The sequence below is a fragment of the Leptodactylus fuscus genome, chromosome 1 (genome assembly GCF_031893055.1).
Source record: "Leptodactylus fuscus isolate aLepFus1 chromosome 1, aLepFus1.hap2, whole genome shotgun sequence".
In the NCBI taxonomy this organism is placed as follows: Eukaryota; Metazoa; Chordata; class Amphibia; order Anura; family Leptodactylidae; genus Leptodactylus; species Leptodactylus fuscus.
The window spans coordinates 20,479,913-20,540,860 of record NC_134265.1 but is presented as its reverse complement, the minus strand read 5'-3'; the positions used below and the strand labels follow the sequence as shown (position 1 = coordinate 20,540,860).

General features: G+C 48.8%; 2 protein-coding genes across 2 annotated transcripts in view; one reads left to right on the top strand and one right to left on the bottom strand.

The window, feature by feature from the left end:
* Nucleotides 1–8,056: 8,056 nt before the first annotated feature.
* On the top strand, nucleotides 8,057–31,516 carry TARS1 (threonyl-tRNA synthetase 1). Its single transcript, XM_075267982.1, has 19 exons — nucleotides 8,057–8,232; nucleotides 12,445–12,525; nucleotides 15,486–15,676; nucleotides 15,788–15,911; nucleotides 16,127–16,248; nucleotides 17,083–17,200; nucleotides 17,759–17,823; nucleotides 18,836–18,914; nucleotides 19,993–20,139; nucleotides 20,245–20,343; nucleotides 21,070–21,236; nucleotides 21,547–21,709; nucleotides 22,961–23,098; nucleotides 23,274–23,351; nucleotides 26,066–26,166; nucleotides 26,256–26,360; nucleotides 28,666–28,738; nucleotides 29,973–30,087; nucleotides 31,187–31,516. The coding sequence occupies exons 1-19, from the start codon at nucleotides 8,185–8,187 to the stop codon at nucleotides 31,333–31,335; spliced, it is 2,163 nt and encodes a 720-aa protein (XP_075124083.1). The 5' UTR covers nucleotides 8,057–8,184; the 3' UTR covers nucleotides 31,336–31,516.
* A 28,040-nt stretch (nucleotides 31,517–59,556) lies between these two features.
* ADAMTS12 (ADAM metallopeptidase with thrombospondin type 1 motif 12) overlaps nucleotides 59,557–60,948 on the bottom strand; it is a 343,281-nt gene continuing 341,889 nt past the window's right edge. Inside the window, exon 24 of the mRNA XM_075268182.1 lies at nucleotides 59,557–60,090. Within this exon, the coding sequence (XP_075124283.1) occupies nucleotides 59,951–60,090 (140 nt within the window). The 3' untranslated portion in view covers nucleotides 59,557–59,950. The remainder of the gene's footprint in view (nucleotides 60,091–60,948) is intronic.

The window sequence follows — 60,948 nt, the reverse complement described above, 5'->3', positions numbered from 1 at the left end:
GGGCAGAGATGGAGGGGACATGAATCTGGGGACAGAGATGGGGGGACAGGAATCTGGGGGAAGAGATGGGGGACAGGAATCTGGGGGCAGAGATGGAGGGGACATGAATTTGGGGGCAGAGATGGAGGGGACATGAATCTGGGGGCAAAGATGAAGGGGACATGAATCTGGGGGCAGAGATGGAGGGGACATGAATCTGGGGACAGAGATGGGGGGACAGGAATCTGGGGGCAGAGATGGGGGACAGGAATCTGGGGCAGAGATGGAGGGGACAGGAATCTGGGGGCAGAGATGGAGGGGACATGAATCTGGGGGCAGAGATGGGGGGACATGAATCTGGGGGCAGAGATGGGGGACATGAATCTGGGGGAAAAGATTGGGGGATATGAATCTGGGGCAGAGATGGAGGGGACATGAATCTGGGGGCAGAGATGGAGGGGACATGAATCTGGGGACAGAGATGGAGGGACATGAATCTGGGGGCAGAGATGGAGGGGGGACATGAATCTGGGGCAGAGATGGAAGGGACATGAATCTGGGGCAGAGATGGAGGGGACATGAATCTGGGGGCAAAGATTGGGGGATATGAATCTGGGGGCAGAGATGGAGGGGACATGAATCTGGGGGCAGAGATGGAGGGGACATGAATCTGGGGACAGAGATGGAGGGACATGAATCTGGGGGCAGAGATGGAGGGGACATGAATCTGGGGACAGAGATGGAGGGGACATGAATCTGGGGCAGAGATGGAGGGGACATGAATCTGGGGGCAGAGATGGAGGGGACATGAATCTGGGGGCAGAGATGAAGGGGACATGAATCTGGGGGCAGAGATGGAGGGGACATGAATCTGGGGACAGAGATGGAGGGGACATGAATCTGGGGCAGAGATGGGGGACATGAATCTGGGGGCAGAGATGGAGGGGACATGAATCTGGGGGCAGAGATGGAGGGGACATGAATCTGGGAACAGAGATGGGGGAACAGGAATCTGGGGGCAGAGATGGGGGACAGGAATCTGGGGGCAGAGATGGAGGGGACATGAATCTGGGGGCAGAGATGGAGGGGACATGAATCTGGGGGCAGAGATGAAGGGGACATGAATCTGGGAGCAGAGATGGAGGGGACATGAATCTGGGGGCAGAGATGGAGGGGACAGGAATCTGGGGGCAGAGATGGGGGACAGGAATCTGGGGGCAGAGATGGAGGGGACATGAATCTGGGGGCAGAGATGGGGGACATGAATCTGGGGACAGAGATGGGGGGGACATGAATCTGGGGGCAGAGATGGAGGGACATGAATCTGGGGCAGAGATGGGGGACATGAATCTGGGGGCAGAGATGGAGGGGACATGAATCTGGGGGCAGAGATGGAGGGGACATGAATCTGGGGGCAGAGATGGAGGGGACATGAATCTGGGGACAGAGATGGGGGGACAGGAATCTGGGGGCAGAGATGGAGGGGACATGAATCTGGGGGCAGAGATGGGGGACATGAATCTGGGGACAGAGATGGGGGGACATGAATCTGGGGGCAAACATGGAGGGGGGACATGAATCTGGGGGCAGAGATGGGGGGACATGAATCTGGGGGCAGAGATGGAGGGGACATGAATCTGGGGGCAGAGATGGGGGGACATGAATCTGGGGGCAGAGATGGAGGGGACATGAATCTGGGGGCAGAGATGGAGGGGACATGAATCTGTGGACAGAGATGGAGGGGACATAAATCTGGGGGCAGAGATAGGGGACATGAATCTGGGGGCAGAGATAGGGGACATGAATCTGGGGGCAGAGATGGAGAGGACGGCATGACACTGGGGGCAGAGATGTGGGGACATGAATCTGGGGGCAGAGATGGGGGACATGAATCTGGGGGTAGAGATGGGGGACATGAATCTGGGGGCAGAGATGGAGGGGACTTGAATCTGGGGGCAGAGATGGAGGGGACATGAATCTGGGGGCAGAGATGGAGGGGACATGAATCTGGGGGCAGAGATGGAGGGACATGAATCTGGGGGCAGAGATGGAGGGACATGAATCTGGGGGCAGAGATGGGGGACATGAATCTGGGGACAGAGATGGAGGGACATGAAACTGGGGGCAGAGATGGGGGGACATAAAACTGGGGGCAGAGATGGAGGGACATGAATCTGGGGGCAGAGATGGAGGGACATGAATCTGGGGGCAGAGATGGAGGAGACATGAATCTGGGGGCAGAGATGGGGGGGACATGAATCTGGGGGAAGAGATGGAGGGACATGAATCTGGGGGCAGAGATGGAGGGACATGAATCTGGGGGCAGAGATGGGGGGACATGAATCTGGGGGCAGAGATGGGGGGACATAAAACTGGGGGCAGAGATGGAGGGACATGAATCTGGGGGCAGAGATGGAGGGGACATGAATCTGGGGGCAGAGATGGAGGGACATGAATCTGGGGGCAGAGATGGGGGGACATGAATCTGGGGGCAGAGATGGGGGGACATGAATCTGGGGGCAGAGATGGAGGGGACATGAATCTGGGGGCAGAGATGGGGGGACATGAATCTGGGGGCAGAGATGGAGGGGACATGAATCTGGGGGCAGAGATGGAGGGACATGAATCTGGGGGCAGAGATGGGGGGACATGAATCTGGGGGCAGAGATGGGGGACATGAATCTGGGGGCAAAGATTGGGGGATATGAATCTGGGGGCAGAGATGGAGGGGACATGAATCTGGGGGCAGAGATGGAGGGGACATGAATCTGGGGGCAGAGATGGAGGGGGGACATGAATCTGGGGCAGAGATGGAGGGGACATGAATCTGGGGGCAGAGATGGGGGACATGAATCTGGGGGCAGAGATGGAGGGGACATGAATCTGGGGGCAGAGATGGAGGGGACATGAATCTGGGGCAGAGATGGGGGAAATGAATCTGGGGGCAGAGATGGAGGGGACATGAATCTGGGGGCAGAGATGGAGGGGACATGAATCTGGGGGCAGAGATGGAGGGGACATGAATCTGGGGACAGAGATGGAGGGGACATGAATCTGGGGGCAGAGATGGGGGACATGAATCTGGGGGCAGAGATGGAGGGGACATGAATCTGGGGGCAGAGATGGAGGGGACATGAATCTGGGGGCAGAGATGGAGGGGACATGAATCTGGGGACAGAGATGGGGGGACAGGAATCTGGGGGCAGAGATGGGGGACAGGAATCTGGGGGCAGAGATGGGGGACAGGAATCTGGGGGCAGAGATGGAGGGGACATGAATTTGGGGGCAGAGATGGAGGGGACATGAATCTGGGGGCAAAGATGAAGGGGACATGAATCTGGGGGCAGAGATGGAGGGGACATGAATCTGGGGAAAGAGATGGGGGGACAGGAATCTGGGGGCAGAGATGGGGGACAGGAATCTGGGGGCAGAGATGGAGGGGACAGGAATCTGGGGGCAGAGATGGAGGGGACATGAATCTGGGGGCAGAGATGGGGGGACATGAATCTGGGGGCAGAGATGGGGGACATGAATCTGGGGGCAAAGATTGGGGGATATGAATCTGGGGCAGAGATGGAGGGGACATGAATCTGGGGGCAGAGATGGAGGGGACATGAATCTGGGGACAGAGATGGAGGGACATGAATCTGGGGGCAGAGATGGAGGGGGGACATGAATCTGGGGCAGAGATGGAGGGGACATGAATCTGGGGCAGAGATGGAGGGGACATGAATCTGGGGGCAAAGATTGGGGGATATGAATCTGGGGGCACAGATGGAGGGGACATGAATCTGGGGGCAGAGATGGAGGGGACATGAATCTGGGGACAGAGATGGAGGGACATGAATCTGGGGGCAGAGATGGAGGGGACATGAATCTGGGGGCAGAGATGGAGGGGACATGAATCTGGGGCAGAGATGGAGGGGACATGAATCTGGGGGCAGAGATGGAGGGGACGTGAATCTGGGGGCAGAGATGGAGGGGACATGAATCTGGGGACAGAGATGGAGGGGACATGAATCTGGGGCAGAGATGGGGGACATGAATCTGGGGGCAGAGATGGAGGGGACATGAATCTGGGGGCAGAGATGGAGGGGACATGAATCTGGGGGCAGAGATGGAGGGGACATGAATCTGGGAACAGAGATGGGGGGACAGGAATCTGGGGGCAGAGATGGGGGACAGGAATCTGGGGGCAGAGATGGAGGGGACATGAATCTGGGGGCAGAGATGGAGGGGACATGAATCTGGGGGCAGAGATGAAGGGGACATGAATCTGGGGGCAGAGATGGAGGGGACATGAATCTGGGGGCAGAGATGGAGGGGACAGGAATCTGGGGGCAGAGATGGGGGACAGGAATCTGGGGGCAGAGATGGAGGGGACATGAATCTGGGGGCAGAGATGGGGGACATGAATCTGGGGACAGAGATGGGGGGGACATGAATCTGGGGGCAGAGATGGAGGGACATGAATCTGGGGCAGAGATGGGGGACATGAATCTGGGGGCAGAGATGGAGGGGACATGAATCTGGGGGCAGAGATGGAGGGGACATGAATCTGGGGGCAGAGATGGAGGGGACATGAATCTGGGGACAGAGATGGGGGGACAGGAATCTGGGGGCAGAGATGGAGGGGACATGAATCTGGGGGCAGAGATGGGGGACATGAATCTGGGGACAGAGATGGGGGGACATGAATCTGGGGGCAAACATGGAGGGGGGACATGAATCTGGGGGCAGAGATGGGGGGACATGAATCTGGGGGCAGAGATGGAGGGGACATGAATCTGGGGGCAGAGATGGGGGGACATGAATCTGGGGGCAGAGATGGAGGGGACATGAATCTGGGGGCAGAGATGGAGGGGACATGAATCTGTGGACAGAGATGGAGGGGACATAAATCTGGGGGCAGAGATAGGGGACATGAATCTGGGGGCAGAGATAGGGGACATGAATCTGGGGGCAGAGATGGAGAGGACGGCATGACACTGGGGGCAGAGATGTGGGGACATGAATCTGGGGGCAGAGATGGGGGACATGAATCTGGGGGTAGAGATGGGGGACATGAATCTGGGGGCAGAGATGGAGGGGACTTGAATCTGGGGGCAGAGATGGAGGGGACATGAATCTGGGGGCAGAGATGGAGGGGACATGAATCTGGGGGCAGAGATGGAGGGACATGAATCTGGGGGCAGAGATGGAGGGACATGAATCTGGGGGCAGAGATGGAGGGACATGAATCTGGGGGCAGAGATGGGGGACATGAATCTGGGGGCAGAGATGGAGGGACATGAAACTGGGGGCAGAGATGGGGGGACATAAAACTGGGGGCAGAGATGGAGGGACATGAATCTGGGGGCAGAGATGGAGGGACATGAATCTGGGGGCAGAGATGGAGGAGACATGAATCTGGGGGCAGAGATGGGGGGGACATGAATCTGGGGGAAGAGATGGAGGGACATGAATCTGGGGGCAGAGATGGAGGGACATGAATCTGGGGGCAGAGATGGGGGGACATGAATCTGGGGGCAGAGATGGGGGGACATAAAACTGGGGGCAGAGATGGAGGGACATGAATCTGGGGGCAGAGATGGAGGGGACATGAATCTGGGGGCAGAGATAGGGGACATGAATCTGGGGGCAGAGATGGAGAGGACGGCATGACACTGGGGGCAGAGATGTGGGGACATGAATCTGGGGGCAGAGATGGGGGACATGAATCTGGGGGTAGAGATGGGGGACATGAATCTGGGGGCAGAGATGGAGGGGACTTGAATCTGGGGGCAGAGATGGAGGGGACATGAATCTGGGGGCAGAGATGGGGGGACATGAATCTGGGGGCAGAGATGGGGGACATGAATCTGGGGGCAGAGATGGAGGGACATGAAACTGGGGGCAGAGATGGGGGGACATAAAACTGGGGGCAGAGATGGAGGGACATGAATCTGGGGGCAGAGATGGAGGGGACATGAATCTGGGGGCAGAGATGGAGGAGACATGAATCTGGGGGCAGAGATGGGGGGGACATGAATCTGGGGGAAGAGATGGAGGGACATGAATCTGGGGGCAGAGATGGAGGGACATGAATCTGGGGGCAGAGATGGGGTGACATGAATCTGGGGGCAGAGATGAGGGAACATAAAACTGGGGGCAGAGATGGAGGGACATGAATCTGGGGGCAGAGATGGAGGGGGGACATGAATCTGGGGCAGAGATGGAGGGGACATGAATCTGGGGGCAGAGATGGGGGACATGAATCTGGGGGCAGAGATGGAGGGGACATGAATCTGGGGGCAGAGATGGAGGGGACATGAATCTGGGGGCAGAGATGGAGGGGACATGAATCTGGGGGCAGAGATGGAGGGGACATGAATCTGGGGGCAGAGATGGAGGGGACATGAATCTGGGGACAGAGATGGAGGGGACATGAATCTGGGGGCAGAGATGGGGGACATGAATCTGGGGGCAGAGATGGAGGGGACATGAATCTGGGGGCAGAGATGGAGGGGACATGAATCTGGGGGCAGAGATGGAGGGGACATGAATCTGGGGACAGAGATGGGGGGACAGGAATCTGGGGGCAGAGATGGGGGACAGGAATCTGGGGGCAGAGATGGAGGGGACATGAATCTGGGGGAAGAGATGGGGGACATGAATCTGGGGACAGAGATGGGGGGGACATGAATCTGGGGGCAGAGATGGAGGGACATGAATCTGGGGGCAGAGATGGAGGGGACATGAATCTGGGGGCAGAGATGGAGGGACATGAATCTGGGGGCAGAGATGGAGGGACATGAAACTGGGGGCAGAGATGGAGGGGACATGAATCTGGGGGCAAACATGGAGGGGGGACATGAATCTGGGGGCAGAGATGGGGGGACATGAATCTGGGGGCAGAGATGGAGGGGACATGAATCTGGGGGCAGAGATGGAGGGGACATGAATCTGTGGACAGAGATGGAGGGGACATGAATCTGGGGGCAGAGATGGAGAGGACGGCATGACACTGGGGGCAGAGATGTGGGGACATGAATCTGGGGGCAGAGATGGGGGACATGAATCTGGGGGCAGAGATGGGGGACATGAATCTGGGGGCAGAGATGGAGGGGACTTGAATCTGGGGGCAGAGATGGAGGGGACATGAATCTGGGGGCAGAGATGGAGGGGACATGAATCTGGGGGCAGAGATGGAGGGACATGAATCTGGGGGCAGAGATGGGGGACATGAATCTGGGGGCAGAGATGGGGGGACATCAAACTGGGGGCAGAGATGGAGGGACATGAATCTGGGGGCAGAGATGGAGGAGATATGAATCTGGGGGCAGATGAAAGGTGTATATGAAACTGGGGGAGAGATACAGGGGGGACATATAATTTACAGGTGACTGTAGGAGGATTAAACTGTGTGCGGGCACATGAAAAATTTATGAGAATGGGCAGAGTCAACATAAAAGTGGGCAGGGCTAAATTTGCCGCGCGACACACATTTTATCCCTCTTTCGGTTCTTCAAAAGTTGGGAGGTATGCAGACCCCCTTTCCTGACCCTCTTCTCCTCCCACACCCCCTAAGCATAACACAGCAGACCCCTCTCCTTACCCCGACAACACCTACAAGAAACAAGGAGGGAGTGTATACAAACCTCAAAGGGAAAAATAAGACTCAGCCTGCAAAACACAAGCTCTCATAGCAACATAGAAGAAATAAAGAGGGGTGTGTAGCAAAAACAAGAAAAAATGTGTTCCCTTAAGGGGTTAACCTGTGATGATGATGATAATAATAATAAATAATAATAATAATAATAATAATAATAATAATAATAATAATAATAATAATAATAATAATAATATTTTATTCTTATTTTTGGAGCATCACGCCCCCTAGTGTCCATGATACTACAGCAGCGCGTATCCTACTACCTGTGCTCGCGCCCCCTCAATCACATGACCTGTGACGTCACGCGTCCGCACGTCGTCAGCGCTAAAGTGTGTGAGAAGCCGGACACAGCCATGAGTTCAACCCGCTGACGCAACCAACCTTACTAGCACCGGTCGCTCATTGGTTCTCTAAGGACAAGCCTCTGTGTTTGGGGGCGTGGCTCGGCCTCAGCTTGCCTCTGGTTGGCTGTTTTCCTTCTCCATTGTGTTAGGTTGTCTTTTTGGTTTGCCGGTTGCGTCAGCTGCAGTAGTCGCCGGGTAGTGACAGGAATGACGGAGAACGTGGCGGCCAAAATGGAGAACCTGAACCTGAATAAGGTAATGGGGGAGCGCTGGAGGCCGGGGATTGGGTGAGGCTGAGACAAGGTGTGGTCACGTGCGCATGGGGGGCAGTGTGGTAGTCTATGAGTGCTGTGGAGGGATTCCCTGGACAGTTCCTCTCATTTTTCCCCGACTTCGGGGGTTTTTCTTTCAGTTTTAGTTTTTAGAAGGGGATTGTGAAAGCTGGGGTAACCATTGGGTCTGGGGGATAGGTTAGTGGAGTCCCCCTTTAAATTTGTGACACCCGATGTAATGGGGAGGGATATCATTTTATGGCGGGGATAAGCGGCCCTCATACAAATCCATCGCCGCTTCTCTTCTGGGGCAGCAAAATTAAATAATCACCACAATGTATTTACAGGGGGCTTTCTTCATGGAACATCGCCCTTCTTGATCACAGGCTGTGCCTGGTATTGCAGTATTCAACTGAAAGAGGGTGAATTGCAGCAGTAGCCTATGGGGGCGCTGTGGGGGAGGGGCTATCACAGTCAGTCATATGTATACAGTATATAGGATGTCACTGGATTGCATCAGATGGGGAGATCCTCAGCCGTATTATAGGGTGGATGCACCATACTGCATTAAAGGGGTATCACCAGGCACTTATACGGATTTATGTTGTTAAAGGGATCCTCCAGGGAATGAATCATCACTTAATCCCACCGGGGTACCGGTCACGTGATCGAATCGAATATCTGAGCCGCTGCATCTCCTGGTACTTACCTGTAGTAGGGGGATGGCCTTATAATGATGGATTCAGCCCACCCCCATAGTACAGGAGAAGAGGGGGCTGGTGCAGGCTCTGATCACATGACCAGGGCTCAGCTCGGAGCCCCTGTGTTCATTGCATACAAAAACCCAGAGGAAGTAAATGATAGTAGACTCCCTGGAGAACCCCTTTAAGGGTGACTTAAAGGCGACTTCCCTTCTCGTCCACCCCCATGGTACATTGCTGTCCTATAAAAGAATGTAACAGGGCTAGCACAGTGCTTGTCACTTTCTTTAAAGGGATTTTTCCAGTGTGTTTTTTTTAAACTTAAAGGGATTTTCCAGGACTCATTAACTGATGACCGGTCCTCAATTGAAGATCAGCAGGGGTTGGACCCCCAGGACAAGTCACATTCATTCATTGAAGAGAGTGGGACTGAGCTGTAATACCAAGCACAGCCACTATACGGTGTGCGGCGCTGTGCTTGGTAAGTAATGAAGAGGCTGCACACGGCTGATCAGCGTCGGTCCTTGCCCAAGATCTCTGCTTGCTGTCAGTGACTCAGAAGACTCTTCTCATGCAGAATATATGTAAATGGCCTGACAGAATCCTGAACGTGTGAACACCGACTATAGGGTGTGTTCCAGCTTGTAACGTGCTTGTCGTCTTTACAGGTTGGACCCGTGTATCTGCCATGAGTCACCTGTCAATACGGAAACCGCAGCTAATCTGCATGCGAACTGCAGTGTTTGAATACGCCGCCATACTTCTCATAGCTAAAGCCCCACGTAGTAGGCCGCAGCCAAAAACTGCAGCAGGAACGCGTCATGGTTCCACTATTGCTATAGGAAAACCACCAGCGCTGCCGTAGGTATCATCGACGTGCTGCGATTTCCAAAATGGCAACGGTTTTGGAAATTGCGACACATCCCCTTTGCGTATTTTCCGGCAATGTGTTGGTGGGATTCAGCACATGGAAGAGACCGCAGCAGTCTTGAGCGCTGTGGCTTCCTCTAACAGCTGATCGGCGGGGGTGTCCTGGCTGTTGGACACCCACTGATAACCTATTGATGACGCTAATTTCACACTAGTGTTGGGGATCTGTCAGGTGACCCCAACAGCAGAAAGACTGGTCGCTAAAACACTGGATACACACGGAGCCCGATCGACCCCATTGACTATAATGAGCTCTGTCGGGTGTCAGTGGTAGGACTTTTCTCCGTGCCGATTTTCTGAGGACTCTGTGATGGAGACTCCGATGTAGATGTGAAGCCGGCGCGATGTATCCTAAGGAGCGGTCATCAATAAATAAGGCCCAGGACATCCTTGTAAATTAATTCCCTGTCCAGCCAAAGCTGACTGAGCGGCAGAAACCTGAAGCAATGTATAGGGGTGCGGGTGCAATGTATAGAGGTGGGTACAATGTATGAGTGCAGGTGCAATATATAGGGGTGGGTGCAATGTATGGGTGCTGGTGCAATGTATGGGTGTGGGTGCAATGTATAGAGGTGGGTACAATGTATGAGTGCAGGTGCAATATATAGGGGTGCGTACAATGTATGGGTGCGGGTGCAATATATAGGGGTGGGTACAATGTATGTGTGCTGGTGCAATGTATAGGGGTGGGTACAATGTATGTGTGCTGGTGCAACGTATGGGTGCGGGTGCAATGTATGGGTGCTGGTGCAATGTATGTATGCGGGTGCAATGTATAAATGCAAGTGTAATGTTTGGGTGCGGGTGCAATGTATGAGTACAGGTACAATATAGGGGTGCGGGTACAATTTATGAGTGCAGGTACTATGTATGAGTGCGGTTGCAATGTATAAATGCGAGTTTAATGTATGAGTGCGGGTGCAATGTATGAGTGCGGGTACTATGTATGGGTGCAGGTGCAATGTATGGCTGAGGGTGCAATGTATGAGTACAGGTACAATATAGGGGTGCGGGTGCAATGTATAAATGCGAGTTTAATGTATGAGTGCGGATGCAATGTATGGCTGAGAGTGCAATGTATGAGTGCGGGTGCAATGTATGAGTGCGGGTGCAATGTATAAATGCGAGTTTAATGTATGAGTGCGGATGCAATGTATGGCTGAGAGTGCAATGTATGAGTGCGGGTGCAATGTATGAGTGCGGGTACTATGTATGGGTGCAGGTGCAATGTATGTTTGTGGGTGCAATGTATAAATGCGAGTGTAATGTATGTGTGCGGGTGCAATGTATGGGTGCAGGTACAATGTATGGGTGTGGATGCGATGTATGGGTGAGGGTGCGATGTATGGGTGCGGGTACAATGTATGGGTGAGGGTGCGATGTATGTTTGCAGGTACAATGTACAGTATGAATGCAAGTGTAATGTATGTGTGCTGGTGCAATACATGGGTGCAGGTACAATGTATGTGTGCAGGTACAATGTATAGATGCGAGTGTAATGTATGGGTGCAGGTACAATGTATGGGTGTGGATGCGATGTATGGGTGAGGGTGCGATGTATGGGTGAGGGTGCGATGTATGGGTGCAGGTACAATGTATGGGTGTGGATGCGATGTATGGGTGAGGGTGCGATGTATGGGTGAGGGTGCGATGTATGGGTGCAGGTACAATGTATGGGTGTGGATGCGATGTATGGGTGAGGGTGCGATGTATGGGTGAGGGTGCGATGTATGGGTGCAGGTACAATGTATGGGTGTGGATGCGATGTATGGGTGAGGGTGCGATGTATGGGTGCGGGTACGATGTATGGGTGAGGGTGCGATGTATGGGTGCGGGTACAATGTATAGATGCGAGTGTAATGTATGGGTGCAGGTACAATGTATAGGTGTGGGTGCGATGTATCAGTCTGGAGTCAATGAAGTTCTCGACACTGGGTGCAGTTGTAGCAAACAGCCAGCAGTGACAAGTATTAGACTGACAGCAGGCAGAAATCTTGTACGTGATGAAGAGACAGAAAGTCTATTAGAAAGTTCTAGAACTTCTCCGGATGCATAGACTAATCCTGCGCCCCCTGTATCGCCCCCGCTGCACTTCCTGTTCCTTGTTGACTCGCCCCGTGTCACTGTTTGCGCTCCCTGTCTAGTTTCCATGTCACCGGCCCTGTTATTTGCTTTTATTTTTTCCATCTGCTCCTGATAAGATGTCCGTGTCCTCGAGCTCTGCACATTACAGGGACATTGGTCGTGTATTACTATTACAGCCTAGTGGGTGGGGCTTCACAGCCTTTAGGAAAGGGGGGAGGCTGCTGCAGCCAGATACAGGATTGCAATGAAGGGGGACAGTGAACAAGACAGTTCTTGACGTCGATGTGTTGGAAGCGGGAAATATGAGCAAGCGTGAGGATCCGAGCAATGATGAAAAGGGCCAAATTGTGATGGGCCTCGGGATAGTCCTCCCCCTCCTGGACGCTCCTGTCATGTCCCTGATACCCCCGCTCTGTACTTGTTCTCATCTATTGCAGATAATTTTTTATAACTTTTTGTAATTATTTTCAATTTTTCAGCCGAATTCAGACGGCGGGAAACAGAAAGACGGAGGAAAAAAGAAGAGCAAGGAAGGATCTGGAAGCGGAGGGCGAGCTGAGGTAAGCATGGGGCACAGTCACCCTGCTAGGAATATTCTTTTTTCCATTACAGACCTTGCGTCTTCTTTCTTCCAGAAACAGCGCCACAGCTGTTCACTGGTTGTGTAGGGTATGGCGGCTCAGCTTCATTCGCTTTCATGGAGCCGAGCTGTAATACCAGACACAGCCTGTAGACAGGAGTGGTGCTGTTTCTAGGAGGATGACATGTTTTTCTTATTCCGGACTGTCCCTTTAAAGGGGTTTTCTAGGGTAAATAATTGATAACCTATAGACAGGATAGGGCGACGATTAATGATGGGGAACAGTCTGAGACCTGGACCGCCAGAAGAAGGGCGAGTGCTGCAGCCAAATAGTAGTAGTCCAAGTTAGGGTAAGTCACACTGTGGAATTTGCAGGAGAATCTGATGCCAAAATTCTGCCCCCCATTTATTCAATGGCCGACAGTCACTCGGATATGTGTGGGGTCTTGCGCTGCCTGGGCCTGCGGGGTAGTCACATGTCTGGTTATTACATGGCTGGCAGAGCATTGTCTTCTCTGGGCTGTGCCCGCTGTGGTGCCTCTGCCAGGCGGGTGTTATCCGGATAATCTTTGCAATCGTCTGTGCCAAGTGCTCAGCTCATTGACAAGGTTAACCCTTCTGCTGCTGCAGATAGAAAAAAAAACCTAAATGTATATATTGCAGACGGTGTGTTGCTCCGTGCAGGAGCGGGGGCTGAGACGTCCTCTGCCTGGTACAATCCCAGTGCCGTGTGACTTCATTTACTGACAATGACCTTGTGACTGTGTTGCCCAATATTGTGAAATGGGCTTGTAGGAATTTACAGCCAAATTTGGTTTCAGTTTTAGCCTTAAAGGGGTGTGCCACGTGCTGCAAGGAACAGGGATTGGGGATCAGTCTTCCCCTGTCTGCAGAAACAAGGAGGATGATCCTGCTTCCCTCCTTCACCGACATTGGGGGCACTAATGGGGCATTAAGGGACATGATCTTGTGCGGAAGCCCCTAGAGACATTATACAGTGTACAAAGGGACTAGGTGGGGTTAAAGGGGCGGGGACAGGATTAGGCGGGGTCGTAACATATGTAAATATTGGACATGTTCAGCTCAGACCTTCATATGATGGCAGATCCGGGGTCACTGGAGTCCTGTAAAGGGAGCCGAGGACCCCTCTGTGTATTGTACAGGAAGGCTATATAATGCTATATACTACATAGGGAAGTTATATACTAGTCAGGGCAGTTATATAATACTGTATACTATATACTATGCAGTAATGCTATACAATGCTGTATACTATGCAGTGATGGTGTATACTATGCAGTGATGTTATATACTATGCAGTGATGGTATATACAGTCATGGCCAAAAGTTTTGAGAATGATACAAATATTAATTTTTACAAAGTCTACTGCTTCAGTTTTTCTAATGACAATTTGCATATACTCCAGAATGTTATAAAGAGTGATCAGCTTAACAGCAATTACTTGCAAAGTCAATATTTGCCTAGAAAATGAACTTTATCCCCCAAAACACATTTCAGCATCATTGCAGCCCTGCCTTAAAAGGACCAGCTAACATCGTTTCAGTGATTGCTCCATTAACACAGGTGTGGGTGTTGATGAGGACAGGGCTGGAGATCAATCTGTCATGATTAAGTAAGAATGACACCACTGGACACTTTAAAAGGAGGCTGGTGCTTGGCATCATTGTTTCTCTTCTGTTAACCATGGTTATCTCTAAAGAAACACGTGCAGTCATCATTGCACTGCACAAAAGGCCTAACAGGGAAGAGTATCGCAGCTAGAAAGATTGCACCTCAGTCAACAATCTATCGCATCATCAAGAACTTCAAGGAGAGAGGTTCCATTGTTGGCAAAAAAGGCTCCAGGGCGCCCAAGAAAGACCAGCAAGCGCCAGGACTGTCTCTTAAAAGTGTTTCAGCTGCGGGATTGGGCTACCAGCAGTGCAGAGCTTGCTCAGGAATGGCAGCAGGCAGGTGTGAGTGCATCTGCACGCACTGTGAGGTGTAGACTCTTAGAGCAAGGCCTGGTCTCAAGGAGGGCAGCGAAGAAGCCACTTCTCTCCAGAAAAAACATCAGGGACAGACTGATATTCTGTAAAAGGTACAGGGAGTGGACTGCTGAGGACTGGGGTAAAGTCGTTTTCTCTGATGAATCCCCTTTTCGATTGTTTGGGACATCTGGAAAACAGCTTATTGGGAGAAGACGAGGTGAGCGCTACCACCAGTCTTGTCTCATGCCAACTGTAAAGCATCCTGAAACCATTCATGTGTGGGGTTGCTTCTCAGACAAGGGAATCGGCTCTCTCACAGTCTTGCCTAAAAACACAGCCATGAATAAAGAATGGGACCAGAATTTCCTCCAAGATCAACTTCTCCCAACCGTCCAAGAGCAGTTTGGCCATCAACAATGCCTTTTCCAGCATGATGGAGCGCCTTGCCATAAAGCAAAGGTGATAACTAAATGGCTCAGGGAACAAAACATAGAGATTTTGGGTCCATGGCCTGGAAACTCCCCAGATCTTAATCCCATTGAGAACTTGTGGTCAATCATCAAGAGATGGGTGGACAAACAAAAACCTACAAATTCTGACAAAATGCAAGCATTGATTGTGCAAGAATGGACGGCTATCAGTCGGGATTTGGTCCAGAAGTTGATTGAGAGCATGCCAGGGAGAATTGCAGAGTCCTGAAGAAAAAGGGTCAACACTGCAAATATTGACTTGCTGCAATAACTCATTCTAACTGTCAATATAAGCTTTTATTACTCAGAATATGATTGCAATTCTATTTCTGTATGTGATAAAAAAATCTGACAAACACACATAAAAACCAGAGGGAGCAGATCATGTGACAAGAGAAGATTTGTGTCATTCTCAAAACTTTTGGCCATGACTGTACTATACAATAATGCTTTATTATATTTAACCCCCCCCCCCCAGCTCAGTCCATGGCCTGAATACATCAACCAGAGATTGGAAATCTACAATAAGCTGAAAGCCGAACACGACGCCCTCCTAGCAGAGAGAGCCGCGAAAGAAAGCAAACCGATCAAGGTGACCCTGCCGGATGGGAAACAAGTGGATGCCGAGTCCTGGAAGACCACCCCGTACCAAGTAGCCGCAGGGATCAGGTGAGGTGGGAGACATGGGGCAGGCCGTGATGTTGTTGTGGGGCTGCTCCGCTGCCTCCATATCTCCTGCACCCATCACTGATCCTACCCCATGTTTTATGTCTCCCACAGTCAAGGGCTGGCGGATAATACAGTGATCGCCAAGGTGAATAACGTGGTGTGGGACCTGGATCGCCCTCTGGAGGGAGACTGCACACTCGCACTGCTGAAGTTTGATGATGAAGAAGCTCAAGCGGTAATTGCTGTTCATCAGTAACCTGGTCTGATTGCAGCTCAGTCCCATTCAAGTGAATGAGCTGAGCAGGCTGCAGTCACTTCGAGGTGCATTCTGGGAAGTGTTGCTTCTGCCGAGGGTTGGCTGAATATTCGGCGCACCCAGATTTGATGCGTTGCCAGGCGGGATACTTCTTGTATGTACTCAATGATTTTGTTTATTCTTCCCCCTGACAGGTATACTGGCACTCGAGCGCGCACATTATGGGTGAAGCCATGGAGCGAGTGTACGGTGGATGCCTGTGCTATGGCCCTCCTATAGAAAGTGGCTTTTATTACGACATGTTCCTTGAAGACGGGTGAGCTTATTTTTAGTGATTGAGCATCCTGGACATGTCCTGGTCTTAGTGATACGACTATAGCCAGGAGATCAAGATCTAGAGAAATCTCAATTATGCAGTTCTTAAAGGGGCTTCCAGGCTTTATAATACACGAGCTATCCTTAGTATAGGTCATCCATTGAAGATAGGCGGAGGTCTGACACCCAGGACCTTCACCAATCAGCTCTGAGAAGAAGCCTCAGTGTTCGGGTCAGCACTACTTACCAAGCACAGCGCTGTACATAGTATAGTGGCTGTGTTTGGTATTGCATCTCAGCCCATTCGCTTGGGACTGAGCTGAGAACAGGCCAATGAACGTGACGTCACATGACCTGCTGACCTATCAAAGAGCTGATCCGCAGGGGTTCTGGTAGTCAAAATCCAATCCCAGAAGTCCCCTTTAAGTGCTCATATTCTGCAAACAACCCCCTGTCTCAGCCGCATGCACCATGTGATTGTGGTAAGATTGTAGGATATTAGGGTGAACCTCAGTCATCCCTTAATTTTTCACTTTTGCATGGTTTGACTACAATCTATCCCTTAGAGTCTGGGCGGGTCAGGCTATGTAGGTGTATATAGCTATTGGATGGTATCTTGAGGGATCCCCTACAACACTCAGGGCCTATCTCACCATAGTTGGGGGCAAATAGCATTAGGGTTCCTCTTACTGGTTCATAAGCCATGCCTTTAGTAAAGTGACCACAAGGGGGCACCATTCCCCTGTAGTATATGAGCTGGATCCTAATTCGTCATTGTGAGTGCGGCGAATGTTGAAAACTTGTAAATTCCATTTTTAACTTTTCTCCGTCTCAGGGGGGTGTCCAGCAACGACTTCACCAGCTTGGAAAACCTGTGCAAGAAGATTATGAAGGAGAAACAACCCTTCGAAAGACTTGAAGTGTCCAAGGAGACCCTGCTGGAAATGTTTAAGGTAAAGACATATGTTAATATGTTACACGGAGATACAGGGACGGGTCGTGTAGTGTGACTATCCTACTGCACTCTTCATATACTCCAGTGGGCACGGCTTTTAAGCAAAGGCCCCACGTAACCCCAATACCACCCACGTGGGGCCCTGGCTTAAAGGGGTTTTCCTGGAGTATGATATTCTTGACCTATCCTTAGGGTCATCACATTTGTTGGTCACATGGCGTGCTGCAGCACAGTCCTATTCACTGCGCTGCAGTACTAACTGCAGCCACTATCCAATGTACGGCGCTGTGCCTGGTAAGCAGGAAGAGGCCACAATAAACAATGGGTTACGGGGTGTCAGTGGTCATCAATGTCAGATCAGTGGGGGGTCTTACACCCCTATCCGCCACCACCCGGTGTCTGACCACGTACTAGTGCATCAGTGACTCGCCCTTTAAAGGCCAAATACTATTCACCGCCGGCCCTGGTTAACTCTTCATTCACAGATAAGATGAAGTCACCATATACATCAAACTCCGAATCCTTCTAACTTGGGATGTTTCTTCCTTTTCTTTAGTACAACAAGTTCAAGTGCAGAATCCTAAATGAGAAAGTCGATACTCCGACCACCACCGTGTACAGGTAAGACCTCAGCTTTATTTATATGTAGATTTGCAAACTTTTCGTAATATAATGATGTCACTTGTTTGTCCCATAATTCCATCCGCCCGCTTCTGTGAGGGATCCTGTATCTGCTCTATGTCTATGCAGCGCCTCCACAGGAGAAATGAATCATTGCACCTCTGTTGGTGGTCTGAGTGATATGACCCTGAATTAAAGGAGTTCCCTTGTTTCTACAATTGATGGCGTATTCTTAGGAGAGGCCGGTTATATTATCAACACCCACAGGTCACCTTTCCCGAGACCACATGGGTGCCGGTGTTATCTACAGAGAGAGAGCCGTCCTATGGACTACAATGGGGCAGCGCGGCAGCTCTCAGAATGTGAATAATACCGCCAGCCGCTCTGTCTCGGTACAGGGGATTAGTGGAGGTCTCAAGTGTCGGAACCCTGTAGATATACTGTAATATTGTGGGACTGTCCTGAGGATAGGTCATCAATTGTAGAAGTCGGGGGATCCCTTTAAAGAGGACCTTTCATGGTTTGGGCACAGGCAGTTCTATATACTGAATTCAGCGCACTGTCGGCTTTCCCGATCTGTCCCCGGGTGAAGAGCTAGCGGTCCCGATACCCTAGCTCTTTACAGTCAGGAACGTCCTTCTCCACAGCAGGGCCTATAGCGCTGTACAGTGTGAGCAGGGAGGAACGCCCCCACTCCCATCTGCTCACAGTGCTCGTCCATAGACGAGTATTATCAGGAGGGGAGGGGGCGTTCCTCCCCGCTCTCTCAGTACAGCGCGATAGGTGCTGCTGTGGAGAAGGACGTTCCTGACTGACTGTAAAGAGCTAAAGTAGCGGCACCGATAACGCTTTACCTGGGGCACAGATCGGGAAAGGCAACAGTGCGCCGAATTCAGTATATAGAACTGCATGTGCCCAAACCATGAAAGGTCCTCTTTAATGACACAGCAGAACAAGCAGCCGGCACTACTTAGGTTTGCATTAATGTACGCTGGGGTTTCTCTTTTTATAGATGCGGCCCCTTAATCGATCTTTGTAGAGGACCCCATGTCAGGCATACTGGCAAGATCAAAGCACTGAAAATTCACAAGGTAATCTGTGTGTGCATGTGGTGTGTATGTATCATAAAGGGAGTATATCTACACAAACATGTCCTCTATATACTACACCACACAAGACAGGTCCTCTATATACTACACAGGAGAGGTCCTCTATATACTACACCACACAGGATAGATCCTCTATATACTACACCACACAGGACAGATCCTCTATATACTACACCACACAGGACAGATCCTCTATATACTACACCACACAGGACAGGTCCTCTATATACTACACCACACAGGACAGATCCTCTATATACTACACCACACAGGACAGATCCTCTATATACTACACCACACAGGACAGATCCTCTATATACTACACCACACAGGACAGATCCTCTATATACTACACCACACAGGAGAGATCCTCTATATACTACATCACACAGGACAGGTCCTCTATATACTACACCACACAGGACAGATCCTCTATATACTACACCACACAGGAGAGATCCTCTATATACTACATCACACAGGACAGGTCCTCTATATACTACACCACACAGGACAGGTCCTCTATATACTACACCACACAGGACAGATCCTCTATATACTACACCACACAGGACAGATCCTCTATATACTACACCACACAGGACAGGTCCTCTATATACTACACCACACAGGACAGGTCCTCTATATACTACACCACACAGGACAGATCCTCTATATACTACACCACACAGGACAGATCCTCTATATACTACACCACACAGGACAGATCCTCTATATACTACACCACACAGGACAGATCCTCTATATACTACACCACACAGGACAGATCCTCTATATACTACACCACACAGGACAGATCCTCTATATACTACACCACACAGGACAGATCCTCTATATACTACACCACACAGGACAGATCCTCTATATACTACACCACAGCACACCTCACATTTATACACTACATTTACTATATGGTATAACATGGTGTGTTATGTGATAAGATGACCTCACTATCCTTATTATTGGTGATTCCCTCTGATCATCCGCTCCGGAGTACACAGGTGATATAAAACTTCACGTTTTGCTTTGTGATTTGCAGAATTCCTCTACTTATTGGGAAGGGAAAGCTGACATGGAGACCCTACAAAGAATATACGGAATTTCTTTTCCTGATCCAAAAATGCTGAAGGAATGGGAGAAATTCCAAGAGGAAGCCAAGAACCGAGACCACAGGAAGATTGGAAGGGTGAGCGATAACATATAAGATGAAGTATAAGATGCAATGTTTAGTTTGTACCATACATGGGATCAATTCAGACTAAATCCACTTTCTGTGTCTTCTCTAACCTAGGAACAAGAACTCTTCTTCTTCCATGAGCTGAGTCCCGGGAGCTGCTTCTTCTTGCCAAAAGGAGCGTATATCTATAACCAGCTGATCAGCTTCATCAGGGTAAGGACCGGCGTGTGGCTGAGTGTCCATGTGTACAGGAGCCAGGAAGGAATAGCTTTATGAAGTGCATAGAGACTAAGGATCTTGGGACTGACCATATGAGTCCTATCACTCCTCCCATTGATGGGAAACCGGTAGCTTCACCCTGGCTGATACCAGAGAGAATGCGCTGTCTACAGATGAGAGATGAGATGTTATAAGGAAATCTCTGCACATTGCAGATCAGCCATGTTGTGTCTGTCTGCAGCAGGAGCCTCCCCCCCATCATTTCTGCAGATATACCCGAGACGAGATGTTATCCGTTATCTCTGCACATCGCAGAAGATCAACCATGTCCTTCTCCTCACTTTTGTGTCTGGCTGTAGCAGGAGCCTCCCCCCCTCCCCCAATCATGTCTGCAGTAGGAGAAAAGCTTGTTAAGCCCCTCCCCCTTGCCTAATTTCCAGCCCTTAACTATTATGCAGCCAAGATAGTGTGTCCCCTGTCAGATTTCTGCAAGATAATGCGGAAAATCCTGACAACTGATAAACAATGGCGGCATGACTTGCATTTCTAGGTTTAGGGTTCCAATTAAAGGGGTTTTCCAAAAAAATAATAAAACTCTGTGTTCAAAAATATGTTGAGATCAGGTGACACGGCCCTGCAACCTGGATGACATTTTGTCGTATTGTAATGCACATAGTGCAGGTGAGTGGCAATAACATTTCGTGTTTCATGTTTTTGCAGCAAGAGTACAGGAGGCGCGGCTTCCAGGAGGTGGTCACCCCCAACGTGTACAACAGCAAACTGTGGCAGACGTCCGGGCACTGGCAGCACTACAGCGAGAACATGTTCTCTTTTGAAGTGGAGAAGGAAATTTTTGCCCTGAAACCTATGAACTGCCCGGGACACTGGTATGAGATGCCGTGCATGGGGGTAAAAGGCCACAGAGTGCCATGGTGGAGTTGGTGTGGCAGATCCTGCTGCAAAATCCACTGGGAACCTGTCAGGGCAACGTGGTTTTTATGGATGGGGGTTTAATGTCCCATATAGCCCTATTATAATGCAATATGGGGCTGCTTAAAAAATAAAAACGATGACCTATCAGCTGTGCTCCTGATACTCGGCTTCAGTGCGCATGCGCAATGAAGGTGGGGAAGAACAGCACACGTGTGCCCTAAATCGTCCCCTTTAACAAGCTCTAACCATACGTTTTTGTTGCAGTTTGATGTTTGACCACCGGCCGCGCTCTTGGAGGGAGCTGCCCCTGCGGATGGCTGACTTTGGAGTCCTTCACCGCAACGAGCTGTCTGGTGCCCTCACAGGACTGACACGAGTCCGGCGCTTCCAGCAGGATGATGCCCACATATTCTGCGCCATGGAGCAGGTAGGTCATGTTTATGGAGAGGAGTCCTCAGATGCCCCCCTGTATTAGAAAACTCTCCTGTCCGCCGCCATCTTGTGCCAAGGCCACAGCACTGAGACCAATCAGCGGTCACTAGTAAGGAATCTGTGACATCACTGGACTCCTGAGGCCACTGATTGGTCTCTCCAGTTGCGTGAGGCGCTGGACTTGCATCGGCACGAGACTGGATGGATCCAGGTGGTAGACATTGGAGTGCCAGAGACTGGTGGGTCTGCATTTTTAAGCCTCCGAGGCTTGCTCCTGCACAATCCCTTTAACTGGTTGACTGAATTTGATGGTGGTGGTGGGGGTTCCCCGTAGTGTCCACCATGGGGCGCCAAATAGTGTCCACCAATGGGGCGCAAAATAATTTCCCACAGCAACGCCCGAACGGATTTCAATGAAATTTTGCACATACCTAGAATGGCACCCAGAAAAGAACATAGGTGCCTCACTATCCCCGTATATTGCCGGTTTGGCCATCTGCAAGCACCGAATTCACGGTCCGTGTCGGCTGAAGGACCTAAGATGACGTCACCACGTCAGGCGCGGGGCTCCGATTGGAGCAGGCCACTGAGGGGGCGGAGCTATAGAGCCACAATCCGGCTGCACACTCATATGAAGAAAATGGCGTCGTGCATGTCGGCAGCCGAGAGCCACACTCGGCATCGCTGGCGCGCGGCGTGGACTGGTGAGTCTGGGGCGAGAGGAGGGGAAGTGGGCCGGCGGGGCGCAAGGTGGGGGTCCATGGGCGCACTGGTGTTGGATGGGCCCGCTGCACCCACAAGGCAAAGGCGGGGGGGCCTGGGTGGCAAGCAGGGGGTTAGGGGGCCGCGGATGAAGTCGCGGGTGTAGCTAGTTACTTGAATACGAGCAAAGCTGATCGGTGCAGGGTTCAGGTGTTGGATCCAGACAGATCTGATACCGATGTGGGCAGACATTAAGCCTTTCACTGTTTAGACATAGACATTAACCCCCTCACTGCTGTAGACCACTGTAGATACAGACATTAACCCCTCGCTGCCCTAGACCACCAGGGATGCAGACTATAGACTATAACCGTTACTGTTGGCTGCTGAATTCCGATTCCACACCTCCCCCGAAAACCTTCCTCCGATACGTCTCCTCCGTTATCTTTCACTCGCTGGGATATGTTTTGCCGCTGATGAGATAAATTATGCAGAGGAATAAACAATACGCGGGTCGTGATCAGCGCTCGCTATGTAATTACAGATCGAGGAAGAGATTAAGAGCTGCCTGGACTTCCTGCGCTCCGTCTACAACGTCTTTGGTTTCACCTTCAAACTCAACCTCTCCACCCGGCCGGAGAAGTTTCTGGGGGACATTGAAGTTTGGAATCAGGCTGAGAAGGTGAGGACGTGGTGGTGGGGGGAGGGGTAACATTCAGGTCACGTCACGTTGCGGTCTGGTATAGATGTACACATGTAAATGTCAATGGAAGCCATGTTTAATAGCGCCACCTATAGACAGGTTGTAAGTATATCCCTGTGTTTCTCCATTTCTCATGTAAGCATTTGTGTTGCAGCAACTTGAAAACAGTCTCAATGAATTTGGAGAGAAGTGGGTGTTGAATCCGGGCGATGGCGCCTTCTATGGACCAAAGGTTGGTATAATATACCCCCAAAATAAAGTTTCAGGGCATTTGTGCTTTCATATGCAGGCTTGGACCATATTTGTATGTAAGTATGGGCCCCAACGCTTCAAGGTTTGCCACTAGGGGGAGCTCACTGCGCTGGAAACTGAATATAATACCCTATGCAATGAGCTCCCCCTGGTGGTGACTATGGGCAGTCTGGATTTCTTTATATACTCTATGGTTGTGCACCAGACAAAAAAAAAAAACGAGCTCTGACCCTCATTACCTGCTGTATACCACCTTCACCATCCCAAACTATATCCACCTGGGGTGACTGGATCAATGGGGAGAAAATCCCCCTGTATTACCTGTATAGCATTTTCGCCCTCGACCTGCTGGCTACATATTATATGGGTTTTTAGTGTCACTCTTTATGCAAAATGACTTTAACCCTTTCCTGTACCGCCTTGAGAACGTACAGTTTAACACCCGACCATGACCAGAATTGAAGCTAAATCCAATTACGGATATTTAACCCTTTAATCAGCCTCATACTTGCCACAGTATGGTATGAACAGTGTACGACAGGATGCAGTCTATTCTGGAATAGAGAAACCTCATGTAATAGATGTAGTTCCTTGACCTACCAGCAGGGGTCACACTACGTTTGTAAAACCAGTGATCTGAGCTAAACGTATCTAGTAAAAGGTGCCATGAAGGTAGGTAATAATATAGGCATCGGGAGAACATGGGGTGGGGGTTAAATCCTGACAAAGGGACAAATGGGGGTTAACTGCTGCGTGACCCCAAGAGAACTGACAATTACCGGAGCCTCTAAACCAGCAGCATGTCTGGTAATGTCCGCTCCATCCTTCCCTCCATTCCTGAGATTAAAAGAGTTATCCAGTTTCTGCTAGTGATGGCCTGTCCTAAGCATAAGCCATTGATATTAGACTTGTGGGGACTGACACCTGGGACCTCCACTGCCCCATCTGTGGGGTCCAGCGTGGCTCTCGCTCCATGCTCATTATGTCATTGAAGCTCGTGAATCTAAGGGGTTAAACAGGCAGGGGTAGACTCATCCTGGCCATTGCACCCGGATGTCGGGTGAATGCCGCAGCCGGGTGTCGGGTGAATGCCGCAGTCGGGTTTCGGGTGTATGCCGCAACCGGGTTTCGGGTGTATGCCGCAACCGGGTTTCGGGTGTATGCCGCAGCCGGGTGTCGGGTGTATGCCGCAGTCGGGTGTATGCCGCAGTCGGGTGTATGCCGCAGTCGGGTGTATGCCGCAGTCGGGTGTATGCCGCAGTCGGGTGTATGCCGCAGTCGGGTGTATGCCGCAGCCGGGTGTCGGGTGTATGCCGCAGCCGGGTGTCGGGTGTATGCCGCAGCCGGGTGTATGCCGCAGCCGGGTGTATGCCGCAGCCGGGTGTATGCCGCAGCCGGGTGTATGCCGCAGCCGGGTGTATGCCGCAGCCGGGTGTATGCCGCAGCCGGGTGTATGCCGCAGCCGGGTGTATGCCGCAGCCGGGTGTCGGGTGTATGCCGCAGCCGGGTGTATGCCGCAGCCGGGTGTATGCCGCAGCCGGGTGTATGCCGCAGCCGGGTGTATGCCGCAGCCGGGTGTATGCCGCAGCCGGGTGTATGCCGCAGCCGGGTGTATGCCGCAGCCGGGTGTATGCCGCAGTCGGGTGTATGCCGCAGCCGGGTGTCGGGTGAATGCCGCAGTCGGGTTTCGGGTGTATGCCGCAGCCGGGTGTCGGGTGTATGCCGCAGCCGGGTGTCGGGTGTATGCCGCGGCCGGGTGTCGGGCGTATGCCGCGGCCGGGTGTCGGGCGTATGCCGCACCGCTCCTGAGCTCACATCATATATACTGATCCATTGCTGTGCTGAATGTGATGTTTCATCTAGATCAGAAGCGATTTCTGCACTTCTATCACAGAGCGGAGTGATCGGCCTCCTGGGAGATCTCCGGCCGCCGCCATCTTCATCTTGTTTCTCTCGGAGTACAGCACTTTCCCAGAAATAGTTTTCTAGCGACATAAAAGGCCCGGTGTGACTATCACTTACACAGCAGTACAAAATATCACGAGCCGCCGCACAGGAGATATCTGAATGTTTCTGCGATTCCGATATCTCTATAGACACGAGCATTAGATGGCGTGTCCTGACGTATACCTAACCATGGCGGGCGCTGGCTCATTTGTATGTCAGCTATACTAAAGGGGGGGGGGGGGGAAGGGAGAGAAATCCTGCAAAAACTGTAAGATCCTTTTCTACACTGATTGGGCTCTTTCCTCCTAATTCACTCTGGAATCTCTGTTGAATCTGTCTTGGTCTCCCATGACGGGCTATTAGCTCACAGAGGGATCAGATTACAGCTGCACATAGAAGTCTATGGAGGAGGACTAAATGCAGAGTTACATATATGATGGTGCTGCTAATATTAAGTTTTTATCTCACCCCAAGTGCTTTATTCACATGTATACTGATCAGTACTATTGTATAATATCAGACGTGATGGATGTGAGAATTTCCTCTCTTCTCCATGCGTCGTCTATGGGAGACGTCATAGCCGGGAGTCTCCAGTCACCAGCTGAGGGAACACTGCTAACAATACAGAATACAGGTTATATAATGGCCTGATCGTGTTATTCTTCATGTACACATCGGGCCTATCCTGACAAGTCATTGGGAATATTAGGGACTCCTTAACCTCTATCACTTCCTCTTATTTTCCAGATTGACATCCAGATCAAAGACGCCATCGGCCGCTACCACCAGTGCGCCACCATACAGCTGGACTTCCAGCTCCCCATTAGATTCAACCTCACTTACGTCAGGTCAGTAGGGGGCGACGTATAGGAGGGCGACAGGTAAGCGTGTAGCCTTCTTATGTCCTCACGTGGCCTCTTCTGATTTGTTCCCACAGCCCTGATGGCGACGACAAGAAGAGGCCGGTTATCATTCACCGCGCTATACTGGGATCCGTGGAACGGATGATCGCTATTCTGACCGAGAACTACGGAGGCAAATGGTAACTTGTAAAGGATACCACATAATAGCAAAAAGAACAGGTCGTCCATATCAGGTCGCAATCAGTTCTGCAACATTTTCATTGTTTACCAGTTACAGCGCCATTCACTGTGCTGTGGCTGAACTTGGTATTACAGCTAAGTCCCTTTCTCTTGAATACAGTAGCTTCCAGGCTGACACATTGTAGCAGAACCTTCTATAGGCTGACACATTGTAGTAGAACTTTCTATAGGCTGACACATTGTAGCAGAACGTTCTATAGGCTGACACATTGTAGCAGAACCTTCTATAGGCTGACACATTGTAGCAGAACTTTCTATAGGCTGACACATTGTAGCAGAACTTTCTATAGGCTGACACATTGTAGTAGAACCTTCTATAGGCTGACACATTTTAGCAGAACATTCTATAGGCTGACACATTGTAGCAGAACAGTCTATAGGCTGACACATTGTAGCAGAACGTTCTATAGGCTGACACATTGTAGTAGAACCTTCTATAGGCTGACACATTGTAGCAGAACCTTCTATAGGCTGACACATTGTAGCAGAGTGTTCTGTAGGCTGACACATTGTAGCAGAACATTCTATAGGCTGACACATTGTAGCAGAACCTTCTATAGGCTGACACATTGTAGTAGAACGTTCTATAGGCTGACACATTGTAGCAGAACCTTCTATAGGCTGACACATTGTAGCAGAGTGTTCTGTAGGCTGACACATTGTAGCAGAACCTTCTATAGGCTGACACATTGTAGCAGAACCTTCTATAGGCTGACACATTGTAGTAGAACCTTCTATAGGCTGACACATTTTAGCAGAACATTCTATAGGCTGACACATTGTAGCAGAACAGTCTATAGGCTGACACATTGTAGCAGAACGTTCTATAGGCTGACACATTGTAGTAGAACCTTCTATAGGCTGACACATTGTAGCAGAACCTTCTATAGGCTGACACATTGTAGCAGAGTGTTCTGTAGGCTGACACATTGTAGCAGAACATTCTATAGGCTGACACATTGTAGCAGAACCTTCTATAGGCTGACACATTGTAGTAGAACGTTCTATAGGCTGACACATTGTAGCAGAACCTTCTATAGGCTGACACATTGTAGCAGAGTGTTCTGTAGGCTGACACATTGTAGCAGAACCTTCTATAGGCTGACACATTGTAGCAGAACCTTCTATAGGCTGACACATTGTAGTAGAACGTTCTATAGGCTGACACATTGTAGCAGAACCTTCTATAGGCTGACACATTGTAGCAGAACCTTCTATAGGCTGACACATTGTAGTAGAACGTTCTATAGGCTGACACATTGTAGCAGAGTGTTCTATAGGCTGACACATTGTAGCAGAACCTTCTATAGGCTGACACATTGTAGCAGAACCTTCTATAGGCTGACACATAGTAGCAGAACCTTCTATAGGCTGACACATTGTAGTAGAACGTTCTATAGGCTGACACATTGTAGCAGAGTGTTCTATAGGCTGACACATTGTAGCAGAACCTTCTATAGGCTGACACATTGTAGCAGAACCTTCTATAGGCTGACACATAGTAGCAGAACCTTCTATAGGCTGACACATTGTAGTAGAACTTTCTATAGGCTGACACATTGTAGCAGAACCTTCTATAGGCTGACACATAGTAGCAGAACCTTCTATAGGCTGACACATTGTAGCAGAACTTTCTATAGGCTGACACATAGTAGCAGAACCTTCTATAGGCTGACACATTGTAGCAGAACTTTCTATAGGCTGACACATTGTAGCAGAACCTTCTATAGGCTGACACATTGTAGCAGAACCTTCTATAGGCTGACACATTGTAGCAGAACTTTCTATAGGCTGACACATTGTAGCAGAACTTTCTATAGGCTGACACATTGTAGCAGAACGTTCTATAGGCTGACACATTGTAGCAGAACCTTCTATAGGCTGACACATTGTAGCAGAACTTTCTATAGGCTGACACATTGTAGCAGAACCTTCTATAGGCTGACACATTGTAGCAGAACCTTCTATAGGCTGACACATTGTAGCAGAACTTTCTATAGGCTGACACATTGTAGCAGAACTTTCTATAGGCTGACACATTGTAGCAGAACTTTCTATAGGCTGACACATAGTAGCAGAACTTTCTATAGGCTGACACATTGTAGCAGAACCTTCTATAGGCTGACACATTGTAGCAGAACCTTCTATAGGCTGACACATTTAACTCTTTAGACACAATGGTGCCATCTACCTTAGCCAGTGTAGAGTTCTGCCCGGCTGATTTCCTGTGACTTCTCTCCACAGGCCTCTCTGGATTTCTCCTCAGCAAGTGATGGTGGTGCCCGTGGGGCCGACGTGTGACGACTATGCCCAGAAGGTCAGAGTTGGCAGTGAATAAATGTCTGTGTGTTTTTTTTTTTTTTTCTTTATTCCATTGTATCTGCATGGAGGAGGGGGCAGCTGTCGCCTCATCTTTAAAGAGATCCGATCATTGGATACCCCTTTTTTTCTCCCTAACACGTAGGAATAGCCTTAAGAAAGTCTATTCTTCTCCTACCTTTAGATGTCTTCTCCACGCCACTGTTCGGTAGAAATCTAGATTTTCTTCGGTATGCAAATGAGTTCTCTCGCAGCACTGGGGGCGGTCCTCAGCACTGGGGGCTTCTCCAATGCTGCGAGAGCAATCTCTAGCGACACCTCCATCTTCTTCTGGAACGGCCTCTCCCTGTGTCTTCTTCTGTCCTGGGTTTCAATCTTCTAGGCCTTGGGCAGAGCCGACTGCGCATGCCAGGCCACAAGAAAATGGCCGCTGACACAATAAGCTGGTGTAAGCGACCATTTTCCTGTGGTCGGCGGGCATGTGCAGTCGACTCTGCCTGTGGCCTAGAAGTTTGAAGCCAACTCCCAGAAGAGAGCCCGTTCCTGAAGGAGGTGGCGCTGGAGAGTGCCCCCAGTGCTGTGTGAGCGCTGAGGCCCACCCCCATTGCTGCGAGATAACTCATTTGCATACTGACGAAAACCGGGATTTCTGTGGAACAGCGGTGCGGAGAAGACATCTAAAGGTAGGAGAAGAATAACCTTTCTTAAGGCTATTCCTACGTGATAGGGAAAAATAAAGGGTATCCAATGATAGGATCCCTTTAAGCTGTGTGAGCCTATTGAAACTGAATTATGGCGTGAAGGGTAAAGATGTGAGCGACAGTCTGGGCACCGGGTCCTTACATAGTATGATGGGCAGCAGATCAGTCATGAAGGGAATAGTATGGGCCAGGACAGGCCCCAGTAGATGGGGTTGGACAATGGATTTTGAATGGAGGGAGTAGATATGATGGGGCAATCGGGCACCAGGTCATGACTTTACGTGAATACATGTGATTGAGAGGTTCAGGACTGGATTTGGTAGGAGGTTGTACATTGGATCGCTTTGTAGGATGCCCACACCTGTGGGCTGTCAGTTTGGGTGCTGGTATGGTAGGAGGTAGGTTGTATCTGGACTATTTTATGTGGGTCATTACATGGAGAGGATGGGTGTGATCCCATGGGTGCTATATACAATGTCTGTATCCCCAGCCTTTGGTTTGTCTAACCTTGTCCTATATGGTACATTGCAGGTCCGGGAGCAGTTCCACCACGCCGGGTTCATGGCCGATGTAGATCTCGATCACGGTTCTACCCTCAATAAGAAAATCCGGAACGCCCAGCTGGCCCAGTACAACTTCATTCTGGGTAAGTACATCAGTATCGCCGGCTGCGCTGTCGGCTGTCAGTGACTCGGCAGCACATGCAGGATCTAATTGCATTATCTCAATTACCATCCATCTGTTCCCCCTCGTACCTGAGGCCATGACTGTACTGAACACGGTAATCCTGACCAGCGGTGCGATGCGTCCAGACCTGTGAAGAGACTCTCTAAACGCGCCTGTCCACTTGTTATATTGATCCGGGGACTCCAGAAATCCTGATATTACTCAATATTTTACAAGACCTGGTCTGTGCCGTGATATCTGCAGATACAATAAGACTGGGGCACAGACAGCAATAGGATCTGACAGGGATGGCTGACACCTCGGCATTGGCAACCATTATATCTACAATAAAAGTTGAAGCAACTTAGGATAGTAGGGGTCACGGTGGAGGGGGGGGGGTGACACCTAGAACCTTCTCCAATCAGCTGTTTACGAGTACTGCACCCTCTTCCTTGTGCTTGCTTGTTATTGAAGCTCAGCCCCATTTACTTGAATGGGACTGAGCTGCTGCAGTACCATGTGACCGATGAATGTGACATCACATTCATCGGTCACATGGTACTGCAGCAGCTCAGTCCCATTCAAGTAAATGGGGCTGAGCTTCACATTCATCGGTCACATGGTACTGCAGCAGCTCAGTCCCATTCAAGTAAATGGGGCTGAGCTTCAATAACAAGCACAGTTTCTACAATATGTACAGCAATGTGTTTGGTATACAGGAAAGAGGCCACAGCGCTCATCCAAACACTACCTGCAGGGGAAGCCCGGGTGCCAGACCCCCGCCAGTCACAATAGGATAGGTCACCAATATATAAGTTCCTTATATTGCAATAGCACATAACCATGATGGCTGCACTGATTGAATGACCCCTAGGGGGCACATCTGCGCCCATTCCCCCATGTTCAGAAACTGTGCAGCTTTTGCAATTTATAACTCCCCTAGAATGGCAGGGCATGATGGGAGTTGTGAATTTGCAAAAGGATGGACACTACCACATAAGATGACTGCACTAGCGCAGACTGACCTCTAGGGGGCACAACTTACACATTTATACAACTCTTTGTCTTCCCCATTCCAGTCATTGGTGAGAAGGAGAAGGCCAGCGGGACGGTGAACATCCGCACCAGAGATAACAAGGTGCACGGCGAGCGTACGGTGGAAGAGACCATCGCAAGACTCCTCCAGCTCAAGGACTCCCGCTCTAAGAACTCAGAAGAAGAGTTTTAAGCTCCGCCTCTGTGTCATGGCCGCCGCCACTATTCGCAGGTTATTAACTCTTCCTTGCACTGCTCTGAAGTGAAGTGATCATCCATGAGCCAAATAACAAAAAGCAGAAAAAAAAAAACCTCTGGAGTTCGGCCTCGTGCTCTCAGGGATCGGGGGAGGGGTAGGGGTGCTGATTCTGGGGGTCTTGTAGTTTCTGGGGGGTTTTTATATTGATTGTCCTTTTGTCTTCTCTATCTGTTGGGTATTTCCATTATATCGCCTATAATAATCATCATGGCCGCCGTCTCACCGGAGAGTCCGCTGTAATGGAGACAACTGGAAGCTGCACGAACAATGTTCTTCTAATGTTACATGGGTTAGAACAAAACTTCCCTGGGGGGCGGCCGAGGGTCCGAATATTGATAAAGACGTGTAATAAACCGGAGAAACCTCGCGCCCTGGATCGGCTTATTCTATGCATTACCAGAGTCTAATTCATTAAAAGGGAAGTCCGGCTCTCATTCCTATGAATCTCAGGGCAACTCAGAAGCCGGGCGCTATATCTGCCAAATAACACAACTAGTAAGTTTAACCCTTACACTACCCCACTGAGCAATAAAAGTTGGGTTGGTGATATCACAGATAAGCGGTTATGTCATCAATAGAAGGGGGTAAACTAAAACAATGTCATGTGATCTTGCTCCACCCTCTTAAAGGGATTGTCTTCAGTGATGTAGCGCCGGTCATGGGATACATTGTCCTGTGAACTGAAGGCTTTATCATTGATGACGTTCTGTCTGAGGGGGTGGGCAACTCAGAAGGGACATCATATGATCGGCAGACATGTTGATTTGCTGTTACATTAAGCTTTGCTCTCTTCCGGTCACATGACAGGTAGGCCCCGCCCATCGAGGTAACATCGGCACAATCATGGCTGTGTTGTTCAGTTGACCAGACAACCCCTTTAATGCTGAGTATTGGGTAAGACAGAACAGTAAGACTACAGACACAGAAAAGCGGCACAACCCCATAACTTCAACTGCCATAAAGCGCAGACACGCACTGCTGCAAAGTCTATACACAAAGGATGTTAGGAAGGATATGCCTCCAATATGGCTGTATATGATAATAAATAAGTAAAATAATAAGCACATTATATATGTAAAAGTACACACATGAGACATCCCCTTTAAATCAGTCTCTGCAGAGGGTTTGGAGCATTGTATCAGATAAACTGAGCTGCAAATAATATAAGGATATATTAAGGAATTGATCAGCGCAGAATGTGAGACCTGCATAGAGGACAAGAGAATAAGAAGTGACATTTCCTTCCAGCTCGGAGATTAATCCTGATGGTGGAGGAGGGGCGGGGGTGCTTGTCAGGTCCTCGGCAAAGACCTACACTATACGCAGAGATGTATTGTACCCCTCTTTTAGTCCCCATTGCCCCGGTGTATATCTTGCAGCCCCTGGCCCTGCCGTCGCCTTTACACACGTTAGTAACATGATGGCCTGTTCTCTGGAGGTCACTGAATCTAGTCGCGTCTTGTCATAGGAGTCACCTAAAATGTCTTCCCTCCTAGATATTCTGCCATTACATATGAGCAGAACCTCAGCAAGTCAGCCACAAAGCACAAGCAGACCATGTAAACTTACAGAGCGGGGGCGCCACCGAGCGATGAGACGGAAAGTGCAAAAAAGTCACCAACACTCTGCTGACTCCATAACTGCAGAGTCCAAACCTCCTCCGGTATTAACATCAACACAAAAACTGGGCCAGCCAAAGAGATACAGGGGTGTCCATGGCTGAACAGCTGTATGAAAGACGAACATTACCAAGTACAATACCAAGTGTCAGATGTAGGAGTGTAATGTACAATACCGAGTGTCAGATGGAGGGGTGTAATGTACAATGCCAAGTGTCAGATGGAGGGGTGTAATGTACAATGCCAAGTGTCATATGGAGGGGTGTAATGTACAATACCGAGTGTCAGATGGAGGGGTATAATGTACAATGCCAAGTGTCAGATGGAGGGGTGTAATGTACAATGCCAAGCGTCAGATGGAGGGGTGTAATGTACAATGCCAAGTGTCAGATGGAGGGGTGTAATGTACAATGTCAGATGGAGGGGTGTAATGTACAATGCCAAGCGTCAGATGGAGGGGTGTAATGTACAATGCCGAGTGTCAGATGGAGGGGTGTAATGTACAATGCCAAGTGTCAGATGGAGGGGTGTAATGTACAATGCCAAGCGTCAGATGGAGGGGTGTAATGTACAATGCTAAGTGTCAGATGGAGGGGTGTAATGTACAATGCCAAGTGTCAGATGGAGGGGTGTAATGTACAATGTCAGATGGAGGGGTGTAATGTACAATGCCAAGTGTCAGATGGAGGGGTGTAATGTACAATGTCAGATGGAGGGGTGTAATGTACAATGCCAAGTGTCAGATGGAGGGGTGTAATGTACAATGCCAAGTGTCAGATGGAGGGGTGTAATGTACAATGCCAAGTGTCAGATGGAGGGGTGTAATGTACAATGCCAAGTGTCAGATGGAGGGGTGTAATGTACAATGCCAAGCGTCAGATGGAGGGGTGTAATGTACAATGTCAGATGGAGGAGTGTAATGTACAATGCTGAGCGTCAGATGGAGGGGTGTAATGTACAATGTCAGATGGAGGAGTGTAATGTACAATGCCAAGCGTCAGATGGAGGGGTGTAATGTACAATGTCAGATGGAGGAGTGTAATGTACAATGCCGAGCGTCAGATGGAGGGGTGTAATGTACAATGCCAAGTGTCAGATGGAGGGGTGTAATGTACAATGCCGAGTGTCAGATGGAAGGGTGTAATGTACAATGCCAAGTGTCAGATGGAGGGGTGTAATGTACAATGCCAAGTGTCAGATGGAGGAGTGTAATGTACAATGCCAAGTGTCAGATGGAGGGGTGTAATGTACAATGCCAAGTGTCAGATGGAGGGGTGTAATGTACAATGCTAAGTGTCAGATGGAGGGGTGTAATGTACAATGCCAAGCGTCAGATGGAGGGGTGTAATGTACAATGTCAGATGGAGGAGTGTAATGTACAATGCCGAGTGTCAGATGGAGGGGTGTAATGTACAATGCCAAGTGTCAGATGGAGGGGTGTAATGTACAATGCCAAGCGTCAGATGGAGGGGTGTAATGTACAATGCCAAGTGTCAGATGGAGGGGTGTAATGTACAATGCCGAGTGTCAGATGGAGGGGTGTAATGTACAATGCCGAGTGTCAGATGGAGGGGTGTAATGTACAATACCAAGTGTCAGATGGAGGGGTGTAATGTACAATGCCAAGCGTCAGATGGAGGGGTGTAATGTACAATGCCAAGCGTCAGATGGAGGGGTGTAATGTACAATGCCAAGTGTCAGATGGAGGGGTGTAATATACAATGCTAAGTGTCAGATGGAGGGATGTAAAGTACAATGCTAAGTGTCAGATGGAGGGGTGTAATGTACAATGCCGAGTGTCAGATGGAGGGGTGTAATGTACAATGCCAAGCGTCAGATGGAGGGGTGTAATGTACAATGCCAAGTGTCAGATGGAGGGGTGTAATATACAATGCTAAGTGTCAGATGGAGGGATGTAAAGTACAATGCTAAGTGTCAGATGGAGGAGTGTAATGTACAATGCCGAGTGTCAGATGGAGGGGTGTAATGTACAATGCCGAGTGTCAGATGGAGGGGTGTAATATACAATGCCAAGTGTCAGATGGAGGGATGTAAAGTACAATGCTAAGTGTCAGATGGAGGGGTGTAATGTACAATACCAAGTGTCAGATGGAGGGGTGTAATGTACAATGCCGAGTGTCAGATGGAGGGGTGTAATGTACAATGCCAAGCGTCAGATGGAGGGGTGTAATGTACAATGCCAAGTGTCAGATGGAGGGGTGTAATATACAATGCTAAGTGTCAGATGGAGGGATGTAAAGTACAATGCTAAGTGTCAGATGGAGGAGTGTAATGTACAATGCCGAGTGTCAGATGGAGGGGTGTAATGTACAATGCCGAGTGTCAGATGGAGGGGTGTAATATACAATGCCAAGTGTCAGATGGAGGGATGTAAAGTACAATGCTAAGTGTCAGATGGAGGGGTGTAATGTACAATGCCAAGTGTCAGATGGAGGGGTGTAATGTACAATGCCACCACTAGACTCTGGAGCGTGTTCTGTGCTGTCACTTCTCTATCTGATCTGTCAGTCTGGGTTTGGTGACTGGCAGGAGATTGTTACCTCTCTGACTACATTGTGCCCGCTGTAGTTTGGTGGGGGAGGGGTAATGTTCTGCACCCTTCCCTCTGTCCGTGTGTCTGTGTGCACTAGTGCTAATGACAGACATCTTGCAGCTGCTCCTCTGTAATGGAGTCAGTGTGAACAATTCCTCCATATTGGACCCCACATAAACAACTTCCCGAGCACCTGCCTCAGTAATGGCCGAGGTACAGATCTGTGTAACGTGAGTGCAGACAAGTACGAGCCCTCAGTGTGAATGAGGCCGTGTTGTGTTCTTAAGTATAAGAGAAAATACACAAGAACAAAGGCCGGGGAACAGTGAGCACATACATAACACCTGCTACACCACCATGTGATACCTACAGCACGTATATACAGCGCGTGTAAGGTTAGTACATTTCTATATCCAGCCCCCTGGGTCGTCGTCGTTGCCTTCACTAAAAGCCGCTTTCTTCTTGACTATTATGTGTTTTTGTGAAAGCCTTTGGTAAGTGCTATAAAGAGGCCACCCACGTGTCAGCGGCCGCCACATCAGGAGAGTACGGAAAACCTATGGATTGCCATGAAACATGTCGCTAGCTTGGGAGGGAGTGAAGTGCTGTATGTACAGTCCTAGGCGCACGGCGCCGAATGTCAATGTGAGTTCGCTGCTGGCTCCTTTAAGAGAATATTCCGCTAGAATAAAAACCAAGAAATAAAATTAAAAAAATAATTTGAGTAAATTTATCAAGAGAGAATAGATGCGGAAAATTCTAGTCTGCTCCGGTCGTCGTGCCAGGATTTGTGGCTGTGAACAGTCGGATGTTTTGTGATCCTCAAAAGCCCCCAACATATTGCGACTGTAGTAGTGCAAGTTCAATATCGGCCCCAAACTCAAAAATAAATCCAGACCCAAAATGTAGATTCAAGACCCCAAAATACATTTGTAGCCCAGGTCAGAGTCAAAAATACCGATCCTAGTCCTGAATGTGACTTCAGACCCCCAAAAATACAAGACCAAAAATAAATACCCCCAAATAAATTCAGATCCCAAAGTATAGCTCCACAAAATAAACTCCGACCCCCAAATAAATTCAAACTCATCCCCAGATCCAACCCCAAAATAACTCCAGACCAGACCTTCAAAAAGTTTCCACATTGGATCCAAGAATATGGATCCCAGACAAAGCAAACCCTAGACGAGTCCTAGACCTCAAAATAAATTCTGTCCCCAGATTAGACCTCAAAATACAGATTGAAGACCTTAGAATAAATATTTAGCCCCAAAATACAGATCCCCAGAAAATCACACCCGAGATTGGACATCAAAATTTAGTCTCAAGGTCAACCACCAAAGTCACTACAGACTCAAGACCAAAAAATACCCCAGATCAGACCCCAAATAAATTCAGATCCGCAAAGTAAACTCAGACCCCAAACCTGAAGCCCAAACATTCCAGACCCACAAATAAATTCATATCACAAACTGGTCCCTAGATCCAACCCCAAAATAACGCCAGACCAGACCTCCAAAAAGTTTCCACATTGGATCCAAGAATATGGATCCCAGACAAAACAAACCCTAGACAAGGCCCCAAAATACAGACCCTGGACCGAAATAAATTCTGACCCCGGATTAGACCTCAAAATGCAGATTCAAGACCTCAGAATTAATATTTAGCCCCAAAATACAGATCCCCAGAAAGTCACACCTGAGATTGGACATCAAAATTTAGTCTCCAGGTCAACCACCAAAATCACTACAGACTTAAGACCAAAAAATACCCCAGATCAGACCCCAAAAATACAGATTCAAGACCACAAAAAAATACCCCAGATGAGATCCCCAAATAAATTCAGGTCCGAAAAGTAAACTCGGACCCCAAACCTGAAGCCCAAACATTCCAGACCCCCAAATAAATCCATATCACAACCTGGTCCCCAGATCCAACCCCAAAATAACGCCAGATCAGACCTCCAAAAAGTTTCCACATTGGATCCAAGAATACAGATCCCAGACAAAACAAACCCTAGACAAGACCCCAAAATACAAGTCCTAGACCTCAAAATCAATTCTGTCCCCAGATTAGACCTCAAAATACAGATTTAAGATATCAAAATAAATATTTAGCCCAGACTGGACCACAAAGTACAGATCCAAGAATACGGATCCTAGACAAAACAAACCCTAGACAAGGCCCCAAAATACAGATCCCCATCAAGACTCCAGATCCTTGAGATTGGACCTCAAAATTTTACACCCCAACCACCGAAATCACTCCAGACTAAAAAGTACCCCAGACCAAACCCCAAAAATACAGACCCTGAAATAGTTTTCTTCCCCCAGCCCCGTCCCTGCAGTTCCTCACCTCTAGCAGAGGGGGCGCTCACAAGCTCCCATAATTATCCCCATTACTCAGTAAAGTGATTTTGCCGTTGGCGACTTTTCTAGTTTTTGGAGAGATTTAATATCAATAGAAGATAATGTGATAAGACAATTATCCGGGGGGATTATTAGAAGATATTTAATAGGACGAGGCCATTAATAATTCACTGAAGGTTCTAGATAATGGCCGCTCTTTCATCGCACGGTTGACAGCTCTGACGGAGAACGTTGCGATGATTCATTTCTTTTGGATGTGGCCTCCGGTCGATGGAAATTTTTTTGCTGTTAAACCTTCTTATCAGGCAGAAAATTACACAGAAAGAGCAAAATCATTTCTTTTTGGGCGAGTCGGCGGTTTTAATGAACTCGTCTTCCTGGCGGCCGTACAGAGCGATGCCGTAGACTATTACATGGAGTTAGGACAGACACCCGGCGCTTTATTCGCATACAGTCTAATAACCAGGAACAACGTTATACAGGATGGTGTTATGGTAACCACAGCATGTAATTCCATGCCCCCTTCCCCCGCCATGACCATTTTCTTCCCAACAGTCCTGAATTTTCTGGACTGCCCTAAATTTTTAGAGATAGTCTCAGCAAATACTTGTTATGGACACTGCCCAGGAGTTCACATGAAAATGCCCAAATACTTTGCATAACTGAGGATTTGTACGTGTTGTATATTTCTTCCATCAAGATTTAAGCTTTAGCACTGGCTTAAAGGGGACCTCTCACCACCCCCACCAACTCCAACTCATTACTTCCTTCAATAGGCGACCCTCCACTGATTCTGAGGCAGTTGGAATTTTTTCTCTAGCCCGCACCGTTCCCGAGCAATCATATCTTTCATTTTCAGCTCCGTTACACTCTCTATTATCAGGTGGGCGGTTCTAGGCTATCGCAGGTAGTCAGGGACCGCCCACCTGATAATAGAGAGTGTAACGGAGCTGAAAATGAAAGATATGATTGCTCGGGAACGGTGCGGGCTAGAGAAAAAAAAACAACTGTTCCAGAATCAGTGGAGTGTCGTCTATGAAAGGATGCAAAGAGTTGGAGGTGGTGAAAGGTCCTTTTTAAGGGTGCTCCTAGGATATGCCATAGATATAGTTCCCACCTCTGAGACTCTTCGTATGGGGTCCCTGATATTTAGCCCAATGTCTTAGGCTTGCTTTAAAGTCTAGGGGAGTCTTGGAAAGAGGTCAAAAGACATAAGACCGGTACTTGGCGGGGCAACCCCTTTTAGTACCAGTTTATAGGCCCTATACAAACCTGATACGTTATATCCAAGACTTGGGTTTCAGCTGAAACTTTTCCGCACATCTTTTGTCGACTCCTTTGGGTTTGTTCTTGCATTGATCTTACTATCAGCCTAGCAAGTCTGAGGAACCACTTTACAGGCTTTGAGGTCCTGGAATCTTGAAATATTGCTGAACAAAGAAAATCTTTACGACAAACGGATATAAAACATGTTCTGACCCGGCCCCGATCGATTTATGTTAAAAATAACAGCAGCGTGAAATCGGCTTCGTGTACAATTTCTACCGTATTGATGTCAGTAAAGAGGATTAATACACAGCCGGGTTAGGGAGAGTCTTGGAAGGAGATTGACTACAATGTTGTACTGACGGAGTGTTTTTATATTACTTGAAGACGGAGCAATCTCGGGATCTCTGCTCACAATCCTTAAACCTTTCACTGCCGATGGACTGAGTGGCCACTTTATTAGAGACTCCATCCAGGGCATCCCAAACCACAGCAATCTTTGCCCCCTGGAGTCTTACCCCCTGTACAAGATGGCCGTGTAGAAAAATTCTACTGTGGATGACCAGATTTCACTCAAAATGATTCATCCTGATCCTGTCTGATGTCCATAACCAGAAAGCACCAATTGTGGGCTCTCTAATCAGCAAAAGTGAATCTTTTTGGCTAATTTTTTGTGTTCTCAGCAATGTATCCGTATGGGATAGGAAGATGTTTGTAAAGACGTCAATAACATGTTCAGCGATCCATTGACGGAGGCTGCGGATGACGGAGGCAGCGGATGGCACATTCACTAGATATTATAAGGGAAACGGATCGATCAGTGATGGGCAACAGATTGGTCCAAGGCAGTGAAATGTCCTCCGCTCTATCTGACTAAGATAGCAGCGCGGCGCCCCCTCCCTGTACACTAATGTACAGATATAGATAGATATGAGATAGAGAGATAGATAGATAGATAGGAGATAGATAGATAGATAGATAGATAGATAGATAGATAGATAGATAGATAGGAGATAGATAGATAGATAGATAGGAGATAGATAGATAGATAGATAGATAGGAGATAGATAGATAGATAGATAGATAGATAGATAGATAGGAGATAGATAGATAGATAGATAGATAGATAGATAGATAGATAGGAGATAGATAGATAGGAGATAGATAGATAGATAGATAGATAGATAGGAGATAGATAGATAGGAGATAGATAGATAGATAGATAGATAGATAGATAGATAGGAGATAGATAGATAGATAGATAGATAGATAGATAGATAGGAGATAGATAGATAGATAGATAGATAGATAGATAGATAGGAGATAGATAGATAGGAGATAGATAGATAGATAGATAGATAGATAGATAGATAGATAGATAGATAGATAGGAGATAGATAGATAGATAGATAGATAGATAGATAGATAGGAGATAGATAGATAGATAGATAGATAGGAGATAGATAGATAGATAGATAGATAGATAGATAGATAGATAGATAGATAGATAGATAGATAGGAGATAGATAGATAGATAGATAGATAGGAGATAGATAGATAGATAGATAGATAGATAGATAGATAGATATAAACACTGTGTATAATGTATTGGACAGATGATAAGACTCTTTCCCTATTTCTCGGTAGAGGTGCGGAAGTCTCTGGAGAATGTCTAATGACGTCTGTGACTGTTTGGTCACCTCTGTCTGTGCTGTCAGGATGACAGGTAAGAAATGAGGAGACTCGGCCGTGTGGCCTCCCGGGATCTGTGTTCTGGGTGACGGCCATACTAATCCTATCTAGCAGTCATCTCTGGTGTCAGGTAGATGTGAGGATATCAATATGTGATGATGAGAGCCAGGCACGGAATGAAAGATATTATCTATGAGCGGAGCTCTGCCGTGGGTTATATTACAGCATGAGCGGTACACAGCCTGCTGACTATGGCGCCCCTGGACCTCTGACCTGTGTCTTGTAACTGGACATGAGCAGGCCGGGTTTGTTACACATTTTTCAAAAATTTTTTGAAATTTTTTGGATTTGTCCCACACAGATCATTATGATAAGCAGAGGCCCAGACAAAATACAAATCTGTGATAGTCACCTCTCCTGAATATCTGTACCGGCCTCAGCAGTGTCCCCGGGGGGTGTGACATTGGAGAAGACGCCGGAAAAAGAGATCTTGCCTGAAGACAGAATCCAGGGGAAGAAGATGTTGCCCATCACTACTTGGGACATCTGTAAAATATATATATATATACATATATATATATATATATATATATATATATATATATATATATATATCACAAATACAAGCACTCTCTATATGTGTCTTCCTGTAAGGCGCCTTGATCTAGCAGCAGCTCTCCCCCATTCATCAGCAGAGGGGGAGGAGTCAGTCCTAGCCACACCCCTTCAGTAGATCTGTAGATGACACGTAAGACTGTATAATACCGTGAGATATTGTGGTAATTTCATGTGGCCGTTCCTGTAGTGTTTTGTGCCGTGATGGAACCATTATCTTAAAAGCATTGATTTATACAAAGTGACAATTTTTGCCGTACTTAGCGCCCCCCCCCCCTTCTCCTCCGCCGGCCTCTCTGTGCCATTATGTGGTGGTATTTTATAGCCCTTATTAACCTCCGAGGAGCTGGAGGAGGATCTCAAGTCGCTCACTTCTTAGAGTTCTCCGTGCTCCTGATGGCACAAACAATGACGATACTTTGCAGCGTACTTTTGGTTCATTTACATAAAAGTTTCTGAAAAACAGTATTTGCATAATCAGATAATATTGTAGCAACTGTGAAAAGGCATAAATATTAAGGAAACATCTGAGAGTGTGTAAAAGGCTTCAAAACAACGCGCTCAGGCGTCCTCATAGCATACCGCATATAGTGTACTGAAATAATGCCCAAGTAATAGAGCAATACAGAGCCCATGGAATAGTGCCATACAAAGCCCATATAATAGTGCCATACAGAGCCCATATAATAGTGCCATACAGAGCCCATATAATAGTGCCATACAGAGCCCATATGATAGTGCCATACAGAGCCCATATGATAGTGCCATACAGAGCCCATGGAATAGTGCCATACAGAGCCCATATAATAGTGCCATACAGAACCCATATAATAGTGCCATACAGAGCCCATGGAATAGTGCCATATAAAGCCCATATAATAGTGCCATACAGAGCCCATATAATAGTGCCATACAGAGCCCATATAATAGTGCCATACAGAGCCCATATAATAGTGCCATACAGAACCCATGGAATAGTGCCATACAGAGCCCATATAATAGTGCCATACAGAGCCCATATGATAGTGCCATACAGAGCCCATATAATAGTGCCATACAGAGCCCATATAATAGTGCCATACAGAGCCCATATAATAGTGCCATACAGAGCCCATATGATAGTGCCATACAGAGCCCATATAATAGTGCCATACAGAGCCCATATAATAGTGCCATACAGAGCCCATATAATAGTGCCATACAGAGCCCATATAATAGTGCCATACAGAGCCCATATAATAGTGCCATACAGAGCCCATATAATAGTGCCATACAGAACCCATGGAATAGTGCCATACAGAGCCCATGGAATAGTGCCATACAGAGCCCATATAATTGTGCCATACAGATCCCATATAATAGTGCCATACAGAGCCCATAGAATAGTGCCATACAGAATATAAGAGGCCATATAATAGTGACATACAGAATATAAGAGGCCATATAATAGTGCCATACAGAATATAAGAGGCCATATAATAGTGCCATACAGAGCCCATAGAATACTGACGTACAGAGCCCATATAATAGTGCCATACAGAGCCCATATAATAGTGCCATACAGAGCCCATAGAATAGTGCCATACAGAATATAAGAGGCCATATAATTGTGCCATATAGAGCCCATATAATAGTGCCATACAGAATATAAGAGGCCATATAATAGTGCCATACAGAATATATAAGAGGCCATATAATAGTGCCATACAAAGCCCAGATAATAGTGCCATATAGAGCCCATATAATAGTGCCATACAGAATATGAGGCCATATAATAGTGCCATACAAAGCCCATACAATAGTGCCATAAAGAGCCCATAGAATACTAACATATAAACCCCATATAATAGTGCCATACAGAATATAAGAACCCATATAATAGTGCCATACAAAGCCCATACAATAGTGCCGTAAAGAGCCCATAGAATACTAACATATAAACCCCATATAATAGTGCCATACAGAATATAAGAACCCATATAATAGTGCCATACAGAACCCATATAATAGTGCAATACAGAATATAAGAGGCCAAATAATAGTGCCCATATAATAGTACCATATAGAGTCCAAATAATAATGCAATATAGAGCCCATATAATGTGTTACCACTTTTTCCAGGGTGACCCATAGTAACGGTGACCCAAAGTTCTCCCAATGATAATAATGCTGTGGAGAGCATTGACAATGTATCATATCCCTGGTGGTCTAGGGCCACAAAGGGGCTAGTTGCAGCATCCCTAATATTCAGTAAAGGGCTAAATTTCAGTATCTCTGGTGGTTTTAGGCCATGTAAGGGTTAACATAAGGATTCCTGGTGGTCTAGGGCAGTGAAATGGATTATTGCTACTATACCAAGTGATCAGGTTTACCCAATGGTCTAGAGGAGTGAAGAGGTGACCCCTAGTGACGGGTGGATGTTATGAGATTTGTTTTGCGACGGTTTGGGAGATTCACTGGAAAAATTTGTTTCATAGTGAAGGTCAAAGTTGATTCTTCTACTCTGAGGTCTCTTCACACCTCAAAAGGAGGCCAGGGAAGATGTATAAGAAATAACAAAAACATTTACTCATCTTCTTGGGCTCTATGGCGGCCTCCCCCAGTGTTCCAGTCTTCTGGCCGCCATGTCTCCCATCCCCATTTTCCGATATCATGCATTGACACCATATAAGATGACGCTGTGGTCTGAAAGTGTGATGATGGTTGATGCCCCCATGTGAATGGCCCAATCACAGACCTTAGAATGGTCTGGGGGCCAGAAGACATGGCAGAGGGCTCAAAAAGAACAGGACACTGGAGGATGCTGTGACACAATCCAAAAAAGTGAGAGCGTTTTTATTTATTTTAAATTTTTGCACAACTTCCTTGGACTTCTATTATTATACTCTGGGGCCGGAGGACACCCCGGTGAATAATAATCAGCTTGTCAGAGTATTTGTGCTATGGGAACACCAAAAATTTCTGGTTCAGTTCAATCAAAATTTTTGTAAAAGAATCGGTTGGATATCTCTAGTGGAGCCATTTATGATCTAGGAAAGTGAGGGGGTTCAATCCAGTATGGAGTAGGGCAGTGAGGGGTCCAGTCCAGTATGAAGTAGGGCAGTGAGGGGGTTCAGTCCAGTATGGAGTAGGGCAGTGAGGGGTCCAATCCAGTACAAAGTAGGGCAGTGAGGGGTCCAGTCCAGTATGAAGTAGGGCAGTGAGGGGGTTCAGTCCAGTATCCAGTAGGGCAGTGAGGGGGTTCAGTCCAGTATGGAGTAGGGCAGTGAGGGGGTTCAATCCAGTATGGAGTAGGGCAGTGAGGGGTCCAGTCCAGTATGAAGCAGGGCAGTGAGGGGGTTCAGTCCAGTATGGAGTAGGGCAGTGAGGGGTCCAGTCCAGTATGAAGTAGGGCAGTGAGGGGGTTCAGTCCAGTATGGCAGTGAGGGGGTTCAGTCCAGTATACAGTAGAGCAGTGAGGGGGTTCAGTCCAGTATCCAGTAGGGCAGTGAGGGGGTTCAGTCCAGTATGGAGTAGGGCAGTGAGGGGGTTCAGTCCAGTATACAGTAGAGCAGTGAGGGGGTTCAGTCCAGTATGGAGTAGGGCAGTGAGGGGTCCAGTCCAGTATGAAGTAGGGCAGTGAGGGGGTTCAGTCCAGTATGGAGTAGGGCAGTGAGGGGTCCAGTCCAGTATGAAGTAGGGCAGTGAGGGGGTTCAGTCCAGTATGGAGTAGGGCAGTGAGGGGTCCAATCCAGTACAAAGTAGGGCAGTGAGGGGTCCAGTCCAGTATGAAGTAGGGCAGTGAGGGGGTTCAGTCCAGTATACAGTAGAGCAGTGAGGGGGTTCAGTCCAGTATCCAGTAGGGCAGTGAGGGGGTTCAGTCCAGTATGGAGTAGGGCAGTGAGGGGGTTCAATCCAGTATGGAGTAGGGCAGTGAGGGGTCCAGTCCAGTATGAAGTAGGGCAGTGAGGGGGTTCAGTCCAGTATGGCAGTGAGGGGGTTCAGTCCAGTATACAGTAGAGCAGTGAGGGGGTTCAGTCCAGTATCCAGTAGGGCAGTGAGGGGGTTCAGTCCAGTATGGAGTAGGGCAGTGAGGGGGTTCAGTCCAGTATACAGTAGAGCAGTGAGGGGGTTCAGTCCAGTATGGAGTAGGGCAGTGAGGGGTCCAGTCCAGTATGAAGTAGGGCAGTGAGGGGGTTCAGTCCAGTATGGAGTAGGGCAGTGAGGGGTCCAGTCCAGTATGAAGTAGGGCAGTGAGGGGGTTCAGTCCAGTATGGAGTAGGGCAGTGAGGGGTCCAATCCAGTACAAAGTAGGGCAGTGAGGGGTCCAGTCCAGTATGAAGTAGGGCAGTGAGGGGGTTCAGTCCAGTATACAGTAGAGCAGTGAGGGGGTTCAGTCCAGTATCCAGTAGGGCAGTGAGGGGGTTCAGTCCAGTATGGAGTAGGGCAGTGAGGGGGTTCAATCCAGTATGGAGTAGGGCAGTGAGGGGTCCAGTCCAGTATGAAGTAGGGCAGTGAGGGGGTTCAGTCCAGTATGGAGTAGGGCAGTGAGGGGTCCAGTCCAGTATGAAGTAGGGCAGTGAGGGGGTTCAGTCCAGTATGGCAGTGAGGGGGTTCAGTCCAGTATACAGTAGAGCAGTGAGGGGGTTCAGTCCAGTATCCAGTAGGGCAGTGAGGGGGTTCAGTCCAGTATGGAGTAGGGCAGTGAGGGGGTTCAGTCCAGTATACAGTAGAGCAGTGAGGGGGTTCAGTCCAGTATGAAATAGGGCAGTGAGGGGGTTCAGTCCAGTATACAGTAGAGCAGTGAGGGGGTTCAGTCCAGTATGGAGTAGGGCAGTGAGGGGTCCAGTCCAGTAGGGCAGTGAGGGGGTTCAGTCCAGTATACAGTAGAGCAGTGAAGGGGTTCAGTCCAGTATGGAGTAGGGCAGTGAGGGGGTTCAGTCCAGTATACAGTAGAGCAGTGAGGGGATTCAGTCCAGTATGACGTAGGGCAGTGAGGGGGTTCAGTCCAGTATACAGTAGAGCAGTGAGGGGGTTCAGTCCAGTATGAAGTAGGGCAGTGATGGGGTTCAGTCCAGTATCCAGTAGGGCAGTGAGGGGTTCTGTCCAGTATCCAGTAGGGCAGTGAGGGGGTTCAGTCCAGTATGGAGTAGGGCAGTGAGGGGGTTCAGTCCAGTATACAGTAGAGCAGTGAGGGGGTTCAGTCCAGTATGGAGTAGGGCAGTGAGGGGTCCAATCCAGTACGAAGTAGGGCAGTGAGGGGTCCAGTCCAGTATGAAGTAGGGCAGTGAGGGGGTTCAGTCCAGTATGGCAGTGAGGGGGTTCAGTCCAGTATCCAGTAGGGCAGTGAGGGGGTTCAGTCCAGTATGGAGTAGGGCAGTGAGGGGGTTCAGTCCAGTATACAGTAGAGCAGTGAGGGGGTTCAGTCCAGTATGAAATAGGGCAGTGAGGGGGTTCAGTCCAGTATACAGTAGAGCAGTGAGGGGGTTCAGTCCAGTATGGAGTAGGGCAGTGAGGGGGTTCAGTCCAGTATACAGTAGAGCAGTGAGGGGGTTCAGTCCAGTATGGAGTAGGGCAGTGAGGGGTCCAATCCAGTACAAAGTAGGGCAGTGAGGGGTCCAGTCCAGTATGAAGTAGGGCAGTGAGGGGGTTCAGTCCAGTATACAGTAGAGCAGTGAGGGGGTTCAGTCCAGTATCCAGTAGGGCAGTGAGGGGGTTCAGTCCAGTATGGAGTAGGGCAGTGAGGGGGTTCAATCCAGTATGGAGTAGGGCAGTGAGGGGTCCAGTCCAGTATGAAGTAGGGCAGTGAGGGGGTTCAGTCCAGTATGGCAGTGAGGGGGTTCAGTCCAGTATACAGTAGAGCAGTGAGGGGGTTCAGTCCAGTATCCAGTAGGGCAGTGAGGGGGTTCAGTCCAGTATGGAGTAGGGCAGTGAGGGGGTTCAGTCCAGTATACAGTAGAGCAGTGAGGGGGTTCAGTCCAGTATGGAGTAGGGCAGTGAGGGGTCCAGTCCAGTATGAAGTAGGGCAGTGAGGGGGTTCAGTCCAGTATGGAGTAGGGCAGTGAGGGGTCCAGTCCAGTATGAAGTAGGGCAGTGAGGGGGTTCAGTCCAGTATGGAGTAGGGCAGTGAGGGGTCCAATCCAGTACAAAGTAGGGCAGTGAGGGGTCCAGTCCAGTATGAAGTAGGGCAGTGAGGGGGTTCAGTCCAGTATACAGTAGAGCAGTGAGGGGGTTCAGTCCAGTATCCAGTAGGGCAGTGAGGGGGTTCAGTCCAGTATGGAGTAGGGCAGTGAGGGGGTTCAATCCAGTATGGAGTAGGGCAGTGAGGGGTCCAGTCCAGTATGAAGTAGGGCAGTGAGGGGGTTCAGTCCAGTATGGAGTAGGGCAGTGAGGGGTCCAGTCCAGTATGAAGTAGGGCAGTGAGGGGGTTCAGTCCAGTATGGCAGTGAGGGGGTTCAGTCCAGTATACAGTAGAGCAGTGAGGGGGTTCAGTCCAGTATCCAGTAGGGCAGTGAGGGGGTTCAGTCCAGTATGGAGTAGGGCAGTGAGGGGGTTCAGTCCAGTATACAGTAGAGCAGTGAGGGGGTTCAGTCCAGTATGAAATAGGGCAGTGAGGGGGTTCAGTCCAGTATACAGTAGAGCAGTGAGGGGGTTCAGTCCAGTATGGAGTAGGGCAGTGAGGGGTCCAGTCCAGTAGGGCAGTGAGGGGGTTCAGTCCAGTATACAGTAGAGCAGTGAAGGGGTTCAGTCCAGTATGGAGTAGGGCAGTGAGGGGGTTCAGTCCAGTATACAGTAGAGCAGTGAGGGGATTCAGTCCAGTATGACGTAGGGCAGTGAGGGGGTTCAGTCCAGTATACAGTAGAGCAGTGAGGGGGTTCAGTCCAGTATGAAGTAGGGCAGTGATGGGGTTCAGTCCAGTATCCAGTAGGGCAGTGAGGGGTTCTGTCCAGTATCCAGTAGGGCAGTGAGGGGGTTCAGTCCAGTATGGAGTAGGGCAGTGAGGGGGTTCAGTCCAGTATACAGTAGAGCAGTGAGGGGGTTCAGTCCAGTATGGAGTAGGGCAGTGAGGGGTCCAATCCAGTACGAAGTAGGGCAGTGAGGGGTCCAGTCCAGTATGAAGTAGGGCAGTGAGGGGGTTCAGTCCAGTATGGCAGTGAGGGGGTTCAGTCCAGTATCCAGTAGGGCAGTGAGGGGGTTCAGTCCAGTATGGAGTAGGGCAGTGAGGGGTCCAGTCCAGTATGAAGTAGGGCAGTGAGGGGGTTCAGTCCAGTATGGCAGTGAGGGGGTTCAGTCCAGTATCCAGTAGGGCAGTGAGGGGGTTCAGTCCAGTATGGAGTAGGGCAGTGAGGGGGTTCAGTCCAGTATACAGTAGAGCAGTGAGGGGGTTCAGTCCAGTATGAAATAGGGCAGTGAGGGGGTTCAGTCCAGTATACAGTAGAGCAGTGAGGGGGTTCAGTCCAGTATGGAGTAGGGCAGTGAGGGGTCCAGTCCAGTAGGGCAGTGAGGGGGTTCAGTCCAGTATACAGTAGAGCAGTGAGGGGGTTCAATCCAGTATGGAGTAGGGCAGTGAGGGGGTTCAGTCCAGTATACAGTAGAGCAGTGAGGGGGTTCACTCCAGTATGACGTAGGGCAGTGAGGGGGTTCAGTCCAGTATACAGTAGAGCAGTGAGGGGGTTCAGTCCAGTATGAAGTAGGGCAGTGATGGGGTTCAGTCCAGTATCCAGTAGGGCAGTGAGGGGGTTCGGTCCAGTATCCAGTAGGGCAGTGAGGGGGTTCAGTCCAGTATGGAGTAGGGCAGTGAGGGGGTTCAGTCCAGTATACAGTAGAGCAGTGAGGGGGTTCAGTCCAGTATGAAATAGGGCAGTGAGGGGGTTCAGTCCAGTATACAGTAGAGCAGTGAGGGGGTTCAGTCCAGTATGGAGTAGGGCAGTGAGGGGTCCAATCCAGTATGAAGTAGGGCAGTGAGGGGTCCAGTCCAGTATGAAGTAGGGCAGGGGGGGGGGGGTTCAGTCCAGTATGGCAGTGAGGGGGTTCAGTCCAGTATACAGTAGAGCAGTGAGGGGGTTCAGTCCAGTATCCAGTAGGGCAGTGAGGGGGTTCAGTCCAGTATGAAGTAGGGCAGTGAGGGGGTTCAGTCCAGTATACAGTAGAGCAGTGAGGGGGTTCAGTCCAGTATGAAATAGGGCAGTGAGGGGGTTCAGTCCAGTATACAGTAGAGCAGTGAGGGGGTTCAGTCCAGTATGGAGTAGGGCAGTGAGGGGTCCAGTCCAGTAGGGCAGTGAGGGGGTTCAGTCCAGTATACAGTAGAGCAGTGAGGGGGTTCAGTCCAGTATGACGTAGGGCAGTGAGGGGGTTCAGTCCAGTATGGCAGTGAGGGGGTTCAGTCCAGTATCCAGTAGGGCAGTGAGGGGGTTCAGTCCAGTATACAGTAGAGCAGTGAGGGGGTTCAGTCCAGTATGAAGTAGGGCAGTGAGGGGGTTCAGTCCAGTATACAGTAGAGCAGTGAGGGGGTTCAGTCCAGTATGAAGTAGGGCAGTGATGGGGTTCAGTCCAGTATCCAGTAGGGCAGTGAGGGGGTTCGGTCCAGTATCCAGTAGGGCAGTAAAGGGGTTCAGTCCAATATGGAGTAGGCCATTGAGGGGGTTCAATCCAGTATACAGTAGAGCAGTGAGGGGGTTCAGTCCAGTATCCAGTAGGGCAGTGAAGGAGTTCAGTCCAGTATCCAGTAGGGCAGTGAAGGGATTCAGTCCAGTATAGAGTAGGCCATTGAGTGGGTTCAATCCAGTATGGAGTAGAGCAGTGAAGGAGTTAGTATAAGGATACTTGGTGGTCTAGGGTAATTGTGCAGGGATTGATCACAAACCCCTGTGTAGGTTGCAGAAATGACCAATGAAGCCACGGATTGGTCTGAGTGATCACATTGGATGATGGCAAGGCAAGCAACTGAACACCAGCAGAGGACAATGCCTGCACTCCACATGGATTTGCCCAATTCCTGGATGATCCTTTTAATGTTCCTGGTGGTGGGCAGGGGAAATGCTAATGCTGTCTTCCTAGGGTTCAGTGGTTACTTACCTCTCTATACTCTTGTGCTGACTTTACCATAGCTTCCTGTTTCCTTCCTGCACTGATCCTACAGATGGATGCCAGGAAGCGATAGAGAGAACCATGCAGCTGTAACTATATGGCTGCACAGTTCTCTCTACGACCAGGTAGAGTAATTCAGGAGTTCTTCGTTCTAACACTGTTAGTGTACACTTGTAGCGCTCCATTTTTATAAGGACCTGGTCACAACCATGACAACTGCAACCTCTATAGATACGCCACTGATAGTAGGTGCACAAATGTTGCTGAATTACTTTGGAACAGGCTATAAAGTGCCAACATTGCTCTGTACACTCGGCCACTTGACCTTTGCATGTTATTTCCAGTCCATTCATTTCTACCATTAATGCACCTTCAATAATGTTTATTATTACTTATGAACATAATACAGAGTACGGAGCACAACATCTCTGATCTATCCACCCACTTCTCAGCGAGCTCTACAATTACATGTCAACGTCCTTCATGTCGATGTCAAGTGCGCGGTAACTCGGTACAGCCGGCTATTGGTGTACTTGACTTTCTATGCAATGGTTCTTTCCATTGTCTGATAGTTACCAGCATGAGAAACAGAGTCCACCTTCTCCGATTTCAAAGGTTTATATATCAGGACATAAAAAACACCCGGTCCTTAGAAAGTCTTCATAATAAGGTAGATCCAACCTCGGATGAAGAACAACACGCAAGAGATTCCTCCGGGATATTATTTATTTACCAAAATTGAGCTAAAATGGAAAAGCCATGGGTGAAAACCTAAGTGCCCCCCATGAATCCATAGCTCGGAGAACCAGCTTTGGTCTTGTCTGCCCTAAGAACATTGTACCAGAAGACTTGAGGTTTGTTCAGATGTAACAAATCTTCCTCACTGTTGAATGGTGGACTTCAAATTGTTTGGAAATGGCCTTATATCCCTTTTCAGATTGATCAGCAGCCATTGCTTCTCTAAGATCATTGCTGATTTCTTTCCTCCTTGGCATTATGTTAACACATACCTGAATCCTCCAGATCAGCAAACTGCCAAAACTTCCTATTCTGCATTGCGGCCTAGTTTTTGCTAAATAAGCAAAGTGAGTCAGTGGAAATTGCCATGTGTTGTCGTTAAGTTTTTAATTACTGGGGAATCTTGTGAGATTCGTTTGCCAAATATTTGCTAGGTTTACCCACAAGTGTCAGGGCAACGACATCCCCTGCTGATGCCCAATCAGGCCTCAGAGGTGACCCAGGACATGGTGGGGACGCCCGGGAATGAGGACAAGACATTGTGTTGAGTTGGTGCTAACAATTCATGGTTGGCAAACCAGCAACCCCCCAAAATTTTGGGTTTCAAGTAAACCTGAAATCTTTGGAAAACTTATAATGAACCCAGTTTGGTCATCACGAGTATTTTAAGTCCTTCCAAGGAACAAATGTTTTTCTCTATTATACCTTGATACCTACAACTAGAATACACAAAGGAAGGACCTTGTGTCCCCTTACTCAGGGCCGACATCCCCCCCTTAATTCTTTGGGGAGCACTGTGGTTCTCAATGTCAAGATAATCCAAAAACTTTACTTGTAGCCCTATATAAAACCAAGTACAGTCTCAGCACTGCTACATCTCTAGCGCTCCATCTCCAATATAATATTCGTCCTGTTGCTATTTTGGGTGATACTCATTTTCGTGAGACTAAAGAATGGAAGGGCTTCCCAAATAATCCATCGCATGCGTTATCGGCCCAGACAGCCGCGCGGCGCACAATGCAGGTATTAGTCGCCATCACAAACAGATGTTTCCCATTATGATGCTTTGCATTATACTGCGAGCTACAGAGGAATTCCGGAATATATTTGCATTGGGAAGTAGCCGAGGCCCCTTGTGTATGGCCGGGTCCGGCAGAACATCTCCATATAACATCTCACTGCCCCCCTCTCTCCATATAACATCTCACTGTCCCCCTCTCCCCATATAACATGTCACTGCCCCCTCACTCCATATAACATCTCACTGCCCCCTCACTCCATATAACATCTCACTGCCCCCTCACTCCATATAACATCTCACTGCCCCCTCACTCCATATAACATCTCACTGCCCCCTCACTCCATATAATACCTCACTGCCCCCTCACTCCATATAACATCTCACTGCCCCCTCACTCCATATAATACCTCACTGCCCCCTCACTCCATATAACATCTCACTGCCCCCCTCTCTCCATATAACATGTCACTGCCCCCTCACTCCATATAACATCTCACTGCCCCCTCACTCCATATAATATCTCACTGCCCCCTCACTCCATATAACATCTCACTGCCCCCTCACTCCATATAATACCTCACTGCCCCCCTCTCTCCATATAACATGTCACTGCCCCCCTCACTCCATATAACATCTCACTGCCCCCTCACTCCATATAACATCTCACTGCCCCCTCACTCCATATAACATCTCACTGCCCCCTCACTCCATATAATACCTCACTGCCCCCCTCTCTCCATATAACATGTCACTGCCCCCCTCACTCCATATAACATCTCACTGCCCCCTCACTCCATATAACATCTCACTGCCCCCCTCTCTCCATATAATATCTCACTGCCCCCTCACTCCATATAACATCTCACTGCCCCCCTCTCTCCATATAACATTTCACTGCCCCCTCACTCCATATAATATCTCACTGCCCCCTCACTCCATATAATACCTCACTGCCCCCTCACTCCATATAACATCTCACTGCCCCCCTCTCTCCATATAACATGTCACTGCCCCCTCACTCCATATAACATCTCACTGCCCCCTCACTCCATATAATACCTCACTGCCCCCTCACTCCATATAACATCTCACTGCCCCCCTCTCTCCATATAACATGTCACTGCCCCCTCACTCCATATAACATCTCACTGCCCCCTCACTCCATATAATATCTCACTGCCCCCTCTCTCCATATAACATCTCACTGCCCCCTCACTCCATATAATACCTCACTGCCCCCTCACTCCATATAATACCTCACTGCCCCCCTCTCTCCATATAACATGTCACTGCCCCCCTCACTCCATATAACATCTCACTGCCCCCTCACTCCATATAACATCTCACTGCCCCCTCACTCCATATAACATCTCACTGCCCCCTCACTCCATATAATACCTCACTGCCCCCCTCTCTCCATATAACATGTCACTGCCCCCCTCACTCCATATAACATCTCACTGCCCCCTCACTCCATATAACATCTCACTGCCCCCCTCTCTCCATATAATATCTCACTGCCCCCTCACTCCATATAACATCTCACTGCCCCCCTCTCTCCATATAATATCTCACTGCCCCCTCACTCCATATAATACCTCACTGCCCCCTCACTCCATATAACATCTCACTGCCCCCTCACTCCATATAATACCTCACTGCCCCCCTCTCTCCATATAACATGTCACTGCCCCCCTCACTCCATATAACATCTCACTGCCCCCTCACTCCATATAACATCTCACTGCCCCCCTCTCTCCATATAATATCTCACTGCCCCCTCACTCCATATAACATCTCACTGCCCCCCTCTCTCCATATAATATCTCACTGCCCCCTCACTCCATATAATACCTCACTGCCCCCTCACTCCATATAACATCTCACTGCCCCCTCACTCCATATAACATCTCACTGCCCCCCTCTCTCCATATAACATCTCACTGCCCCCTCACTCCATATAACATCTCACTGCCCCCTCACTCCATATAACATCTCACTGCCCCCTCACTCCATATAATACCTCACTGCCCCCCTCTCTCCATATAACATGTCACTGCCCCCCTCACTCCATATAACATCTCACTGCCCCCTCACTCCATATAACATCTCACTGCCCCCCTCTCTCCATATAATATCTCACTGCCCCCTCACTCCATATAACATCTCACTGCCCCCCTCTCTCCATATAACATCTCACTGCCCCCTCACTCCATATAACATCTCACTGCCCCCTCACTCCATATAACATCTCACTGCCCCCTCACTCCATATAACATCTCACTGCCCCCCTCTCTCCATATAATATCTCACTGCCCCCTCACTCCATATAACATCTCACTGCCCCCTCACTCCATATAACATCTCACTGCCCCCTCACTCCATATAACATCTCACTGCCCCCCTCTCTCCATATAATATCTCACTGCCCCCTCACTCCATATAACATCTCACTGCCCCCTCACTCCATATAACATCTCACTGCCCCCTCACTCCATATAACATCTCACTGCCCCCCTCTCTCCATATAATATCTCACTGCCCCCTCACTCCATATAACATCTCACTGCCCCCCTCTCTCCATATAATATCTCACTGCCCCCTCACTCCATATAATACCTCACTGCCCCCTCACTCCATATAACATCTCACTGCCCCCTCACTCCATATAATACCTCACTGCCCCCCTCTCTCCATATAACATGTCACTGCCCCCCTCACTCCATATAACATCTCACTGCCCCCTCACTCCATATAACATCTCACTGCCCCCCTCTCTCCATATAATATCTCACTGCCCCCTCACTCCATATAATACCTCACTGCCCCCTCACTCCATATAACATCTCACTGCCCCCTCACTCCATATAATACCTCACTGCCCCCCTCTCTCCATATAACATGTCACTGCCCCCCTCACTCCATATAACATCTCACTGCCCCCTCACTCCATATAACATCTCACTGCCCCCCTCTCTCCATATAATATCTCACTGCCCCCTCACTCCATATAACATCTCACTGCCCCCCTCTCTCCATATAATATCTCACTGCCCCCTCACTCCATATAATACCTCACTGCCCCCTCACTCCATATAACATCTCACTGCCCCCTCACTCCATATAACATCTCACTGCCCCCCTCTCTCCATATAACATCTCACTGCCCCCTCACTCCATATAACATCTCACTGCCCCCTCACTCCATATAACATCTCACTGCCCCCTCACTCCATATAATACCTCACTGCCCCCCTCTCTCCATATAACATGTCACTGCCCCCCTCACTCCATATAACATCTCACTGCCCCCTCACTCCATATAACATCTCACTGCCCCCCTCTCTCCATATAATATCTCACTGCCCCCTCACTCCATATAACATCTCACTGCCCCCCTCTCTCCATATAACATCTCACTGCCCCCTCACTCCATATAACATCTCACTGCCCCCTCACTCCATATAACATCTCACTGCCCCCTCACTCCATATAACATCTCACTGCCCCCCTCTCTCCATATAATATCTCACTGCCCCCTCACTCCATATAACATCTCACTGCCCCCTCACTCCATATAACATCTCACTGCCCCCTCACTCCATATAACATCTCACTGCCCCCCTCTCTCCATATAATATCTCACTGCCCCCTCACTCCATATAACATCTCACTGCCCCCTCACTCCATATAACATCTCACTGCCCCCTCACTCCATATAACATCTCACTGCCCCCCTCTCTCCATATAATATCTCACTGCCCCCTCACTCCATATAACATCTCACTGCCCCCCTCTCTCCATATAATATCTCACTGCCCCCTCACTCCATATAATACCTCACTGCCCCCTCACTCCATATAACATCTCACTGCCCCCTCACTCCATATAATACCTCACTGCCCCCCTCTCTCCATATAACATGTCACTGCCCCCCTCACTCCATATAACATCTCACTGCCCCCTCACTCCATATAACATCTCACTGCCCCCCTCTCTCCATATAATATCTCACTGCCCCCTCACTCCATATAATACCTCACTGCCCCCTCACTCCATATAACATCTCACTGCCCCCTCACTCCATATAACATCTCACTGCCCCCCTCTCTCCATATAACATCTCACTGCCCCCTCACTCCATATAACATCTCACTGCCCCCTCACTCCATATAACATCTCACTGCCCCCTCACTCCATATAATACCTCACTGCCCCCCTCTCTCCATATAACATGTCACTGCCCCCCTCACTCCATATAACATCTCACTGCCCCCTCACTCCATATAACATCTCACTGCCCCCCTCTCTCCATATAATATCTCACTGCCCCCTCACTCCATATAACATCTCACTGCCCCCCTCTCTCCATATAACATCTCACTGCCCCCTCACTCCATATAACATCTCACTGCCCCCTCACTCCATATAACATCTCACTGCCCCCTCACTCCATATAACATCTCACTGCCCCCTCACTCCATATAACATCTCACTGCCCCCCTCTCTCCATATAATATCTCACTGCCCCCTCACTCCATATAACATCTCACTGCCCCCTCACTCCATATAACATCTGACTGCCCCCTCACTTCATATAACATCTCACTGTCCCCCCGCATTACGTATAACACCTCTATACCCCCTTTTTCCATATACAGTAATACCTTAGCTGCAATACCAGACACAGCCAGTGAACAAGAGGGGCACTGTTTCATGGAATAAAGGAGACACTTTTTCCTAATCCCAGACAAGCCTTTTAAATCCCAAAGCCTAAAAAAACAAGACAAAGTGTTCATGAACCATAATAACCTTTATTTTATTTCACAGTTATATTTGCATCAGTACAATACAATGTGTCATGGCAGTAAGGAGAATTGTCTGCTGAGATGTGGAGCGGAGTTGTCAGACGTCGGGGTATACTGTATAATTATACACTGAGAAGTAAGGGATCGGCAAGAGCAAAAATAGTTCTGTATAAAGGGCACCACCAAAATATTAGAAGAATGGGAGGCATGTAATGGGATGGAGATCACAATGTGATGGTCGGAGTAGTATGACCTGAGTTAGACTGATCCAGCAGAGCACCATAGGAACCAGCAGAGCACCAAAGGAATCAGTAGAGCACCGTAGTGACCAGCAGAGCACCACAGGAACCCTAAGAGCAACATAGGAACCAGCATAGCACCACAGGCACCAGAAGAGCACCACAGGAACCAGCAGAGCACCGTAGTGACCAGCAGAGCACCACAGGAACCAGTAGATCACCACAGGAACCAGCAGAGCACCACAGGAACCAGCAGAGCACCACAGGAACCAGCAGAGCACCACAGGAACCAGCAGAGCACCACAGGAACCAGCAGAGCACCACAGGAACCAGCAGAGCACCACAGGAACCAGCAGAGCACCGTAGTGACCAGCAGAGCACCACAGGAACCAGTAGAGCACCACAGGAACCAGCAGAGCACCACAGGAACCAGCAGAGCACCACAGGAACCAGTAGAGCACCGTAGTGACCAGCAGAGCACCACAGGAACCAGTAGAGCACCACAGGAACCCTAAGAGCAACATAGGAACCAGCAGAGCACCACAGGAACCAGCAGAGCACCACAGGAACCAGTAGAGCACCGTAGTGACCAGCAGAGCACCACAGGAACCAGTAGAGCACCGTAGTAACCAGCAGAGCACCACAGGAACCCTAAGAGCAACATAGGAACCAGCAGAGCACCACAGGAACCAGCAGAGCCCCATAGGAACCAGAAGAGCACCACAGGAACCAGCAGAGCCCCATAGGAACCAGCAGAGCACCACAGGAACCAGCAGAGCCCCATAGAAACCAGCAGAGTACCACAGGAACCAGCAGAGCCCCATAGGAACCAGCAGAGCACCAAAGGAATCAGCAGAGCACCGTAGTGACCAGCAGAGCACCACAGGAACCAGTAGAGCACCACAGGAACCAGTAGAGCACCGTAGTGACCAGCAGAGCACCACAGGAACCAGTAGAGCACCACAGGAACCAGTAGAGCACCACAGGAACCAGTAGAGCACCGTAGTGACCAGCAGAGCACCACAGGAACCCTAAGAGCAACATAGGAACCAGCAGAGCACCACAGGAAAACTAAGAGCAACATAGGAACCAGCAGAGCACCACAGGAAAACTAAGAGCAACATAGGAACCAGCAGAGCACCACAGGAAAACTAAGAGCAACATAGGAACCAGCCGAGCACCACAGGAACCAGCAGAGTCCCATAGGAACCAGCAGAGTACCACAGGAACCAGCAGAGGACCACAGGAACCAGCAGAGCCCCGTAGGAACCAACAGAGCCCTGTAGGGACCAGAAGAGCCCCCATAGGAACAGCAGAGCACCACAGGAACCTGCAGAGCCCCATAGGAACCAGCAGGGCCCCATAGGATCCAACAGAGCTCCATATGAACCAGCAGAGCTGTAGCACCTCCTAAATGTCTTCTAGGGCTCTGTCTGATGACACAGTATACCCACACCATGAACATAAACTGTACCCTACACCCCGATTTCCAGGAAATAGTGAGAGACTTCTTCTACTGCTCCTCAAGGAGTCCAGGAGGTCTCCACTTTTTCCCAGAGAGACATTTAGTAGCATTGGTAAGTATTGGTTATGTGTGATACTGTAGCTCAGTCTTCTCTTCAACACCACTGAGGTGCAATACCAAACACAACCTGTGGATAGGTGTGGTACTGTTTTTTTTTTTTGGGGGGAAGCCACTTTTTTGACCCTAGATGAGCTCACGTGCCAGAATTTGGAGATGATTTTGAGATGGTTTGTGCCTCAAACTTGGTTCCAAATTCTGGCCAGTGGTGGACAAGGAAAACGGAAGTGTCTTCTCAATCTTCGGCGAGAAGTTCAGGAAGATTAACCCCATTATGTCTGAGGATAACCAGCGAGTAAACCCATAGGTCATCCACGGGTCTAGAGAGGACCCTAACCTAACAAAGTCTTCTCCAAATTATAAGAGACATATTAGCACCATCGTAACAATGAGCACCGCATGTCTGGAATCTTATAAGGTCACCAGACATGGAGCCGATGATGTAGGTCATCGTACCTGGTCATAGCACCATATGGTAGGTAGCACTTATAGAAGAATATGCCAACGTATGATCTATAAGTACATGAGAATATTGCAGGTGTTATACATGTGTACCGGTAGATTTAGCTTATTGTGCAGGTAAATATGAGTGTAACCCAAGTCGAACCCATCATCTTCTCTTCTTCTTATCTTTCGAGGAGTGGAGGGGCGATATCGGATGGACATGCTCATAGTAATGCAGTTTCCCAGTCTTTAATGACCGATGTAGTTGTAGTATAAATTCTCCTTTCCTGGGAGCTTTTCCTTTGCTGGCTGCAGCCTCACGTACACATTGCAGCTGCACCTCCACCAACATAGTGCAATCTATGGACACATCATGATCTATAAGGGTAGGGGAGTAACACCTCCTGGCAGTCATTGGAAATGTACCCACTCGGAAAAAAACTTTTCTGTATTAGTCCTTGGATGTCATGTCTGGCGGCGGTGATATTAGTTATCGCTGTACACAGTATGGGAATGGGTTTGATGGAAACAATGACTCAGCCTCCTTGAAGAAAATCTTCGTTCCTTGAACATGTGAAGCAGCACTGAGACTGGATGGTTTTCATAGAACATTTCCCAATGGACTTCACAGTGTTGCAAAAATTAATGGACAGCTTGTCTTTTTTGCAAGATTGATCTGAGCAAAGGAAGAGAGAAAAGAACATCACAGAATTATTCCAGATCAGCAGAGACAATGTAACATACATTATGTATGTAAATATCCACATCTATAGACATATATACATATACACAAATATATATGTAATATATAAGTAGAATGAGCTGGGTCTATTTCAATATTTGTGTGTATCATTAAAAACTTTGCTAGTGATAGAAAGACAACATCTTATGAAATGGCTGGGTTATTATGGAAATCTGATCTGAAACAATGTGTATGTCAGTGAGGCTAATAATGAAGGATCTGCGAGCTTCTATTGGCTGATACAGGTCATCAAAGCCAGTGGTTTTGTGAATATATCACTCACTTGCTATATTCTAAAACAAAAAAGGCTGGTCTAAAACTGTGTATATGTCAGTGAGGCTCAGAACGAAGGACCTGCGGGCTTCTATTGGCTAGTATAGGTCATGTGATAATTGAGTGTATGTCAGTGAGGCTAGAAATGAAGGACCTGTGTGCTACTATTGGCTAGTTTGAGTCACAAGATGTGCTATGGAGGAATGCCTTTGCTGTAGAAGCCAGTGGTGCTATATTTGCTTTTGTGAATACAGTGAAGGAAATAAGTATTTGACCCCTTAGTATGGAATAATATGTATGTATATATATATATATATATATATATATATATATATATATATATATATATATACTGTATGTTGGTAGGCTCAACATACAGAACCATTTACTGTACATGACTGTTAGATTGTTGGGAATTGCACAACCTTCTGTGACCTGTAGTTCCAGCACAGCTGGATTGCACCAATTTTCCAAGATTGTCTTTGTGAAATTACTTTGTATTACATTTTGAATACATTT

Bases quoted from the DNA above. Each gene is read 5' to 3' on its own strand.
- TARS1 (XM_075267982.1), top strand. From the start codon at position 8,185: ATGACGGAGAACGTGGCGGCCAAAATGGAGAACCTGAACCTGAATAAG. The intron at 23,352-26,065 runs GTTGGTATAATA...CTTATTTTCCAG, and splicing joins GCGCCTTCTATGGACCAAAG to ATTGACATCCAGATCAAAGA. The intron at 30,088-31,186 runs GTAAGTACATCA...TCCCCATTCCAG, and splicing joins CCAGTACAACTTCATTCTGG to TCATTGGTGAGAAGGAGAAG.